This window comes from Salvelinus namaycush, chromosome 15 (assembly GCF_016432855.1).
Source record: "Salvelinus namaycush isolate Seneca chromosome 15, SaNama_1.0, whole genome shotgun sequence".
NCBI lineage: Eukaryota > Metazoa > Chordata > Actinopteri > Salmoniformes > Salmonidae > Salvelinus > Salvelinus namaycush.
The window spans coordinates 37902301-37974389 of NC_052321.1; the positions used below are offsets into that span (position 1 = coordinate 37902301).

The 72089-nt window shown below is 43.1% G+C and overlaps 1 protein-coding gene across 6 annotated transcripts; it reads right to left on the minus strand.

Moving 5' to 3' along the window:
• Positions 1–8980: 8980 nt before the first annotated feature.
• LOC120060503 (syntaxin-binding protein 5-like) lies at positions 8981–55545 on the minus strand. Of its 6 annotated transcripts, XM_039009860.1 has the most exons (28): positions 55131–55545; positions 54308–54405; positions 46850–46931; positions 44963–45063; positions 43813–43947; positions 42490–42553; positions 42291–42374; positions 41761–41884; positions 40133–40211; positions 39829–39983; positions 32283–32355; positions 31911–32058; positions 31644–31711; positions 31422–31462; positions 31019–31245; positions 28695–28876; positions 28308–28433; positions 27741–27892; positions 20511–20576; positions 20267–20329; positions 20106–20153; positions 19152–19202; positions 16925–17164; positions 14523–14880; positions 14166–14331; positions 13953–14064; positions 13487–13707; positions 8981–11593 (listed from the first exon to the last, which is right to left on the minus strand). In XM_039009860.1, the coding sequence occupies exons 1-28, from the start codon at positions 55263–55265 to the stop codon at positions 11552–11554; spliced, it is 3441 nt and encodes a 1146-aa protein (XP_038865788.1). In that variant the 5' UTR covers positions 55266–55545; the 3' UTR covers positions 8981–11551. The 6 variants fall into 6 exon arrangements, with proteins under 6 accessions (XP_038865788.1, XP_038865792.1, XP_038865787.1 ...); XM_039009859.1 differs by lacking the exon at positions 8981–11593 and having other exon boundaries at positions 13214–13707; XM_039009864.1 differs by lacking the exons at positions 20106–20153; positions 20267–20329.
• Positions 55546–72089: the final 16544 nt, after the last annotated feature.

Below are 72089 nucleotides of genomic sequence, written 5' to 3' on the forward strand. Positions count from 1 at the left end.
GTACTACTCCCATCACAGAACAGCTCAAACTGTCTCTAACCAGAATAGAAAGAGGAGTGGGAGGCCCCGGTGCACAACTGAGCAAGAGGACAACTACATTAGAGTGTCTAGTTTGAGAAACAGACGCCCCACAAGTCCTCAACTGGCAGCTTCATGAAATAGTACCCGCAAAACACCAGTCTCAACATCAGCAGTGAAGAGGCAATTTCTCGCATGGAATAGCCTTAATTTCTCAGAAGAAGACTAGACTGACGAGTTTCAGAAGAAAGTTCTTTGTTTCTGGCCATTTGGAGCCTGTAATCGAACCGACAAATGCTGATGCTCCAGATACTCAACTAGTCTAAAGGAGGCCAGTTTTATTGCTTCTTTAAAATCGGAACAACCATTTTCAGCTGTGCTAACATAATTGCAAGAAGATATTCCATTAAAATCAGCCGTTTCAAGCTACAATAGCCATTTACAACATTAACCATATCTACACTGTATTTCTGATCAATTTGATGTTATTTTAAAATAGACAAAAAATTTGCTTTTTTATTTAAAAAACAAGGACATTTCTAAGTGACCCCAGTGTATAGCCTGGGATGGCGCAGGCACTGTATGAAGTTATGGAAATCTGGATACCGCCCAACTCTCACATATAGCACAGTATTGCCAAGTAGTCAATTGTTTTAAGAAAAGCATGAAAGACAAACAGTCCATTTAATACTGTATTTTCTGTAACAAAGACAGAGACATCTGTCTGTTTCTATAGAGCTTTGTCCGTTTGAGGTCCTATTCAGCTTGGCTTTATCTTGGGCCAGACTGCCCAAAAGAGCCTGCTGGTTCTGCTTGTCCTGCGAGCCTCAAAGGGCAAACCAGGCCAACCCTTCCGGAGCAGGGCTTTAGAAGTTATAGAACTCATTCTAATTCTATGGTAGTAGAACTGTTGTTAGCCATTCTGTTCTAAGAATGTGTCAGACTGCTAGTCCAGTGCAGCAGAGGGGTTCTGGGGTAATGTGCCCCATTGTTATGACAGAGAGAAAGGGGGAATACGTCCCACCAGGAGTCTGGTGGGACAAAACTTACCATATGCTGCCTCACATTAGAATGACAAAAGGCAAATTTTTCTACGTGAATTCAAAGAAATCTCATGATGTACTTTGTTGGATCCTTGTAAAACACCAGCCGAAAAACAAAGAAGAAAATCAGTTAAAAATAGACTTAACCAACTAGGCCACATTATATAGTTCTGCTCAAACCTCAACTGTGTGAGCTACATTTCATGACACATGAGTTCTTATTTCTCTAAATCTCGTCTTTGTCAATATAGTAAGAGAGAAATACCCACAGCAGCTAAGTATTCCAGCATAGTTTAACTTCGCTGTGAGAAAGTCGAGCCTGAGGCTGCAATTGTATTATATGGACATAGATTACAGTTATACTTTAAATAGCCTCTAATGCTTGTCATTTTCTATAAAGACACAGTGTCTATTCCAGGCCCCAGGCAGTAGTTAAGTCGTTAATGAGGGCCTAATTGTATTAAATTGTTCCCCCCCCCCAGACGCGTTGGTCAAAATTTGTGCACTAGAAAAAGGGAATAGGGTGCCATTTGGAACATAGCCAGGCAGGCAAAAAACTGTAGGGCTCAGTTAGGATTGATCGTGCAGTGCTGCTATGGAACATACATCGAAACAAGGCCAAGGTTTTAGGCAATTACAGCATACAGACCCATTTTTCAATGATCAAATTAGGACAGTGTCCAAATCAGCAGCATTTACGTTATAATGCTGTCAGATCGGCTTGTAATAAGATCCATTCTCACTGTAATAACAAAGCTATTACCATGCATAACTATAATAACACTAATCGCATGTATTATTACTCAGGTAAAACAGTTCTGATTGATCCCTTTATCCCCAACACAGCCCCTTACATAGAATGATTCTAATTCTACAATTCTAAGGTTCCTCCTCTGGTTGTAGGAAGCATGAATCATTCTAACTGGCATGTAGCCTATATCTGCATCATCCAACTTAATGGAATTAAACTGCTGACCTGAATGGACTCGGTTCCAAAAAGCTATCAACAGCCCATGGATCAAGCTCTGGCTGTGGTTGTCCTTTTCCAAAACCCAGTTTGACATCGGCAGATATATGAAAGAGCAAACAATGCCAGAGTTAACGGTTATATCAGCAATGTAAATACTGTAGGTCAAAAACAAACATTGTATAGCACACCACTGTTCAATCTAATCAATTAGGGTATCATAATCAAATTCCCACAGATGCTGTGATTATGGCAGACATGGAAAACATATTTTTGCCATAGCCTCTGGTTCCTATCATCTCTGGCTCTTCCATTTCTCCACTATTTTCCTGTTTGCTCCCTTTTAATGTATTGTTATAAAACCCTCTGCGGAAGTGATCAGGTCAACCAATGATTAGTCTAACTAAACTGTCTGTGCTGCTTTGAAACGACTAAAGGACCAAAAATAACTATATTGAACAAAAATATGAAACGCAACATGCAACAATTTTACTGAGTTACAGTACAGTAAATTCATTAGGCCCTAATCTATGGATTTCACATGACTGGGCAGGCACGCAGACATGGGTGGACCTAGGAGGGCATAGGCCCAGCCACTGGGGAGCCAGGCCCAGCCAATCAGAATGAGTTATTCCCCACAAAAGGGATGTGGAGGTCCTGATCTAGTCACACGTGGTCTGCAGTTGTGAGGCCGGTTGGACATACTGCCAAATTCTCTAAAACGACGTTCAGGTGGCTTATGGTAGAGAAATTAACATTCAATTCTCTGGCAACAGCTCAGGTGGACATTCCTGCAGTCAGCATGCCAATTGCGGTATTGTGTTGTGACAAAACTGCACATTTTACAGTGGTCTTTCATTGTCCACAGCACAAAGTGCACCTGTATAATGATCATGCCGTTTAATCCGTTTCTTGATATGCCACACCTGTCTGGTGGATGGATTATCATAGTGTAACGGATGTGAAATGGCTAGCTAGTTAGCGGTCTAAAGTTATACTGTTACAATGGCAAAGGGGAAATTATCACGAACAGGAATGTAAACAAATTTGTGCAAAAGTTGAGAAATAAGCTTTTTGTGTGTATAGAACATTTCGGGGATCTTTCATTTCAGCTCATGAATCATGGGACCAACACTTTACATGTTGCGTTTATATTTTTGCTCAGTATATTTTCAGTCAGATAAACCTGAATCTGTTTGCCTGTGCTTCCATACAAAAGGTCAGTAGTGAGTCACAAAGTGCCTCTCTGCACTTAGCAGTTTGTAGGCCCTGAATCTTTCATGAACATTATGGGCATGTAGCAGAGAATCGGAGCACAAAAGTACAACATTGTCTTAAAATGCGTGCAGAGCAGCCATGAGAGCTCTGCACAGTTCTGCATGCATCGCATCTACTCATGCTATGGATAATAATCAAGTCACTTATCAGTGGCACTGTAGCTTGGAAAACACTGATGATCCAAGTCGGATTTGGAAGGACTTTAATTTTACTTGCGTGTGGTGGCGTTATAACGTGTTACATAATACAGATTGCAATGTGAAAACTCTGAGCCATAGTAAATAGGTTATTTTTTTTTAAATAAAAAAAATGTAATCTTTTCAGAGAGGAGCTAAAGACAGTAAAAAAATAAACCAACAAAGTAGCTGATGCTCTGTGTTCTCTCGACATTCTATAGAATGCTGCCTGAGACTGTAGTCTAAGCATGTCTTCTTAATCTGTTGTGACACAGCTCAGCTCCAATACGACTTTTTGGAGGAGAAGAGACATTGGACAGCCGTGCCTGGCTCACCGATCCAGGAAATCACACTCGTTATATTTTTTTGTAGTTTTACTTCAGTGCCTTATCTCAAACAGGATGCATGTTTTGAAATATTTTTATTCTGAACAGGCTTCCTTTTCACTCTGTCAATTACATTATGATTGTGGAGCAACTACAATGTTGATCCATCCTCAGTTTTCTATCACAGCCATTAAACTCAGTAACTGTTTTAAAGTCACCATTGGCCTCATGGTGAAATCCCTGAGCGGGTTCCTTCCTCTCCGACAACCAAGTTAGGAAGGACTCCTGTATCTTTGTAGTGACTGGGTGTATCGATACACCATTCAAAAAGTAATTAATAACTTCACCGTGCTCAAAGGGATATTCAATGTCTGCTATTTTATTTTTACCCATCTACCAATAGGTGCCCTTCTTTGCGAGGCATTGCAAAACCTCCCTGGTCTTTGTGGTTGTATCTGTTTGAAATTCACTGCTCGACTGAGGGACCTTACAGATAATTGTATGTGTGGGCTACAGAGACGAGGTAGTCCTTCAAAAATAATGTTAAACGCTATTATTGCACACAGAGTGAGTCCATGCTACTTATGTGACTTGTTAAGCACTTTTTTACTCCTGAACTTATTTAGGCTTGCCATAACAAAAGGGGTTGAATACTTATTGACTTAAGACATTTCAGTTTATCATTTGTAATTCATTTGTATACATTTCAAAAACAAATGCTGGGTTATTGTGTGTAGGCCAGTGACAAAAAAACTCTACATGTATTCCATTTTAAATTCAGGCTGTAACATCAAAATGTGGAAAAAGTCTGAAGGCATTGTATTTCTCTATGGAGGCAGAGTCCTTCACAATGGAAGCCATTAGTTCCACCCACAGTAAAATACTGTTAGGTAACATTGACAGCTGTCAGAGTCTGAAGGGTATGAGCTTATTACCCCGGCCAGGGCAATAACGTTTTACCTTAGGACTTAAATGAAATGCACTCGGACAACGGACGGTTGCTTTAGCAGGTGTCGGTCAGACCTATAGGACCAAGATAATTTCTGAGTAAATATATTTTCTAAATATATGCATATTTAAGTCCTCTGACAGCCTGTCACAGACCTCAAACAAGTGAGAGTCATCCTGACTGAAAGAATGAGCAGAATTGATGGTCGACAGCACCATCAAAGAAATTGGCCATACTATTCATCACAGCAAGCCCAGAGGGAAGAGTGTGTAATTGTATGTGACAGTCTCTGAACAAATCCTTATAGTAATCAACATCATGAATGACAAATAGGAGCCTACCTTATAGGTGCATGGCGACTCATTGAGGTTGACGCCATCTTTCACAAGTTTATCCCTGATCAAGACCTTCAGTTTGGGATTGGTCACCAACTCTTTACAATCATCAGTTAAACTTAGATTGTGGTTTGTTGGAGAAGATGATTGTTGGTGACCTCCATTTCCAACTTCCTCTTGATTGGATTCTGTCCATGACCTTGACCACTGGAAATCATTCTCGCCATCTGTGATGAGCGTGGTGCTGGTGCCCAACAAGGGGCTAAGGGGAGAGGGGTTCAGAGGCTCGAGGGTGAAGTAAAGACCGGGAGCTTTTTTCTTGTCCTCCTCTCTTAACTTCTTCACCGCGTTGAGTACTTTTTGTCGGTGGTGTTGCGAGTGTACCCCTATGGCGTCAAGATCGGGGTCCCCAATTTGTTTACAAACTTCCAGATCATCGTATCCATTGTCCACAAACGCCTCCAAGTATTGAGGCAGCTGAATAGTCTGTAGCCACTCGTAGACAAGGCTTGGGCCGGTGCGCATCATTTTGATATCCGATATGATGAGCAATGTATGCCATGCATATGCTGTTAGAAATAGTATTATCTCCAAAACGTAAACTTCAGGGGCGCGCGGTATCCTTGAGACATTACATATGCCGCGGCCGCTGTGTCATCGCCATCAGTGGTCCAACGTTCCAGGCTCATGCAAAGATGATAACACTTATGAAAGATCCAAGGAATCAAGTCAACTAGTGTTACAATAATGACCGAGACGTGTGCATTCACGATTCAGAATAGACACATTTTTGCCTAAATGTTTCATAGGCCTACATGTTGTGCAGGTTCCAAAAATCCAACCAAGCAGGTGCATGTGGTTATCAATTAATCCAAGCAGGCGAGAACGAGAAAGCGTGGCATGATATCCAAGCAAACACAATGGGTTTCAAAGGACAAATAAAGGAATTGTGCAAACGCCTACACAGGCTGAATTTCAGTCGGTTTCTATTCCTCAACCTTGTGTTCGTTTCTTTGCATCAGTTTCCAATGGCAGTCGCGACATAGTTATACTTCAGGAGGATCCGAGACGGTAACCTAAATGTGAGCTAAAAAGGTTTTAATTTATCACTGCTTCTTATCAACAGATACCAATACATTTGTTGTAGCACATGGCTCAATGCATCCTCTCTCCCGATTGAACTTTCTCTTCGGTCAAGTATGCTTTCGACTCCAAAGTTCCATTCAATCAAAACGCATTCGCTTTGCGCCTGCCTGTGTTGTTTTATGACCAGTGAGAATTATCTGTACTCTAGCGGCCCCTGTCCGACACACACCGTTGACTGATTGAATATAAGTAAATCATAGCCTAGCAGTATTGTATGCAAGTTGGGATCAATTACACAAAATTAAGGCAATAATTGTCGAGTGAGGTAAATCAGTAGGCTACAAATATATATTTTTTTATAAGTTGTACCACGCCTGATTTATGATTCCTGCCAAGAGACGTTTTATCTTCCCATAACTTTTAATGAGCATACGGGTGCAGGCATTCGCTCCAGCCCTGCTCTGATGACACACCTGATTGAAACCATCAACTTATAATTTGTTTTGATTTACTTGACCCACCAATTAATTATAGCCTTCATGTTATTTAACATTTGATTCCAGCTTGCATAAATATTTGGCATTTATTTTCAATCAGTTATTAACAGCCATAAAGACAACTTGAGACAAATGGGTTCATAGGATTTGTTTTCCATTTATTTTTCAATTACACAATAATACACTACATGGCCAAATGTGTGTGGCTCATCAAACATCTCATTCCAAAATAATGGGCATTAATATAGAGTTGGTTCCCCTTTGCTGCTGTAACAGCCTATACTCTTCTGGGAAGAATTTCCACTATATGTTTAAACTTTGCTGGGGGACTTGCTTCCATTCAGCCACAAGAGCATTAATGAGGTCGGGCAATGATTTTGGGTGAATAGGCCTGGATTGCAGTCGGCGTTCCAAGTCATCCCGAAGGTTTTCGATGGGGTTGAGGTCAGGGCTCTGAGCAGGCCAGTCAAGTTCTTCCACACAGATCTCGACAAACCATTTCTGTATGGACCTCGCTTTGTGCACGGGGGTATTGTCATGTTGAAACAGGAAAGGGTCTTCCCCAAACTATTACCACAATGTTGGAAGCACAGAAACATCTAGAATGTCATTGTATGCTGTAGCATTAAGATTTCCCTTCACTGGAACTAAGGGGCTTAGCCCAAACCATGATAAACAGCCCCAGACCATTAATCCTCCTCCACCAAACTTTACAGTTGGGACTATGCATTGGGGAAGGTAGCGTTCTCCTGGCATCCGCCAAACCCAGATTCATCCGTCGGACTGCCAGATGTTGGAAGGGTGATCCATCACTCCAGAGAAAGTGTTTCCACTGCTCCAGACTCCAATGGCGGTGAGCTTTACATCGCTCCAGCCGACACTTGGCATTGCGCATGGTGATCTTAGGCTTGTGTGCAGCTGCTTGGCCATGGAAACCCATTTCATGAAGCTACTGACGAACAGTTCTTGTGTTGATGTGTCTTCCGGAGGCAGTTTGGAACTTGGTAGTGAGTGTTGCAACCGAGGACAGATTATTTTTACGAGCTTCAGCATTCGGCGGTCCCGTTCTGTGAGCTTGTGTGGTCTACCACTTTGCGTCTGAGCCGTTGTTGCTCATAGACGTTTCCACTTCACAATAACAGCACTTACAGTTGCCCAGGGCATCTCTAGCAGTGCAGAAATTTGACAAACTGACTTGTTGGAAAGGTGGCATCCTATGACAGTGCCACGTTGAAAGTCACAGAGCTCTTCAGTACGGGCCATTCTACTGCCAATGTTTGTCTTTGGAGATTGCATGTCTCGGTGGCTGAAATTTGAAGGGGTGTCCACATACACTACATGGCCAAAAATATCTATATAGCTACATACTTCCTACACCATTTGTGGCAGCAGATGAATTCAGACTCAGACATCCATCCATGTGAAATTGCAGCTTTATAAAACTGTACAATAAATTGTAACTACACAGCTATTTTATCCCATACGAGTATGGCGGTTGGTTGGTTGAGAAACCTTTTGGCCTCTCCTGGTTGCAGTTTGTGTACAGTATTGTTTCAGTTGCAATAGATCTGTTAGGTAAGAAAAGGGAGTATGGGGAACACAGGAAAACAAAATCATGGATCTCATCAAATAAATATGATTATTGCTATCTGGAATCATTGGGACATCCCTACCCTAAACCCTAACCCCTACCATTTTAAAATGTCAACTTCAAATGGGGTAGGGATGTCCCAAGGATCACAGATATCAAGGAGCAAATAAATATAGTCTTTCACACTCCAGAGGAAAAACAAACATTTACCACACTCAACTCAACTGATGGATATTTCTGATAAGAAACTTCATGAATTTGTGGTCAATCAAGATAGGTTGCAATAGACCGTAGATCGAATACATGGTTCTTTCAAGTCTGTAAACATTAAAAGTTCATGCATCCTCCTAAGTGCAAGAGAACAAGGACCTCAAATATATTGTGACCTGACTGAATGGCTTTTAGTGGATTAAAATATACTGGGAACCCATCCAGAGAAATCACCCTCAGACAATCTTCCAAAAACTGGATCTATCGGATTCTGAGATGCACACATTTAATAGATCAACAGAAATGTTTATTTTCATGTTTGAATATTGGGCAATATGTACAACCATTGTTTGAGAAAAATGTGTCGTCTTAAAATGCACCATTCTATTCTTCTTAAATTATATTAAAAGTATTAATATGGAATATTGAAATTAAAATAATATTTTTTCAAATATATAAATCTATTAGAACATCATTAACTGGCAATGAAAACAAATCCGAAAGTGAAGCAAGTCTGTATATTACTTGGAAATGACACGGTTAACGTTTCCATCATGTTTTGGTCCCTCAGAGAAATAAACAAGAAAAAGGAAAAATATAAACAAAACAAACAAACAAGTGGTTCAAGGTACGAAACAGTGCAAAACCACACAACAGCTCTTTACAATATATGTAGCTCAGTAGTACGAGAAATAACACATCCGGTCAAATGAAAATCTACTTTTCCTGGGTCTTCTGCACACAGGTACATGATGTAATGTGGCAAGTTACAAGGTTAGGGAGTGACAAGCATGGAGAAGCTGCTCCACCATTTTCCAAACAGTATGGTCTATAGAGTTAACACATCCAGACAGACTGTTGGAGTTTGGACAAACAAGACAACAGTGTATAATTAAGCAACTCTTTGGCGTCAGAAAATAAGATGGCTGCTGACCTGTCTCCTCTGAGTCCCAAATGGCACCCTTTTCCCTATGTAGTGCACTACTTTTGAATAGGGTGCCATTTGGGACAGACACTGTGTCATTTTCCCCGAACCAACACTATCAGATGTGTCTCCAGTTGTCTTGTCGCACTACTCATTTATTTACAGCTTTTGGCTGGGGTGAAAACAATCTGTAGTCTTTTATTTGGAAAATCATTTGGAAAATAAAGAACATAAGATAAACGCGTCTACCTCAACTCAAATGGCAGCATCTCCTTGCACGGGGCTAAAAAAAATTCGCGCTGAAAAACACCATTATGGAAAAATATATACTGTAAGTATAAATATGTGCCCATACACATATCTGAATATATGTACGTTCACAAACACAGATATACACATACATAGGTAGAGGTTAGCATATACGCGTCATGATAAGCAAAGGCGGAAGAGAGTTGTCTGTAAGATAGCGGTTGATTCAGAGAATAATGACCAATGAATGTTTGACCACACATCAAGTGGTACTTGGTCACTTCTTCAACTGACGCTACGAATACAAAGACAGCTATCTTATATCTGTATCCTTGGGATGGAACAGACATGCTTTCTTTTCTAAACATGAAAAACTATTTAAAATGAATAAGCCATGAGTGGAATGAATCAAATTGTCAGATTTAGAATCAGTATCTCAAAGGATTGTGAGACGACTCAGAGAGTAATCCAACCTGTATACAGTACTGCAATATCACCACATTGTTTAGTATGCTGAGGAAGAGTTGTAGGCCTTTAGTTTTCCCCTAGGTACAGACTTAGGATCAGCTAGAACCCCTCCCCCAATCCTAACCATTAGTGAGGAAAATGCTAAACTGACCCAAGATCAGCATCTAGGTGCAACTTCACCCTATTCCGTTGTACATTACTCTCAACTCTATCTCTCAGCCAATCAAAAGCCCAGAACATTAACCTCGACTCTGTCTCAGCCAATCATGAGTCCAGAACAAAAATACAAAGCTGGCACTGACATCATTCTATGGCCATACCTCTATTAGTATGATATAACTATATACAGCATCAGCTGCAAAGTGTTTTCAACATACTAATCCTTCCCGTTTTGGTCATATTAATGTCGACTTAATTTTGTCTAGTGGGTTCAGTAAGAGCCTGTAATATTTTCACTAGGCACACGCAACAGCTGATAACTTACTCTCCATGATAACCAGTTCAACTTTTACCTTTCAGCAAACAAACATGGGAACTGTATAGTATTACTTCCTGCTTCAAAACAAATCTGATTGGAAAACTAACCCGTGATAATAACGTATAACCAGGCCTACTGTAAGTAGGAGAAAAGATAAGTTATAATGATGGTGTGATAAGAACTCATGGTAAATAAATTGGTCAATAAACTCATGGTTAATTAAGTGCTTGGATGGACTCCTGAAAAACAAAAACGGTCTCAAATAAAGATGACAAATGAAGACTTGCATGAAAGACGACACAAATCAGTAGAAAAAAAGGACTTTAGACAAAACACAGAGGGGGTGAATCAATCACTGATTCATCCTTTCATAACCATTGCTATAGATATTGAGACTTCAAGAGCAGAGAGCTGGCTCCACTGACTGTGGTTTCCATGGAGCTTCCTCCACACACAGGAGACTCCCCTTAGAGGTCCATCGCGATTGGTTGACACTGAAGAGCAGGCATCACCTCACCTGGACACTGCACAGGTAATCACAGGCAACCTAACGGTGCTCATTTTGAGTAGAATTATCTTACCTCATGGACAACAAAGCAGCTGAGAACATGACTGATAAAACACAGGAGCAGCCCCCATACATTTAGTCTCCTCTCCTCTGGTGTGTTAAGGAAATGAACATAATCTCTTTCAGATGACATAGAAAGAAACATTCAGAATAACTTTCCTCCTCTGTTCCTTCTAAGTCTGTCAGTCTGTCTGTTAGTCTACTCCTCCTCATTGGTAACCAGGTGACTGAGGTAATGCAGAGTGTTTTATTGTGCTGCTAGGAGGAAGGCATCAGTCTGTTAGATAACACTTCCTCCTGCAGAGAGATGAAGAAGAGGAGCTGCATCTCCTGTAGATGAAGTGGTGCGAGCAGACAACTGAGTCCCACTCTCTCCTCTCGCTGCAATCAGAGCTGATACCACTTCTTATCTTTGTACTTCAGCTTCATCTGAGAGAAAAAAGAAGAGGATGAGAGAGTACGAGACTCATAAAATAAAAGGTAAAAAAAAAATATATATATATATATATATATACTGGTCAAAAAAATAAAGGGAACACTAAAATAACACATCCTAGATCTGAATGAATGAAATATTCTTATTAAATACTTTTTCTTTACATAGTTGAATGTGCTGACAACAAAATCACACCAAAATTATCAATGGAAATCAAATTTATCAACCCATGGAGGTCTGGATTTGGAGTCACACTCAAAATTAAAGTGGAAAACCACACTACAGGCTGATCCAACTTTGATGTAATGTCCTTAAAACAAGTCAAAATGAGGCTCAGTAGTGTGTGTGGCCTCCACGTGCCTGTATGACCTCCCTACAACGCCTGGGCATGCTCCTGATGAGGTGGGATCTCCCAGACCTCCCAGACCTGGACTAAAGCATCCGCCAACTCCTGGACAGTCTGTGGTGCAACGTGGCGTTGGTGGATGGAGCGAGACATGATGTCCCAGATGTGCTCAATTGGATTCAGGTCTGGGGAACGGGCGGGCCAGTCCATAGCATCAATGCCTTCCTCTTGCAAGAACTGCTGATACACTACAGCCACATGAGGTCTAGCATTGTCTTGCATTAGGAGGAACCCAGGGCCAACCGCACCAGCATATGGTCTCACAAGGGGTCTGAGGATCTCATCTCGGTACCTAATGGCAGTCAGGCTACCTCTGGCGAGCACATGGAGGGCTGTGCGGCCCCCCAAAGAAATGCCACCCCACACCATGACTGACCCACCGCCAAACCGGTCATGCTGGAGGATGTTGCAGGCAGCAGAACGTTCTCCACGGCGTCTCCAGACTCTGTCACGTCTGTCACATGTGCTCAGTGTGAACCTGCTTTCATCTGTGAAGAGCACAGGGCGCCAGTGGCGAATTTGCCAATCTTGGTGTTCTCTGGCAAATGCCAAACGTCCTGCACGGTGTTGGGCTGTAAGCACAACCCCCACCTGTGGACGTCGGGCCCTCATACCACCCTCATGGAGTCTGTTTCTGACCGTTTGAGCAGACACATGCACATTTGTGGCCTGCTGGAGGTCATTTTGCAGGGCTCTGGCAGTGCTCCTCCTGCTCCTCCTTGCACAAAGGTGGAGGTAGCGGTCCTGCTGCTAGGTTGTTGCCCTCCTACGGCCTCCTCCACGTCTCCTGATGTACTGGCCTGTCTCCTGGTAGCGCCTCCATGCTCTGGACACTACGCTGACAGACACAGCAAACCTTCTTGCCACAGCTCACATTGATGTGCCATCCTGGATGAGCTGCACTACCTGAGCCACTTGTGTGGGTTGTAGACTCAGTCTCATGCTACCACTAGAGTGAAAGCACCGCCGGCATTCAAAAGTGACCAAAACATCAGCCAGGAAGCATAGGAACTGAGAAGTGGTCTGTGGTCACCACCTGCAGAACCACTCCTTTATAGGGGGTGTCTTGCTAATTGCCTATAATTTCCACCTGTTGTCTATTCCATTTGCACAACAGCATGTGACATTTATTGTCAATCAGTGTTGCTTCCTAAGTGGACAGTTTGATTTCACAGAAGTGTGATTGACTTGGAGTTACATTGTGTTGTTTAAGTGTTCCCTTTATTTTTTTGAGCAGTGTATTTATATATATATTGACAACACTGTCACAGAAGGCAGGCTTCTAATCAAACCTGGGTTCAGGTAGTATTCATTTTCTTTCAAATACTTTAGCTGAGCTTCATTGTTCTCGAAAGTGAAAACCCTGTCCATCCTGCACTCCAGGCAGAATCAATCAAAACGCTCAAAGTATTTGAAAGAGAACAAATACTAGCTGGCACCAGGTTTGCACCTCACAGATGACCAGGTGGATATTCCCTACATCGTGAGCGTGTTTAGAGAAGGAGTCCGCGCTGGACATCATGGCTGCGGTTCTGTCCTCCAGCTCTCCCAGTTTCTGCCCCCTCTCGTCCAGGGCTATCCGGGCACGGGCCAGGTCCCCCACCACCCCAGAGGCTGCTCCCTTCATACCCTCCATGCCCTGGGGCCCAGGAATGTGCTGTGCCAGGCTACGAGACGCCTTACCCGCCGCCGTCTCACCAACTGTCGAGGAGAAAAGGAGAGAAAACAAGGTGTGCCAACAAAACAGGCTTCATCATTGCAATGCCATTAGCTCTATGTCCAATAAGAATGTGCCATTAATAAACACATGCCAAACATATTGTATGGCATAATCTATGTCCAAATCAATCCGATGTGCCCTCAAAATGCTCTAGAATGTCAGTCACAGTTAAATGAGAAGCCAGTTTTATATTGACGGTGAGGTGTACTGTGGGGATGATACTTACACAGGTCTTCTCTATCCAGGGACTGAGCTCCTCCCCCAAACAAGCCCTTGAAGAAACCTCTGTTAGGAGCCTCAGGTGTCTCTATCGGTGTAAACAACTCTCCCATCATTTCCTAGAGAAGATGCCGATGTAACAGTACGTGTCAAAGAGAACCTCAGTATTTATCATACCCACAAACACAAAACGTGATATCTCTCCGTCACTCACACGTACCTGTAGATTGTCGCAGGTCTCCTGGCTGTATGTGATTCTCTGTATCTCGGTGGGGGAGGTGAGGTACATGGCCTGGCCCAGGTTGGAGAAGCAGAAGGTCCGGGCTATCCTCATGTCTGTCAGGGGAAGGTAGTTCACATCCAGGAGTGGTCTGAGACTGGGTAGACTGGAAGGGAGAGAAGGAGCGAGAAAGACAGGGAGAAAGGCAAAGATTGAGCAAGAGACACAAACAGTATGAATGCACTGAAGTAGGCATTGTAGTATACAACATCTGCCACAATCAGCACCAGAGGTCTGTGTTACAGTAAGAGTACCTCAGAGTACATACAGCACCACAGACTGGGCCTTTAAGAGTACCTCAGAGCCATGATGTGTCCATTAGCACAGAAGCAGGCGAGGCAGAGTCCTGCAGCCATCTGCACCACGTCAGCTCTCAGCACAAAGGAGCTCTCTGTGATGTTGTGTTTGAAGAAGCAGGACTGGGAGGGCAGGCCCACCACCTTGGCCTGTTTCTCTGAGCACACCACAGCGTACTGGCTGTCCTGACCCTCCTGGGTGGGGGGTGGAGAGGCCGGCCTGCGCCGCCTCGCCTTCTCCTTCTCCTCGTCCGGAGGGTTGGGCTCTGACCACGGCTCGTAGGAAGGGGGGAGGACCGCCCCAAGGGAGTCAAGGAAAGCCATGGTCAGGATACCTCCTTTAAGTCTGACCAGAGTACCTGGGATAGAGAGGCAAGTTATATATTTCCATTCATAATGCATTACAAGCACATTTATAATGCTTTATGAGCTATGCTGCACCATAGTCTGATCAGAGTACCTGGAAAATAGAGACAGGTTAGACCTCTGAGGAAGTTTCTCACTCCCTCCTTCTCTAATGCAAACAAACAAATGCAAAAGATATATTACAGTATATTCGGAAAGTACGGTATTCAGACCCCTTGACTTTTTACACATTTTGTTACGTTACAGCCTTATTCTAAAACGTATTACATTTTTCTCCGCTCAATCTACACACACAATATCCCATAATGACAAAGCAAAAACGGGTTTTTATAAATTCATAAAAAAATATATTTAACATTTAAATAAGTATTCAGACCCTTTACTTTACTTTGTTGAAGCACCGTTGGGAGCGATTACAGCCTCGAGTCTTCTTGAGTATGACGCTACAAGCATGGCACACCTGTATTTGGGGAGTTTCTCTCAGTCTTCCCTGCAGATCCTCTCAAGCTCTGTCAGGTTGGATGGGGAGCGTCGCTACACAGCTATTTTCAGGTCTCTCCAGAGATGTTCGATCGGGTTCAAGTCCGGGCTCTGGCTGGGCTACTCAAGCACATTCAGAGACTTGTCCTGAAGCCACTCCTGCATTGTCTTGGCTGTGTGCTGTTGGAAGGTGAACCGTCGCCCCAGTCTGAGATCCTGAACGCTCTGGAGCAGGTTTTCATCAAGGATCTCTCTGCACTCTGCTCCGTTCATCTTTCCCTCGATCCTGAGTAGTCTCCCAGTCCCTGCCGCTGAAAAACATCCCCACAGCATGATGCTGCCACCACCATGCTTCACCGTAGGGATGGTGCCAGGTTTCCTCCAGACATGATGCTTGGATTCAGGCCAAAGATTTCATTCTTGGTTTCATCAGACCAGAGAATCTTGTTTCTCATGGTCTGAGAGTCCTTTAGGTGCCTTTAGTCAAACTCCAAGCGGGCTGGCCACTCTACCATAAAAGCCTGATTGAGGAACACAGAGGAACTCTGGAGCTCTGTCAGAGTGACCATCAGGTTCTTGGTCACCTTCCTGACCAAGGCCCTACTCCCTCGATTGCTCAGTTTGGCCAGGCGGCCAGCTCTAGGAAGAGTCTTGGTGATTCCAAACTTCTTCCATTTAAGAATGACGGAGGCCACTGTGTTCTTGGGGCCCTTCAACGCTGCAGACATTTTTTGGTACCCTTCCCCAGATCTGTGCCTCGACACAATCCTGTCTCGGAGTTCTACGAACAATTCCTTCGTCCTCATGGCTTGGGTTTTGCTCTGACATGCACTGTCAACTGTGGGACCTTACATAGACAGGTGTGTGCCTTTCCAAATCATGTCCAATCAATTGAATTTACCACAGGTGGACTCCAATCAAAGTTGTAGAAACATCTCAAGTATGATCAATGGAAACAGGATGCACCTGTGCTCAGTTTCTAGTCTCATAGCAAGGAGTATGAATATTTACGTAAATAAGGTATGTTTTTATATTTAATACATTTGCAAACATTTCTAAAAACCTTTTTTCGCTTTTGTCATTATGGGTATTGTGTGTAGATTGATGAGGAAAATGTTTTATTTAATCCATTTTAGAATAAGGCTGTAATGTAACAAAATGTAGAAGGGGTCTGAATACTTTCCAAATGCACTGTATATATTTGTGCTAATATATAGTTTGCTGACAATCTGCAGTAACCTTGTACACCACTAATTGGCCCCAAACCACAGTATGGGAACCACTGCTTTAATGCAAAGAAACATTTGTGGCCGCTAGCTATTCCTTCCGGTTACATCCAGATTCGGCCACCACAATGACGGTGGTGGTAATGCTTCTGCCACAGAGATGGTTCAGTGAACCGGCTCGTGTGACTAACTAACCTTCTCCGAGAACTGAAAAGTTGGACTGGCTCCCTGAGTAGCATTCATTGTCTTGTCATTAAAACGTAACGTGGCTGCCCTATAGGCCATGGTCAAAAGTAGTGCACTACATGGAATAGGGTGAAAACACACTGACCACAAGATGATACTCTGACAGGTTGCTGAAGCCTCAGGTCCCCTGTGGGTGGCAGGCTTAGAGCCAGACCCAGAACAGTGCCCTGGGTAGTGCCCACCCACAGGCTGGGGCTGCCACTGCTGTCTGTCTTCCTGGGGAAACTCTCACTGAAGTGGAAGGAGGAGATGGCCTCGCGGGACTCCCGCTCTATACTGGTCACACTGGAGCTCCTCGAGCGGCTGAACAAACTGTCCTTGGCATCTGGATGGTGGCCCACAGAGGACAAATAGAGAGAGAGAGAGGGGAAGCGAGGGATAATATGAAAGTGGATACTTTGATTTAGTAGGAATAGGAAAATAGGAGTGGTTATTAACCCAGGGACAGAGGTACATCCAAGCTACATCACATTTCTTCACAGTGCACACAAGGAACAGCGCATGAAACACCCACCCAACTACAGTAGCACAAAATAAAGGCAATTCCAGAGAATCCACATGGCCTTTCATCATAGAGAGATGACCGGAGATCGTGTTAATTGTGTTTTCCAAAACGACAAATATGTTAAAAACATTTTGACAAATAAGTTCAGTTCCTAATTCACCTACAGTAACACCCTGGCCATTTGCCCAAATAAAGTCTATTCTCAATGTGGAATGTCCCCCCCCCAAAAAACTACCTTATGCAGTACCACACTTGAGGAGACAAGGGGATTACTTTACTACAATATGAGTGGCAGTTTGAATAGCATGGGAAAAACATAGATGACTCATCTTTGTGTCTGTACCATGATGGTGTCTGTGAGAGCAGGGGCAGCCCCATTGAGGCCATCTCCATCTTGAAGTAGTCCATTTTCTTCTACTACTTCCAGGAGTTGGTAAACAAACTGGCTGTCTGGCTAAAAGGTGGTATACTGTGCCACCTGGAGTGTGTTGTTTAAACAGATATGAAGCCAAGGTTGGTGATTTACTGCCACGTGCTGGTTATAGAATGTTTGCTCACGAGTATAATGGCTCATCCCGTCTGGTGACCCGGATGGAATTATGTGATCCTTCCTTAACCCATAGGAAGTCTCACCCAGTTGACTGCTTCAAAATGGTGAAAGCCCTCAATGGCAATGTCCATGTGTAACAGTATAACTTTAAACCGTCCCCTCGCCCCGACACGGGCGCGAACCAGGGACCTTCTGCACATATCAACAACAGTCACCCACGAAGCGTCGTTACCCATCGCTCCACAAAAGCCGCGGCCCTTGCAGAGCAAGGGGCAACATTACTTCTAGGTTTCAGAGCAAGTGACGTAACTGATTGAAACGCTAGTAGCGCGTACCCGCTAACTAGCTAGCCATTTCACATCCGTTACACATGCAAAAACAGGTTATTTCCAAGTAGTGATCACTATCCATCTCTGTGTCAAACACATTGCTGCATTCAACACACGTGTTTCAGAGAAGTAAACAAGAAAAGAAGGATTTTCAACACAATGCAGACAGTAACTGAAGAACGTCCTCAAAAACAAAACAAGGGAACCAACAAGCCAGTCAGTGAGAGAGTTAGTATTAAAGTTCAAAGTTCAGAACCAGCTAACAGTAGACCTTAGCAGAAGTGGTGGGGGTTAGTACCAGTACCAGTTATCCCACTGCAGCCCAAGTCAATGGCACCCTATTCCCTATACAGTGCACTACGTTTGACCTGAGCCCTATGTGGGCCCTGGTCAAAAGTAGTGCACTATATAGGGAATAGGGTGCCATTTCAGATGCAGACCACATGCCTGGTCCACTCACTGAGGTAAGGGACTGAGAGAGTCCTTTGTTGGGAGAGAGACTTCCTGGGCTCCTTGCCCTCCTTCACACAAAAAAAGCGCTTCTTATACGGGAGAGAGTGCTGGCGTCGTACCCTCTTCTCTGCTCACAGAGAGGACGAGGGCAAACAGAGAGTACGTGTCTCAGTTTACCAGATTACAATATAACAGCATTTGAATTTTGCACATTAGTGTCTTTCTTACAGGTTAGGCTAAGCTTAGCCTGGTGGAACCAGCCTGATCGTGCGACAGCACACAACTCTGTTGAAATGGTAAACGCAGCCGTCAGGCTGGTTCCACCAGGCTAGGGCTACACTCTCACAAAACAACATTTATGAACATTGAAAATGTAAGGAACGTTTGGGGTACTTAAGAAGTGGGAATGGAACAGCACCTGAAAAGTAGAAGAGCTACTAGGGAATGTAAACAACACAAAGTTATAAGGGCTTACCCAGGTCTGTCTTTTGCTCTGTAGGTGAGCAAATTTTCCTTGACATCTTGGCTGCAAAAAAAAAAAAAAGTATAAATAAAATAAAACATACCCTCTTTACAAACGAATAAAACATTTTTAACTGGCCATATAAAATGACGCTTGTTTTGATCGCTCTTGGCAAATTTGTCATCCGCCATTCATTGGCGAAAAGCATGAGAGGAGAATGTAGAATTAGCAATGATCCTCAGAGGCAGCTGGTTATTGAGTGCATCATGCCGAACAGCCAGGCTATGAGGAGAAGTACCCTCTCTCACAGTCAACGCGAGCCTAGCATTATTACACACACACAGCCTGTAACGTCAAAAAAAGCAAGAGGTAGACAAGAAAAAGAGATTGAATTCTGGTTATTGTTACAATGGAAGACTGGAAAGGAGAGAGAGGAAAAATCATTCAAGGGAATAATCAAGTACCAAGGTCCTGTAATATAAATATTTATATATTTTTGTCAAACCAAAACTTCAGTTATTCTATTGATGAACATTCCCAATACCTCAAATTAGTTAGAAATTAGTAAGAGATTACAGAATTACTATACGTTTGAACCAGCGAAAAATTGCAACGCTTTTAGATTTGAGTGATTTTGTAAAGTTTTTGTGATCTTTATTTCACATTCTATCCTCTTTAGAGAGAACATGTGCTACAATGATTTTACTCCAGTGCAAAAAGCATAGTACATTTCATCCTTAGAGAGAAATGTGGAGGCCCCTCTATCTGTCATGCACTTGACAAAGTGCAGCGGATCACTTCGATAGATCAACCCGCAGATTGAGTGCATGTATCTTCATCATCATCATCATCATCATCATCATCATCATCAGCACGTTGGATTAAGGCACAGCCTTGGTTAGAAGCCCAGTGAAGTTGGTAAGAGAGAAAGCAGTAGAGTTTATAAACACAGGGATCATACACTACCAAAGTCATTGGCAACCGTCTTGGAAAACCGCCTGCTTTTGGACTTCACTGCAAATGTGTTTTAAAAAGACAAAAGGCAAATGTAAAATCGCCGATGGCCAGAACATACGGGAAGAATGAAGCTCAGTAGATGTTGTTGATTCATCAATGTAATACAGTACCCTTCTGTATGAACCTTTCCTGTTTGTGTTCATCGTCTGAATTGGTGGGTGACGTAGAGCCTACTGTATACGGCGACAACAACACTTCAGTGGACATCAACCCTTTTAACACTTTCGACCTTTACTGAGTCGAAACCCAAAAGCAGCTAGTAAATAGACATGTCAAACATGTGTAATTTGTACTTCTTCAAGTAAAAGGTAGATTGCGTTTTGTATTATACAGTAATTGAGAATGACATTTTACCTGACGTTGGTGATTTGTTGCTTTTCTCTTCCAAAGCGTTGTTTCCATTGTTGTTATCACTGAGAGCTGTGGAGAACAGACATGTCTTAGACCAACAGAGCTGTGGAGAACAGACATGTCTTAGACCAACGTGTTGTTATCACAGAGCTGTGGAGAACAGACATGTCTTAGACCAACGTGTTGTTATCACTGAGAGCTGTGGAGAACAGACATGTCTTAGACCAACGTGTTGTTATCACAGAGCTGTGGAGAACAGACATGTCTTAGACCAACGTGTTGTTATCACTGAGAGCTGTGGAGAACAGACATGTCTTAGACCAACGTGTTGTTATCACTGAGAGCTGTGGAGAACAGACATGTCTTAGACCAACGTGTTGTTATCACAGAGCTGTGGAGAACAGACATGTCTTAGACCAACGTGTTGTTATCACTGAGAGCTGTGGAGAACAGACATGTCTTAGACCAACGTGTTGTTATCACTGAGAGCTGTGGAGAACAGACATGTCTTAGACCAACAGAGCTGTGGAGAACAGACATGTCTTAGACCAACGTGTTGTTATCACTGAGAGCTGTGGAGAACAGACATGTCTTAGACCAACAGAGCTGTGGAGAACAGACATGTCTTAGACCAACGTGTTGTTATCACTGAGAGCTGTGGAGAACAGACATGTCTTAGACCAACAGAGCTGTGGAGAACAGACATGTCTTAGACCAACGTGTTGTTATCACAGAGCTGTGGAGAACAGACATGTCTTAGACCAACAGAGCTGTGGAGAACAGACATGTCTTAGACCAACGTGTTGTTATCACTGAGAGCTGTGGAGAACAGACATGTCTTAGACCAACGTGTTGTTATCACTGAGCTGTGGAGAACAGACATGTCTTAGACCAACAGAGCTGTGGAGAACAGACATGTGTTAGACCAACGTGTTGTTATCACAGAGCTGTGGAGAACAGACATGTCTTAGACCAACGTGTTGTTATCACAGAGAGCTGTGGAGAACAGACATGTCTTAGACCAACGTGTTGTTATCACTGAGAGCTGTGGAGAACAGACATGTCTTAGACCAACGTGTTGTTATCACAGAGCTGTGGAGAACAGACATGTCTTAGACCAACGTGTTGTTATCACTGAGAGCTGTGGAGAACAGACATGTCTTAGACCAACGTGTTGTTATCACTGAGAGCTGTGGAGAACAGACATGTCTTAGACCAACGTGTTGTTATCACAGAGCTGTGGAGAACAGACATGTCTTAGACCAACAGAGCTGTGGAGAACAGACATGTCTTAGACCAACGTGTTGTTATCACTGAGAGCTGTGGAGAACAGACATGTCTTAGACCAACAGAGCTGTGGAGAACAGACATGTCTTAGACCAACGTGTTGTTATCACAGAGCTGTGGAGAACAGACATGTCTTAGACCAACAGAGCTGTGGAGAACAGACATGTCTTAGACCAACGTGTTGTTATCACTGAGAGCTGTGGAGAACAGACATGTCTTAGACCAACGTGTTGTTATCACTGAGAGCTGTGGAGAACAGACATGTCTTAGACCAACAGAGCTGTGGAGAACAGACATGTCTTAGACCAACGTGTTGTTATCACTGAGAGCTGTGGAGAACAGACATGTCTTAGACCAACGTGTTGTTATCACTGAGAGCTGTGGAGAACAGACATGTCTTAGACCAACGTGTTGTTTTCACAGAGCTGTGGAGAACAGACATGTCTTAGACCAACGTGGTGTTATCACTGAGAGCTGTGGAGAACAGACATGTCTTAGACCAACGTGTTGTTATCACAGAGAGCTGTGGAGAACAGACATGTCTTAGACCAACGTGTTGTTATCACTGAGAGCTGTGGAGAACAGACATGTCTTAGACCAACGTGTTGTTATCACAGAGCTGTGGAGAACAGACATGTCTTAGACCAACGTGTTGTTATCACTGAGAGCTGTGGAGAACAGACATGTCTTAGACCAACGTGTTGTTATCACTGAGAGCTGTGGAGAACAGACATGTCTTAGACCAACGTGTTGTTATCACAGAGCTGTGGAGAACAGACATGTCTTAGACCAACAGAGCTGTGGAGAACAGACATGTCTTAGACCAACGTGTTGTTATCACTGAGAGCTGTGGAGAACAGACATGTCTTAGACCAACGTGTTGTTATCACAGAGCTGTGGAGAACAGACATGTCTTAGACCAACAGAGCTTTGGAGAACAGACATGTCTTAGACCAACGTGTTGTTATCACTGAGAGCTGTGGAGAACAGACATGTCTTAGACCAACAGAGCTGTGGAGAACAGACATGTCTTAGACCAACGTGTTGTTATCACTGAGAGCTGTGGAGAACAGACATGTCTTAGACCAACGTGTTGTTATCACAGAGCTGTGGAGAACAGACATGTCTTAGACCAACAGAGCTGTGGAGAACAGACATGTCTTAGACCAACGTGTTGTTATCACTGAGAGCTGTGGAGAACAGACATGTCTTAGACCAACAGAGCTGTGGAGAACAGACATGTCTTAGACCAACGTGTTGTTAGCACTGAGAGCTGTGGAGAACAGACATGTCTTAGACCAACAGAGCTGTGGAGAACAGACATGTCTTAGACCAACGTGTTGTTATCACAGAGCTGTGGAGAACAGACATGTCTTAGACCAACAGAGCTGTGGAGAACAGACATGTCTTAGACCAACGTGTTGTTATCACTGAGAGCTGTGGAGAACAGACATGTCTTAGACCAACAGAGCTGTGGAGAACAGACATGTGTTAGACCAACGTGTTGTTATCACTGAGAGCTGTGGAGAACAGACATGTCTTAGACCAACGTATTGTTATCACTGAGAGCTGTGGAGAACAGACATGTCTTAGACCAACGTGTTGTTATCACTGAGAGCTGTGGAGAACAGACATGACAAAGACCAACGTGTTCTCTACAGTGAAGACTGCTGCTGACCATCAACTAACTTCAAAGTGGGCTTAAGATGTTCATAGTTGGGAAAAATCGGAGGCAAGTAACTATGTTAGGAGCTTTTTAACTGAGCTGATAGATAAACAAAGACTAAGGCTGTCAGTAATTGCAATATCTTCCCCATTCCTCCATGTGACTATCGTATGAAAATCATATTCCCTGTCCAGTTAAGCTACTTATCCATACACTTTTAAATAAGTGTCAGCTAAAATAAGTTGTCTGAGTGCATGAAAACAAATGGTGATTGAAACAGATTGAAGAGAAAGAGAGAGATGGAGAGAGAAAAAAAATGGAGAGAAGACAACCGAGTATGATAAACATGAGATGACTTACGGGCGTTAGAAGAACGATAAGTCTGTTTCACAGACTTATAAAAGATAGAAAGGCGGGCCATGCAAGACGTCACAGGCGGAATGTCTTTGTCTTTACAAGGCCAAAGAGAGAGACCAACAGAGAGAGAGAGAGAGAGCAACAGAGGGAGAACAACAGTAAGAAAAAGGTAAGACAAAACATTGATAAAAAAATCATAAGAATAGAAAAAATCCAAGGAACTCAGAGGCTAGCAACTGGTCGTTCCACCAATTTGGTACCGTTTGATAAGTATAACTTTGTCCCAAAAAAACGTTTGATTTCAACAACATTTTTTTTTTTTAATCATAAAGAGCACATGTTCAATTTCCTAAAAAACATGTTTTTCTATCAAGAGGTTAAATAAATAAAAGATACTATCGTAAGTGCCTACTAAGTGCCAAATAAAAAGTGACAGGGTTGACGATTTCATCTTAAATCAGCCATAAATCCCCTTTTTTGACAGGGGGAAATGGAAGCTTGTTGTGTGCAACAGCAAGTGGCAATTGAATGAAAGCTTCCCCAGCAAAATGTAAATGGTTAAAACACGTCTAGCCTGTCTATCTATGGGTTATGCTCGACCCGCTCAATTTTCCACCACAAAAGAGAACATGGCCAACAAGAGTAGAACCAGCTCACCTGCTTTTACACTGTGATTTGGCCATTAGATGTTCAATGTTTCTTCTGAAGAAAATATTTTTTCAAAGGAATAGCTTCACCATATTAAAACAAGAGTTCACCTCACGTAACAGGGTTGATCTCGAAATGAGGGAGAGACGTAAATGAATCACTAATTACACGAAATAAATAATCTGAAGAAATTAATTTGTCGAAGCAACAAAATAACTTGGTAAATAACAATGATAAAACTTGGAGACATTTGGGGGTTAAGTGGGTTAAAATCTTTCTAGAAGTCAGAAGTGCACGGAGGGACATGTCAAAACGCAGAATTTTGCAGATTTATTGAATTCACGATGTGGTCTATATTGAAGGGCACATCATTAAATATAACAGGCTTTTAAAATGCTATATTGGTGCACAATGTCCACTTAAAATATCAAAAAGGGACGCAAAAGGCACTCTTTCGTGGAATGACCCATCTGCATTCCCTAATTAAATTGACTGTTTTCAAACAACGGCACCATTTATAGATTTGTAAATGGTATTTTTCTATAAATCCAATCAAGATGTTAGAATAGATTTGTGAAATAAATTGAAAGTTACGGATCCGACTGTAGTCAATAAATGTGTAATACAGAGTGTTGAATCCAGTGCTGAACCTCTGAAGCCGAACTGAGCAGAAGATGAATGAACGTATATAGAAGAGCACGAGTGGAAGGAGGACAGAGACAGACAGAGGGGAGAGAGAGGGGAGAGAGAGGGGAGAGAGAGGGGAGAGAGAGAGGGGAGAGAGAGGGGAGAGAGAGAAAGCAAGAGAACATGAGCGGGGGAATGACACGACTAGGGTTGCAAAGAGAGGGTATACTACTAGAAACTTTATAAGTTCACCAATAGAGTACCAGAATTTTGGTATCACAAGACATCTAGCGGCCCTTTTGGATCCTTCAGATTTTTACAACGGTCTGTAATTATCTCTGACCTTCTGTGCGACCTTATCACATGTGACCTTATCACATGTGACCTTATCACATGTAAAATTGTGATTCATTATTTAAAATAAATTGTTATTTACATAGGGATATTCTTTTTTTAGGATATATCGTTTTTGACAATATCGTTTTTGCGCTAGTAACTGTACCAAAACTCCAGTATCTTTCTTTCATAGCTTATTCATCTTCTTTTTAAAATAGGAAGCCGAGTTGTTTTCAGCACTTTTATTTCCACGACTGATCACTAGTTCTCATGGCTCTCATGGTGGTGTGGAATAGAGATGGTGCGTCTTTTGTTGACCAATAAGAAGGCTGCACCATTAAATGTAATTTTGTGTGTGCACAATAAAACATTGAGGGAAAAAATATTGCGAAACACTATCATTACACTATTATTGTAGATATTTTAAAGACATTTTCTGAAATTACAATGGAAAAATATTACATATAGCACCTTTAATATTATTACATTGTATTGCATTAAAAGTTTTAAACTTATGCCACGGATCCCTTGGCCAAAATTTGTTGAATCTGTTGTTGTTAGTAATAAAAAAAGAAAAGAGATATATATATATTTTTTTCTCTCTCCGCGGACCCCCTGCATTACCTCCGCGGCACAGACAGATCCCACTCATGATGAGCATGTTTCTCCGAGTTTCTACTGAGCCACTGAACAGATGGACAGTCCACCAGTGATGACAGAGAGATGCTACTGCAGGGGGTGGAGCACTTAGGGTGTGAAGCCAAACTGGCTGCCAAGAGTGTGAGGCCTGCACCTCTAGCCAGCTCAGTGACTGGCTTTAAGAGTCATAGACAGACGAGCCCAAAAGTATTTGAACAGTGACGTGTTTGGTTGTTTTGGCTCTGTACTCAGCACTTTGGAATTTAAATGATACAATGACCATGAGGTTAAAGTGCGGACTGTAGTTTTAATTTGAGGGTATTGTCATCCATGTCGGGTGAACCGTTTCGAAGTTACAGCACTTTTTCTACATAGCCAGTCCATTTTTAGGGAACCAAAAGTATTTGTACAAATTCACTTATGTGTATTAAAGTAGTCAAGTTTAGTATTTGGTCCAATATTCCTAGCATGCAATGACTACATCAAACTTCTGGCTACAAACTAGCATCCACATTAATATAAAAGTGTTCAGAAACAAATTCTATTCTTATTTACAATAAAAGTGACTCAAATTACACAACACATTATTAACCATTAATTTCTAATTGGGCACCAAATAAATCGGAAACACAACCAAAACAAACTGCAAATGCTTCCAACAAGTTTGTAGAGTCACAAGCGTGATGTAGTCATTGCGTGCTAGGAATATAGGACCAAATACTTAACTTTTGACTACAGTAAATTAATACACAAGTAAATTGTCCCAATACCTTTGGTCCTCTAAAATGAAAAGACTATATACAGAAAGTGCTGTAATTTCTAAACAGTTCACCCGATATGGAGGAAAATACCCTCAAATTAAAATATGACAGTCTGCACTTTAAAGGCCCAATGTGGCCATTTTTATGCAACAAGTAAGTACCTAACTGTGATTGTTTTCAATTCAAATGGTCAAAAACAAACAAGAGCAATTTCTCAAGCAAGAAATCTGCTAGGAATGTCTGGGAGGGGTCTGAGTGGGGAGGGGAAATCTGAAAACTAGCTGTTATTGGCAGAGAGGCTTGGAACTCTTTCTTATTGGTCTATAAACAAATGTAACTGGTGATGTCACCAGGCAGGCCAAAACTCCATCCCCCCAAAACAGGCTGAAATTTCAGGCAGTCTTTTCAAAAAGCTCATACACTAAAAGGGCATTATCATTTTCACAATATTATTCTAACCTTATACAGTGGAAATATATTTAAACACAGGAAAACCTATATTTGATTGCACTGGGCCACAGGTTAACCTCAGCCATTGTGTCATTTCAAAGTGCTGGAGTAGAGAGCTAAAACAACAACAGAAATTGCCAAGGTCCAAATACTTTTGGACCTCACTGAATATACAGTAGTTGTGTTCTCATTCGATCCCCTGGCTTTGACTATCAATACCTTTCAGTCCGGACTACAACTCACTTGACATCACTATACTAATCCCTTTCATGACACCATCAGGTGGGGGCTCTAGGGAACATACTTAAGTGATTATCCCCTGCTGCTGCATGAAAAACTAAAATCGCAAAAGGAAGATATTGTAGTCTTTCTGATTCTACTTTTTGTCCAGAAATATACTCCATTTCTCATTTCTGGGAACATACATGCCTTAGCCTACTCAACATTCAGGGAGCCCCTCACCTCCAGATGGCTGTCGTTTCTTGCGAGGCGACCGAGGCTGTCTCTGGTAGGGGTCTGAGGGACTGTACAGCTCTGACGTGCCCATGTTCAGGAGGAGGCTCTTCTGAAGGTAGTCCACTACAGCCAGACCATTGCTGTTGCCAAACACCACACTGAGGGGAATGCGGTCATTTTTTAACTGATGTCATCTGCAGTTTTATAAACAACACAAAGGTTTTCAGCCCCTAAGGCAGGGGTGTCAAACTCATTCCATGGAGGGCCTACTGTCTGCAGGTTTTAGTTTTTTAATTTCAATTTTAGTTCCTTACTAATTAGTGACCTTAATTCATCAATCAAGTAAAAGGGAGGAGCGAAAACCCGCAGACACTCAGCCCTCCACGGAATGAGTTTGACACGTGTGCCCTAAGGCAACCAATAAAGCCTTTGATGCAGTTACAGTATATTCCCTTTGTGTATGATCTCTGCATGAATACAACTGCAGGTGATGTGTCTAATGTACATCTTGACCATCAAGAGTGCAGTGGTTCGTGCTGACACAGACAGACAGGCAGGCAGACGTAGACTTACAGTCCGTATAAGGAGTTGACAGCCAGGCTGGTGATCTGCTGGGGTGGCTCCCCACTAACCCAGACCAGCTGAATGACCAGCTCCACCTGGTAACCAGGAGACTGCTTCAGAGGGGAGCTCCGGACCCTGCAGTGAAACAACACACCAGGATTAGATGACTTGCGGTGTTAAAAGTGCATACTGTGGTGTACCTAGCTACACATCTACACTACCACTTATTGTTCACATGCATTTGTATCTGCATTAATCCTATATGCAAATAGCCTACTTATTATTATCTTATCTTCATGGATGGCGCTTTTTGTAATAAAACACTATATTGGAGATTTGGAGTCTACAATTGAAATGTCAATGCTAAGCAGGAAAACTGAACTGTTTGGTTCGTACTTGAAGCATGGTACATTATCCCGGGGCCCGTCATCAGTTGTGGAGGGCTGGGTCTCAGGGGGGTCTCCCTCCTGGGTTGGGCAGGAGTAGTGTACTGGGGTAGATGGGGTGGGAGGACGCTCTCCTGCAGTGTCTGGAGAATCCACAACATCCAGCTCACACTGCATACGCACCTCCAACAGCTGAGTCAACAAATGTTACTTTTTTTTTTATTTTAGTAATTTAGCAGACACTCTTATCCAGAGCTATGTACATTCATAATGAGGGCCCTGTGTTTTGGAGTATCATATCACATGACCTAGAGTTTAAAAATGAGAAGAAAACCAAAAATGAAAGCAATTGAGGATGGTGCTGGACCATCTGATATAAAAAGAAAAAAAGGGGAAAGTTTGATGAAAAAGCTTTATTTAAAAGGTTAAAATCCAGGTCATGTGACATTAATGCCCAAAACACAGGGCCCTAGTGATAATATCTAGTCATAAACATGAACACTAATAGCAGGTGAAATGGGAAATCAGGGGGAAATACTGGTTTTGGAAATAGGTCAAGTTCAACGATTTTATGAATGGAGAATTATGTCAGAAAAGCAGGAATTCCAGATTAGTCAGGTAAAAAAAACATCCCTGTAATACACCCACACATCCTAATATAAAGTTGAAGTCGGAAGTTTACATACACTTAGGTTGGAGTCATTAAAACTCGTTGCTCAACCACTCCACAAAGTTCTTGTTAACAAACTATAGTTTTGGCAAGTCGGTTAGGACATCTACTTTGTGCATGACAAGTCATTTTTCCAACAATTGTTTACAGACAGATTATTTAATTTATAATTCACTGTATCACAATTCCACTGGGTCAGAAGTTTACACAGTTGACTGTGCCTTTAAACAGCTTGGAAAACTCCAGAAAATTATATCATGGCTTTAGAAGCTTCTGATAGGCGAATTGACATCATTCGAGTCAATTGGAGATGTACCTATGGATATATTTCAAGGCCTACCTTCAAACCCAGTGCCTCTTTGCTTGACATCATGGGAAAATCAAAAGAAATCAGCCAAGACCTCGGAAAGAAAATTGTAGACCTCCACAAGTCTGGTTCATCCTTGGGAGCAATTTCCAAATGCCTGAAGGTACCACGTTCATCTGTACAAACAATAGTAAGCAAGTATAAACACCATGGGACCACGCAGCCGTCATACCGCTCAGGAAGGAGACGCGTTCTGTCTCCTAGAGATGAACGTACTTTGGTGTTAAAAGTGCAAATCAATCCCAGAACAACAGCAAAGGACCTTGTGAAGATGCTGGAGGGAACCGGTACAAAAGTAGCTATATCCACAGTAAAATGAGTCCTATATCAACATAACCTGAAAGGAAGCTCAGCAAGGAAGAAGCCACTGCTCCAAAACTGCCATAAAAAAGCCAGGCTACGGTTTGCAACTGCAAACGGGGACAAAGATCGTACTTTTTGGAGAAATGTCCTCTGGTCTGATGAAATAAAAATAGAACTGTTTGGCCATAATGACCATCGTTATGTTTGGAGGAAAAAGGGGGATGCTTGCAAGCCGAAGAACACCATCCCAACCGTGAAGCACGGGGGTGGCAGCATCATGTTGTGGGGGTGCTTTGCTGCAGGAGGGACTGGTGCACTTCACAAAATAGATGACATCATGAGGAGTGTGGATATATGTGGATGTGTGGATATGTTGAAGCAACATCAAGGTATTAGTCAGGAAGTTAAAACTTGGTTGCAAATGGGTCTTCCAAATAGACAATGACCCCAAGCATACTTCCAAAGTTATAGCAAAATGGCTTAAGGACAACAAAGTCAAGGTATTGGAGTGGTCAGCACAAAGCCCTGACCTCAATCCTATAGAATATGTGTAGGCAGAACTGAAAAAGCGTGTGCGAGCAAGGAGGCCTACAAACCTTACTCAGTTACACCAGCTCTGTCGGGAGGAATGGGCCAAAATTCACCCAACGTATTGTGGGAAACTTGTGGAAGGCTACCGAAACATTTGACCCAAGTTAAACAATTTAGGTTGTTGAGTGTATGTAAACTTCTGACCCACTGGGAATGTGATGAAAGAAATAAAAGCTGAAATATATCATTCTCTCTACTATTATTCTGACATTTCACATTCTTACAATAAAGTGGTGATCCTAACTGACCTAAGACAGGGAATTTTTACTCTGATTAAATGTCAGGAATTGTGAAAAACTGAGTTTAAATGTATTTGGCGAATGTGTACGTAAACTTCCGACTTCAACTGTATATTCAAAACGCTGCATTGGTATGATATTGAGAAACTGGTTGCTACAGTTACCTGCACCACCTCAGTGGTTATTTCCTGTTTGCTGAACCTATAGATGATGACGTGGGCAGAGACTCCAGCCACACACAGCATCCTGCTCTCTGGGCACCACGACAAGGTCTGGATGGCGTAGGGATCCTCATCCACTATCTCCGTGCTCGGCTTCTCCTCCTTACCGCCCTTTAGAGCCTTCTCAAACACCTTGGCAGTCTTCAGCTTGTACAGTACTTGGAGCATTACTAGGACAAAGGAAGGGGGATATTATAATGAGCTATGAGCAATGACCTACAGGTGTCATTGGGACTACATACTACACACAAATGTATTTTATTGCTTTACAAAAGGGACGAACCACTGTGGTATTCTTATTTCATCCAATTACATAATCGAAGGAATCAAATGAATCGCCACTCACTTGCAGAAGCATCCCAAAAATTGATTGATCCATCAGCATGTCTGTTCATTGCAAAGAAGGAAAATGAGAACAGTTTTGTTTGTAAATACATACCGTAAATCCAGTTTGTGTTAGGTAAGTGTTGCGCACATAGAAGTATAAAGAATTACTTATAGAGGGGAATTATAGGATCTCTATGGTTGTGTTTCTGTCTCAGCCTTCAGGTGTTCGGTAGGTACTCACCCAGTGACAATGATCTCAGGGTAGCTTAGTGTGCCTTGGCCCCAGTTGCCACCACTTATGGGCCATTCCTGGAAATACAAAAAAAGGCATTTACTACACAAATATAACCTTGTGACCACATAAATACAGTCAAAGCCCTATTCCAATATAAAACAATTCTGTAAGCCCTGTTCCAATATTTAAAAAAAATTGTAAGCACATAACACATTTCTTAAGTGGGATAAACGCCTATTTTCTAACATTTTTTAAATTTATTTTTTAAGTTACCTTCTTACTGTAACCCGGTGTCTTTTGCCAGGAGCCAACAGAGTAAAGTGCAGGTATGAGTTCAGGAGGGCAGTCAGCAAAATATTCTACGCACGTCACTGGAGACTTGTGGATCGACAGAGAGTATGGGTTCTCAAATATTGGGTATCTGTCAATCAAAAAGGGAAAAGGCTGTGGTTGTAAGACACTAAGACTAAAAGAAGAATATTACTTTAGTGTCCAATGGAAACTTGTCTTCTGCTTTCATTCCAACCCCTCCCCCCCTACTATATGTCAAGTCTTCAAACAGCAGGCCATCGTTCCATGTATCGTGCCACCATAGGTAAACATGCAAGTAAGCACACAGTAGCCTACTGTAACTACAAAACTCACCCAATTTGTCTAAGGTCGATGACAACTAAATCCTTTTCCAAAAGGACAACTACGGCATAAGGATCCTGGAAATCTGTGAGGACGCAGAATTTTTTTTAAAAAACATGTTAAAAAGAGTTAAACCGTGGGGAAAACGACAGAAAAGTATTGATAAAGAAATCATAATCACAGCGTTAGATATTGAAGTTTAATATGCAGTGCCTTCATAAATTATTCACACCCCTTGACTTTTTCCACATTTTGTTGTTTAATCTCTTAAAATTTAAATATTTTTTTATTCAATTCAGTCTGGTATGAGGACGGTAGCACTTATCTGCAAAAGCAGGGTGTCTGCGGAATGCTGAGTATCTTGGCTATTGATCTGTGCCTTAAAATCTTTGGTGTGACTTACTATCATATATGGGCATACGAATGTATAAGGGCAGGCTGTGCCGAAAACCTAATTTCAAGATGGCTGCTACCTACATTCCGGTTAGCGTTGTGAAGCATAAACTAAATAAACACAGAATACGTCAATACACACTGAAATCCGGGACTCCCGAGTGGCGCAACGGTCTAAGGCACTGCATCTCAGTGCTAGAGGCGTCGCTATAGACCCTGGTTTGATCAGGTATCACAACCCGGCCGTGATTGGGAGTCCCATAGGGCGGCGCACAATTGGCCCAGTGTCGTCCGGGTTAGGGGAGGGTTTGGCCGGGGTAGGCCGTCTTTGTAAAATAAGAATTTGACTGTCTTGCCTAGTTAAATAACGGTTAAATCAAAAAATAAAATGAAGATGTCTTATTTGGCTGCCTGTGACCTACCGTTATTGACCACCACCCCCCGAGAGTCAAAATGTTTACTTTACACAACGTTTTCACCAAACATCTTACAAAGTAAGCTTCCATTTGGTTTGTGTTTGAGTTATAGATACATGGGGGGTAGGAAATGAATCCTTAGGTTGGTAGGAACAAATCTAGCCTATTGCCAATGTTGTCTGGTGATGTATGACTTAATGGCAACATGTGAATGTCCACCGAGTGACTATATCTTTGCGCATCAAAAATATGACGTCTGCTGCTTATGTGCCGTAGGCATCCATTATTACACAGGGGATGGCTACTATGGCACCTTGATAGTCCTGTAGCCAATGAGATACGTTTTCTAGGGATATGCAGTTGACCTGGGTGGGAGAAAGCAAGGCCTAGAACCTTTTATGTATAATGCGAACTATTGCTACCTGGCCCAGAGACAAGACGCACAAAGCACACTACATTACATTGTAAACAGATTTCATCGTTTAGAATAAAAGATGGCTTCTTAAGGGGGAAAGAAAGGCAAAAACGAAGAATATCGAACAGGAAGCTAAAAAGAAGGCAGCTATGAATAAGCATACCAAAACAGAAGCTTTTAATAAAATACTAGTCGGACTCGGATCAGGGGAGCGATTTGGACAGCGAGGATTTCGACTCGGCCGACAAAGATTGCTTTCTAGAAGGATTGGATCCACTTTTAGATCTGTAAGTAAATTATTTTCATGACTTGACATAGATAATTTACTATATCTATTTAGTTTATTATAAGTTGTCTGCTTTTTGTGCATTGGATTTCGTTTACATAGGACTATGTAACAAGTCATTTCAATGTTATATAATTCCAAAGTAGTTATTGTCTATGCTTCATATTAGTTCACTGTTTGCTGTTCTAAATTTCATCCTTTGGAGAGATCACTAAACTCTCATGGCCATTGTTAATTTGTGGTTCTCACCTCTTCCTTTGTCCCCAAAGTGTTACTGGTTGCATTGTGTGTGTGCTCGTCACACCTTCTATGTGAGTCACTTTACAGATAAAGTTTAGGCTTGACATCAGCATCCTACACTAATGTCATTTTCTAAATTTAGTCAACTGTAATTCTGTGGGTCTTAGAACAATATATCCCTTTATTTCATTCACCAAAGTGGTAGGATGCCGAGATTTTGATGATAACATTTGAGAGCCACCCCTCCCCAGCAATTGCCCCCACCGGTCAAGGTCTTCACCCCCCACAGATATGTCAATCACCCCGTCTGACGGGCAGATGTGCTTCTAGCTCTTAGGGAACTTTGCAGTATTTTGTTTTTTTATGTATTATTTCTTACATTAGTAGCCCAGAATTTTTATGGTGTTATTACATACAGCCGGGAAGAACTATTGGATATCAGAGTGGTTGTAACTCACCAGCACTACGACCAGGAACACGTCTTTCCTGAATCGGATCCTTTGTTCGCACCCCGCAGGGCAATTTAACTGATTCCAGAGGCTGACCCAAAAACACCGCCGGCGGAGGAGTGGTACTCTGAGTGGACTTCTAGTCCGACTTAGGAGGCACACACACCCCCCACCGCTTCTGAGTATATTACTCGCTAATGTTCAGTCTCTGGATAATAAAGTTCAAACTCAGGGTGGGGATTTCTTTCCAGAGAGACATCAGGATTGTAACATACTCTGTTTCACGGAAACATGGCTCTCTCGGGATATACTGTCTGAGTCCATCTAGCCAGTTGGATTCTCAGCTCATCGCACAGACAGAAATAAATATCTCTCCGGGAAGAAGAAGAAGGGGGTGTATATTTCATGATTAATGACTAATGGTGTGATTGTGATAACATACAGGAACAAGTCCTTTTGTTCACCCGACCAAGAATACCTCACAATCAAACGTAGACCATATTATCTCCCAAGAGAATTCTATTCGGTTATAGTCACAGTCGTGTATATCCCCCCTCAAGCCGATACCACGACGGCCCTCAAGGAACTTCCCTGGCTCCATGCAAACTAGAAACTACATATCCTGAGGCAGCATTTATTGCAGCTGGGGATTTTAACAAAGCAAATTTCAGATCAAGCCTGCCGAAGCTCTATCAACACATTGACTCTTGTACTCACGCTGCTAAAACACTGGACCACTGTTAGTCCAACTTACGGGATGCCTACAAGGCCCTCCCCCGCCCTCCTGTCAGCAAATCTGACCATGACTCCATTTTGCTCCTCCCTTGCTATAGGCAGAAACTCAAACAGGAAGTACCCGTGCTAAGGACAATTCAACGCTTGTCTGACCAATCGGAATCCACGCTTCAAGATTGTTTTTCACACACGGACCGGGATATGTTCCGGGTAGCCTCCGAGAATAATATTAACGAATATACTGATACGGTGACTGAGTTTATCAGGAAGTCTATAGGAGATGTTGTACCCACTGTGACAATTAAAACCTACCCTAACCAGAAACCGTGGATAGATGGCAGCATTCGCGCGAAATTGAAAGCGCGAACCACCGAATTTAACCATTGCAAGATGACTGGGAATATGGCAGAATACAAAGATTGTAGTTATTCCCTTCGTAAGGCAATCAAACAGGCAAAACATCAGTATAGAGACAAAGTGGAGTCACAATTTACCAACTCAGACACAAGACGTATGTGGTAGGGTCTACAGACAATCACGGACTACAAAAGGAAAACCAGCCACGTCGCGGACACCGACATATTGCTTCTGGACAAGTTAAACACCTTCTTTGCCCGCTTTGAGGATAACAGTGCCACCAACGAGGCCCACTACGAAGGACTGTGGGCTCTCCTTCTCCGTGGCCGACGTGAGTAAGACATTTAAGCGTGTTAACCCTCGCAAGGCTTCTGGCCCAGACGGCATCCTTAGCTGCGTCCTCAGAGCATGCGCAGACCAACTGGCTGGTGTGTTTACGGGCATATTCAATCTCTCCCTATCCCAGTCTGCTGTCCCCACATGCTTCAAGATGGCCACCTTTGTTCCTGTACCCAAGAAAGCAAAGGGAAATGAACTGCCTATCGCCCTGTAGCACTCACTTCTGTCATCATGAAGTGCTTTGAGAGACTAGTCAAGGATCATATCACCTCTACCTTACCCGTCACCCTAGACCCACTTCAATTTGCTTTCCGCCCCAACAGGTCCACAGACGATGCAATCGCAATCACACTGCCCTATCCCATCTGGACAAGAGGAATACCTATGTAAGAATGCTGTTCATTGACTATAGCTCAGCCTTCAACACAATTGTCGCCTCCAAGCGCATCATTCAGCTTGAGGCCCTGGGTCTGAACCCTGCCCTGTGCAACTGGGTCCTGGACTTCCTGACGGGCCGCCCCCAGGTGGTGAAGGTAGGAAACACCACCTCCACTTCACTGATCCTCAACACTGGGGCCCCACAAGGGTGTGTGCTCAGCCTCCTGCTGTACTCCCTTTTCACCCATGACTGCGTGGCCACGGACGCCTCCAACTCATTAAGTTTGCAGACGACAACAGTAGTAGGCTTAATTACCAACAATGACGAGACAGCCTACAGGGAGGAGGTGAGGGCCCTGGGAGTGTACTGTATCTTAGTCTATGCCGCTCTGACATTGCTCGCCAATATATTTATATATTCATAATTCCATTCCTTAACTTAACTTAGACTTGTGTGTATGTTGTGAAATTGTTAGATATTACTGCATTGTTGGAGCTAGAAACACAAGCATTTCGCTAGACCCTCAATAACATCTGCTAAATACGTGTATGTAACCAATAGAATTTGATTGGAACAAGGTGCGTTTTGTGAAATAGAAAGACACTAGGGAAGTAACCATATTCACCACACAGCATAAGGCATTCAATAACAACCATGTCTCAAGGAGGGTGAAAAAGGAAGAAAGTCCTCATTCCTGTGAAGGACTACAATGCCAGCATGGGGGGTGTCGACCTATCTGATGCTCTGATAGGCTACTACCAGGTCCTCCACAAGACCAGGAAGTGGTATAAGAGAGGTTTGCTACAGTAAACGCTTTCATTCTCCACAAGCAAATGGCCAAAGCAAAAGGTCAAACCCCTCTCTCCCAGTTGGCCTTCGAGAGCAGCTGGTGTTTGAAATGGCCGAATTGGGGGCCAAAAGCAACCTCACAACCATCACAAGACCCCCACTCAAGGTGAACGCCACTATCCAACACACATGCCAAAAGACAAAAGGAAGAACTGCAAGCATTGCAAAAAAACACAGAGGGAAAAAGGGGGAAATGCCAGATCTTCTGTCTGAAATGCCAGTTCGCTTTTTGTTTCCTGGCAGAGGGACTGCTTCAAAGACTATCATGACATGCACAAGCTACGGTGAAAGTGAAATCTAATCACCTACACCTGGGATGTAAAACCAACACGAATGCCATTTGTAAATAGTTCAGCTTATTTATATTTTTGCACCTTTTTTTAGTGAAGGACACATGTCTAACCAAGTCTGTGTTTGATAAAACATTTTTATATATATTTTATGTATATCTGTTGCTTTTATATTGTTTTTGTAAACAGTTAATTTGTATGTGGGACCAATACATTGGATATGCCTAGGCTAAACGTTCAGGCACTTTGGAGAGGTTGAAAAAAACACTTGGACCCCGACACCACCACAATGTTTGAGAGAGGTTGGTGTTGTAGAAATTTAGTTTTTATAGTGAACAATAACGTTTAGGCACATCCAGTGTGTAAAAACAGTGCAATTACCACATTCAGACACTTTGGAGAGGTTGAAAGGACACTTGAATGTACCCTGGATACCCCATAACATCACCACAATGTTTGAGTGAGGTTGATATGGTATGAATTGTGTTCTCATACTGAACAAATAGCATTTAGGGATTGCAAATATGTAATAGCACTGGAATTATCTAACTTACAGACATATGCCACTTTGGAGAGGTTTAGGGACACTTGGAAACATCCCGTGACCACACCTGACACCACTTACTAAAACATCTGCCCATTTCTAGTTGTTGGGTCTATCAATCCCATTATTTTTGTATATTTTTCACATGTTGTGGAAGCCATCTGATGTGTTTCCAGCTCTGTGAATCAATAATTCACTCATAGCTTGTCAATGAAAGACAACTTTCAAAATAAAAATAAAATGTTTATTTTTATTTTGTGTGTGCTTGATCTTGTGTATTCTGAACTATGTAACGCCTATCTATTTTCTGGTTATTTCCTCAATCTCCCAGATTTCTTCTTTCCAAATATACCAAGTTATGGCATGTCAGATATTTTGTCACAAGCCTACACGCAATACCCCATAATGTCAAAGTGGAATTATGTTTAAAACATTTTTTTTTTATTTTTACAAATTAATAAAAAATTAAAAGCTGAAATGTCTTGAGTCAATAAGTATTTAACCCCTTTATTATTGCAAACCTAAATAAGTTTAGGAGTAAAAATGTGCTTAACAAGTCACATAAGTTGAATGGACTGTGTGTGCAATAATTGTGTTGAACATGATTTATGAATGACTACCTCATCTTTGCACCCCACACATACAATTATCTGTAAGGTCCCTCAGTCAAGCAGTGAATTTCAAACACAAATTCAATAACAAAGACCAGGGAGGTTAATCAATGCCTCGCAAAGATGGGCACCTATTTGTAAATGGGTAAAAAAAAATGGAATATCCCTTTGAGCACGGTGAAGTCACTACAAAGATACAGGCATCCTTCATAACTCAGTGGCCGGAGAGGAAGGAAATCACTCAGGGATTTCACCATGAGGCCAACGGTGACTTTAAAATGGTTACAGAGTTTAATGGCTGTGATAGGAGAAAACTGAGGCTGGATCAACAACATTGAAGTTACTCCACAATACTAATCTAATTGACAGAGTGAAAAGAAGGAAGCCTGTACAGAATAAAAATAATCCAAAACATGCATCCTGTTTTCAGCAAGGCACTAAAATAATACTAAAAAAAATGTGGCAAAGCAATTCACTTTTAGTCCTGAACAAAAAGTGTTATGTTTGGGGCAAATCTAATACAACACGTTACTGATTACCTCTCCTTATATTTTCAAGCATAGTGGTGGCTGCATCATGTTATGGGCAATCGTTAAGGACTGGGAAGTTTTTCAGGATAAAAAAAAATAAGCAAAATGGAGTTAAGCACAGGGAAAAAAACTAGCTTTCCACCAGACACTGGGAGATGAATTCACCTTTCAGCAGGAAAATTACCTAAAACACAAGGCCAAATCTACACTGGAGTTGCTTACCAAGAAGAAAGTGAATGTTCCGGAGTGGCCGAATTACAGCTTTGACTTAAATTTACTTGAAAATATATGGCAAGAACTGAAAATGGTTGTCTAGCAATGATCAACAACCAATTTGACAGAGCTTGAAGAATTTTGAAAATAATAAATTGGCAAATGTTGCAGAATCCAGGTGTGGAAAGCTCTTAGAGACTCACAGCTGTAATCTATAAAGTATGGTCTCAGGGGTGCAAAAACTTAAGTAAATGAGATATTTCAATTTCATTTTCAAAACATGTCAAAAAATAAGTTTTCCCTTTGTCATTATGGGGTATTGTGTGTACATGGGTGAGAGAAAAAAAAATCGAATCTATTTTGAATTCAGGCTGTAACACAACAAAATGTGGAATAAGTCAACGGTTATAAATACTTTCTGAAGACACGGTTGGTCTCAAAATGTATCATTATCCAATTTCAAAAGGATTTTGTACAGCTATATGCTTCCATAGTATAAAACTCGAACTCACCATTTGGATATGGTGTTTCGCAGAGCGTGAGGAAGTCTACGATGGGATAGTCCATCTCCAGGAGGGCAGTACTCTTCCCATGCATCACTGTCAGACAGGCTCTCCTGCACCCTGTGTCATAGGACAGGCCTCCAGACATGATCACGAAGGCATTCCTAGATAATAAACAAGTAAATTAAATAAACAATACAAGACCTATCATATGGTTAAGTGTGTCGCAGGACAGGGCCCCAGATGGCACCACGTGTGGGTCCCTGGTCTAGCCTATATTTATTATTGCTTATTAGGACAACCAATCACTCACCCAGCTCTTGTCGTTTTGTACTCCACTTTAAGGATAGGTTTGCATGGTTCTGGCTTCTTTCCATCCTTGGGCTGCTTACCTGAGATGTCATTTTGCACACAAAATGTTTTTATTTTCTGTACACTGATTAATAGAACTAGTAAACATGTATTTAAATGCCCACATAAACATATAGTCTATCAGAAGTCATTTAGGCGTGCTCAAATGAAATTGTATTTGTCACACGCGCTGGAAATTGTATTTGTCACATGCGCTGAATACAACAGGTGTAGACCTCACCGTGAAATACTTACTTACAAGCCCTTAACCAACATTGCAAAGATGAAAAAAGTTTTAAAAAGTTGCTAAATAAACTAAAGAAAAATAGTAACACAAAATAATTTTAACAAGGCTATATACAAGAGGTACCAGTACCGAGTCATGTACTGGGCCATACGCACTACTCTCTATAGCGCCTTGCGATCAGAAGCCGAATACTCTCGATGGTGCAGCTGTAGCGCTTTTTGAGGATCTGAGGTTCCATGCCAAATCTTTTCATTCTCCTGAGGGGGAATATGCGTTATCATGCCCTCTTCACAACTGTGTTGGTGTGTTTGGACCATGATAGGTCCTAGTGATGTGGACACCAAGGAACTTAAAGCTCTCGACCTGCTCCACTACTTGCGCTGTCAATGTGAGTGTGCTCGGCCCTCCTTTTCCTGTAGTCCACGATCAGCTCCGTTTTCTTGCTCACGTTGAGGGAGAGGTTGTTGTCATGGCACCACACTGTCAGGTCTCTGACCTCCTCCCTATAGGCAGTCTCATCGTCTTCGGTGATCAGGCCTACCGCCATTGTGTCGTCGGCAAATTTAATGATGGCGTTGGAGTCGTGCATGGCCACACAGCCGTGGATGAACAGGGAGTACAGGAGGGAACTAAGCACGCAGCCCTGAGGGGCCCCCGTTTTGAGGGTCAGTGTGGCGGATATGTTGTTGCCTACCCTCACCACCTGGGGGCTGCCTGTCAGGTAGTCCAGGATCCAGTTGCAGAGGGAGATGTTCAGTCCCAGGGTAATTAGCTTAGTGATGAGCTTGGAGGGCCCTATGGTGTTGAATGCTGAGCTGCAGTCAAAGAACAGCATTCTCATGTAGATGTTTCGTTTGTCCAGGTGGAAAAGGGCAGTGTAAAAGTGCAATAGAGATTGCGTCAACTGTGGATCTGTTGGGGAGCTATGCGAATAGGAGTGGGTCCAAGGTTTCTGGGATGATGGTGTTGATGCGAGCCATGACCAGCCTTTCAAAGCATTTCATGGCTACAGATGTGAGTACTATGGGGCTGTAGTCATTTAGGCAGGTTACCCTGGCGTTCTTGGGCACAGGAACTATGGTGGTCTGCATGAAACATGTAGATATTACGGACTGGGTCAGGGAGAGGTTGAAAATGTCAGTGTAGACACTGGCTGGTCAGCACACGCTCGGAGTATGCGTCCTGGTAATCCGTCTGGCCCTGCAGCCTTGTGAATGCTAACTTGTTTAAAGGTCTAACGCACATCGGCTTCCCTATGTTGTGCTGTTTCCATCCATCTTTTTTCCCCCCCTAAGGTGCATTGAGACCCTTGGTGGTATGTCTGTGTGTACAACAGAACGTACCGTGTGGTGTGATGGTGATTGTAGGCTTGGCAGGGACGCGTACGTTCCATGTAGTCAGAGTTCCATCTGAGTGGCTGCAGGTGAACTGTTTGCCCTCATGGTGCCAGGCTACTGAGTGGATAGCCTGGAGGAGAAGAGAAAATATAGAGAGAGGAATAAACACACAGAGTGGCTGCTTCATAGTGTATATTAACTTTGAGGGAAATAATAACAGCATGTTGTGGTGTGGATGACTCATGACTTTTAGAAAAGGCTATATCTAACATACTATTTTTCCAAAATATTGTTACATAATCAGTCAGAATCCACAAAAATATACATTTCTTACAAATCCATTGGTACTTTCCAATAATTATGTTGAATTGAGCATCAACATAAAGCCCCAATACAAACTTAAGCAATGAAGACCAATAATGTAGTACGACAAATCATGAACAACATTGTTCACTGTGTATTTCATATTTAAATGGAACTTCCCCTCTCCCCAGTCAGTTCCCACAGGAACCAACAGCCACAGGAAGATGCCTTACCTCATCATAATTGTAGCGGTAGTCAGCTTTTTTGCATTTCAGGTCCCACAACACAACACTCCCACATTCAAATCCAATCAAAATCTGCCAAAATATCAAAACATTTAGAAAATTAGATTTTTAGTAGAATGTTGTAAATAATCAGTAATGTTATGAATCTCTGGAATGAATAAATTAATGTTCTTTGGAAAGTTCCTACCTTTCCCTCGTCTATAGGGTTATCACTGATGTGGACCACAGGCCCAGGGTGTGACTTGGAGGACCTAAGGAGGAACAAGGGGAGATGGAGGGAACATGCTCACTCCTAACATGCTTGGCTTCTACTTCTTATCCAATTAAATTCTTCTTCCTGGTTTTACATTCCAACTTCCCCAGCTGTCAAGGAAATTAATAGTCTAAGTCAGGGGTCTTCAACCCCCTCCCAGGCAAACCCAGGGACCCCCATTGTACGTTAGTGGGGGAAAAAATACCACGTCTTGTCTTACCATCAGGTGAATGATAAAGGCAAGGAGAAGTAAACAACATTTTAAAAATGAATAGATTTGGGAGATAAGAGTTCAGGTGGGCTTTCACACCTCACCAAACAAAGAGGGGTGCTCGACAACAATGACAAAAATCATGAAAAGGGCTTACCAAGAAAAACTTCCAAAAGGACTAATTCGAAGGCAGAAAGGAGTTGGAGCAGTCAAGAAAAAAGGCAGAGAATAATGAATTTTAACTCACTTTAATCCATTCTTCAGGATGAGTACAGGTGACTGACTGACACTAAAGAGCACGTCAGCTTGATGTCGAAATGTCAGTCAACTGTACTCATCCTGAACAAAGTTATTACTCTCTGCTTTTTTTCTTGAGTGCTCCAACTCATTTATGCCTCGAATTAGTCCTTTTGGAGATTTGGGAGGTCGTTTTTCATTATTTTGAAAGAGTACGTGTAAACTCTAACTTAGCCTATGCGGTAGAAAGGTAACTACTAACACATTTTCGCTAAGAGCATCTGTTTAGTTGGTTAAACAAAGGTTAGCCATGTGTTGGCAAAAAAGCATGTCCAAGTCAAAAAAGCTTACCAGCAGCACTTGCCGCACTGGTAGCCTACAGTATTTGCAGGTACTTTTTCAAAGCATATGTCAGATACTCCAGTGAGTGTGATTGGCTCCAAAGAGTGTAATTTGCTCAATATTAGGAGTTGAAAAATAAAGTTGACATCATTAGAAAGAAGATTGTTTTTTTTATATATATACATTTTTATGGTCCCGCTGCAGTACCTCCGTGTACCCCTAGGGGCTACGGACCCTTGGTTTAAAACCCTTGGTCTAAGTACAAAAAACACTGCAGAAATGGCGCAAAAGAATAAACACAGTCTTTGACAGACTTCTAACTAACACACAGGTTGCGTCCCAAATGGCACCATATTTCCTGTATAGTGTACTATTTTTTGATTAGAGCACGTAGGGAATAGGATGTCATTTGGGACGTAGACATAGAAACCTAAGCAGATAACAGCATAATACACAGACAAACTCACAGTTCGATGGCTTTGTTCCACATGATAACGTAGCCTGAGAGTGTGAAGGACTCAATGTTGACGATGTGGATGTTTCCTTTCTCTGTGCCAATGTACAGCCATTTACTCTGGAAGGGCAGGTGACAAAATGTGATCCTGTAGTGGCAAAGGCAAAACTAATCAAGAGGTGAATCGCAAATGGCATGCTATTCCGTATATAGTGTACTAATTTTGACCTGGGCCCATAAGGTTCTGGTCAAAAGTAGTGCACTATATATGGAATAGGGTGTCATTTCGGATGCAGACATTATGATTATTTGATCATGATCCTGTCAAAATGGGAGAGAATAATGTAAAAAGGTGAATGAGAAAGAGTATATTATTTCTTAGTTACTTCAACAAACATAACTACATCAAGTGTAGGTTCACCTGTCAAATACTGTCAATCTGATAGCTTTCTCTGAAGCAATAAAATATACACATTTAAACACATTGGAAAAGGGGGACCTAATAACCTATCTTAGCAAGGGTCATATCAAATAATCTACAGTATTTAACAGGTGAACCTACACTCTCATGTGACAAAAAGGGTCCATAATAAATACACAGTGTAATATTTACATACAGACAGCAGCGTGAATTCCTATCTGGTAGCAAGCAACTGACTGGCTGTGTCCAAAATGATACACTATTGCCCTATGGGCCCTGGTCAAAAGTAGTGCACTATAAAATGAAGACGGTGCCATTTCAGACACACCCACTGGGCCTTGAGAAGTCTTTCATTAGAACAAAACATGATATATCACTAAAAGCAGACGGAAATTGGTTACTATGGTATCAAGCAGGTTCAGGGGCTATTGGCCAGACAGAAAAGCGGGAGATTCAACAAGCAGCAGGAGTAATTTTGGACACACAGTACATCCCAGCTTTGCACCCTATTCCCTAGATTGCACACTACTTTTGATGGGCCTTGGTCAAACGTAGTGCACTATATTGGGAATAGGGTGCCATTTTGGACGTAACCACAATGAGGGTGAATCAAGACAAGAGAAAAGACTTAAAAAGGGAATATTTCATATGATGACTCATGGGTCTAAGTTAGCCTACTTGAATGTAGCTACAGCTTTAGCTCTATTCAAATATGACCACTGTTCATGTTATACCTACGTACCTCTCCCTGTTGAATTTGAGAGTGTGCAAGATAGCTGGCTGCTTCTGCCTCAGGTTCCACAGATGAACGCTGTCATCAGCTAAGGCACTGACTAGCGCCCCCTGTTGATAGTGGTTATAAAGGGGTTATAATACCTCCACACATCTAATAAAGAACCAACAGGGTCATGTTCATAATGGCACATGGTTGCAAAAAGTTTGACAAAAATGTGTGTTTCTTATTCGACAAGTACACATTTCACTCCATTTTGGACATTTTCCTTCGTTTTTGCCTGCCTACTGAACACAACTTCAGTGAACATGCTAACAGGACAGGGCTGAGTCAGAGGTAGGGCTGAATAAGATAATATCTTGTCCATACAATAAAGAACCCATTATAGAGTTTTGCCTCCACAAAGCCTACATTACTGTTTACTTAATGTGTTCACTAGTAAAGATTCATGGTCCATTAAAGGGTAGGAAGCATGAGTCACCAAAGTAACAACACAGTGTGGTCAAAGATTTAGTAACTTAGTTGTAGTCACGGTCTGGTTACCTATAACTACAAATATAGTTATGTTTTGGGGTTTTAACATTTATTAACTTATTTCCGGAACTACCCACAATGCACTATTTCTCAACGTCATATGGAGGATCTACTCTGTGCTACCGAGCTCGTATACTAGCACGGCAGCTAACTCAAGCAGGCTAACGTAAGCCACACCTCATGCTCTCCACAGACTTTGTGGCTGTGTTATCTAGGTGGAACCCGTTAGCACTGCAGGCTCCGGTGCCTTCTTGCTGTGGGCTCAAAACGAAAAAGAGAATCATACCGGCTTGCTCTAATTGTGTAACGGTGGTACCTCATCTGTTCTCCTTTTTGCTGGCTGGCTGGCTAGCTTGCTGTCTAAGATAACTGCATATAGCTAACATGCCTTGATGTTTAGTTAGATGGCATATTTCCAATGTGCTTACTTTAATGTAACTAAGCTAGGTGTTGATAGCAACTGGCTGACTCATTCAGTGCTAATGTAACGTTAGCAGGCTGCTAGGGCTAACGTTAGCAGGCTACTAGGGCTAACGTTAGCAGGCTACTAGGGCTAACGTTAGCAGGCTACTAGGGCTAACGTTAGCAGGCTACTAGGGCTAACGTTAGCAGGCTACTAGGGCTAACGGTAGCAGGCTAGTTGGCTAGCAAGTTTGGAAGTCGATTTGTAACAATACATTCAAAAAGTATTTGTTTGTAAGTTGGCCGGACATTTAATTGAAACCGGTAGTCATGAGTGAAAACGCTTTGATTTAACTTGAAGTGATACATTGTATGTTATTTTCTGTTGGAGTTTACATTATAGGGAATAGGCTGGCCTGTCGGGTCCTTCCAACATTTTGATCGGTTTTATGTAATAAATCACAAAATAGAAAAGTGAGCTGTAACTTTGCATTGGGACCTTTGACACAAATCCATGTGTTAAATGTGGTTACGTTTATGCTACCTACCCTTTAAACATTGGGTAAGAACCACTAGGCTAGTTACATACTGTCTAACTGACTGTAGTGTATGCTAATGAGCAGATAAAACAGATTATATAATGGGAGAGGAATGGGGTTGAAGGGATGACTAACTAGGGCTGAAGGGATAAGGCAATGATTCAATCCAGGACTTTATCAATAGCATTTCCTCGATTCCATAATGTCCTTCCTCCTCAATTCCTTCTCAAAAGGCATTGGAGGTTCTGTCCCTCGGACCTTCTTCTCAAATGCCTTTCGAGAAGGTGAGAGCAGAGAGGACACAAGGAATTGAGACAGAGCCCTAGGGAGTGCTGCTGGGGAGCGGGACAATAGAGTTGGATGGAGGGGGAACAAAAATGCAAAGATGTGCCCTGTACCCAACTCTATGAGCGGGACTCACCTCGTTGACCAGGAACTGGAGCTGAATGACAGCTGCACCACTCTCATGTTGACAGTAACACTCCACGCCCGCACGGCCAAAACTAAACAGCTCAGTCAAGGAACAGACCATACAGGAGAGATGGACTATGTATTCATCATCAGCATCTGGGTTCATAGACATCCCCAGGGGAAATTAGATTTGTCACCAGCAAGATACAGCACCAGACATCGTGTAAATATTTTGTGTAAATACCCATTCTGGCAGGGTTCAAGGAAACAATACAGATGTATAGTAATTAAAAAGGGAGGCATGGTAGTACTGTATCCGACTGGCACATGGGGATCCTCCTATGCTTAGACCATGTTGCATTCAACTGCATCAATGGGTCTGGTCTGTATGATGTATTTTCCCTGAGCCCAAGAGCAGTTGAATGAGCTTGGAGATCCCAACCACAGAAAGTCAAGACTCTTTGCTTCCCTCCCTTCGCTTTTAAAACAACACTGACTGACTCCGCTCCACACAACAACTATATCTGTTCATATGACTGACTAAATACAAGTGAGGGAGTTATAAATAAAAACCAGTAGACCATGACAGTGTTACTTATTCATAACTCTATGCATCAATCAGTATGGAAGCCAATTAGACAGGCAGCACAGGGCTACTGTGGAGTCTCAGCTCTCTCTCTGTGTGTGTCCCAAATGGCACCCTATTCCCTAGTGCACTACCTGTGACTAGGGCTCTGGTCAAAAGTAGTACACTATATAGGGAATAGGGTGCCATTTGGGATGCATCCTGTGGGGTAATTCAAGTCAGAGGTTTCCTGTCTGCTGACACTGTGAAACTATGACCCCAAGGCCACGGATATACTGTACATAACTGCCAAGCAACCATGGGAACAGTCATGTGCGAAATAATTCACTGGAATTGAGCCAATAGCAGTCTCAAAATGAGTGTAGATTAAATTAGATTTAGCTTAAAAATATTTAGGGCCAATCTGTAGTTTGTTGACAATTACATTGTCTACAAACAAAGGGATAAAACAAGCTTATATGTTGGTTTCTAGAAAGCTAGGGCGGCATTTATAAGTTATATTCTTCAAGAATCAATGGAAATAAACTGAATGTACAAAACATCAGAAACACCTGCTCTTTCCATGATCCTCGGATCATAAAAAATACAAAAAGCATTGAAACTCAGTCAGAGTCTCAACTTACTGTTTGTTGCGAGTTAGAATACACAAGGTGCAATTTCGAAATTTGGTTGTTTCTCTCTTGTTATGTCAGTCACCGATAGTCAATTCGCCCATGTTAGCTAACATTTCTTCGATTGATTGCTAAGTTAGCTGGCCACTAAACTAAACTTGTTATCATGGTCGAATTACAGGCTGGCCGCTGTCTAGAGGAGGGCCACTAAAATGTTTTGCTCGCAACGTGTGTGTGTGTGGGGGGGGGCAACTGCCAGCCTCCTTAATGTACCCGGTCGTGAAAATGAAAAGAGCACCAGATGACAGACATGCTCAGAGATAAGGCCTGCTGTACTGTATACACTGAGTGTATGACAGACTGACCAGGTGATTCCAGGTGAAAGCTATGATCCCTTAATGATGTCACCTGTTAAATCAGTGTAGATGAAGCGGAGGAATTCAGGTTAAATAGCAATTTTCAAGCCTTGAGACAATTAAGACATAGACTGTGCATGTGTGCCATTCAGAGGGTGGATGGGCAAGACAAAAGATTTACGTGCCAGTTAGTCAACTGACAGTCCAGTACAACATTGGTGTCCAAAGACCCAGAAAAGAATGCAATGCACAACTCATCGTACCTTGACATGAATGTGGTATGGCAGCCGACAACCTTAGAGTTCCATTTATTTCAGCAAAAAACAAGAAACTGTGGTTGCGGTGGGCTAAGGAACTAAAACACTGAAGTGGAAAAACATTGCCTGGTCTGATGAATCCTGGTTCCTGCTGTTTCACGCCAATGGGAGGACTAGGGTATGGAGAAAACCATGAGTGGTGGTGTGGGGTCTGATTTCATGGCAGACATTGGGCCCCTTGATAAAAGTGGAGCAACGTTTTGAATGCCACAGGACATCATTGCCAATCATGTGCATCCCTTCATGGCAGCAGTGTATCGATCTGCAGAATTTATATTTTCAGCAAGATAATGCCACATGCCACTAACAGGCCAACTTGACACAACTGTGGGAAGCATTGGAGTCAACATGGGCCAGCATCCCTGAGGAATGCTTTCGACACCAACGAATTGAGGCTGTTCTGCGGGCAAAAGGGAGTGCAACGCAACATAAGGATGCTGTTCCTAATGTTTTGTGCACTCAATGTACTTGCTACTGTGTCATTAGCTTGGATCTGACAGACACACTGAAATAATGTCTGTTTGAACAGGATTAACAACAGCTATAATCAAACAACCCCTGAATGCCTTGAACAAACTAAGGTGGGGTTACACTACAGCCCAGCAGAGTGCCATTAACCAGGCAGCCTCCACTGTAGGCATCACAATATCATCTGATCAGAGGGCTATAAAGAGTCACTTGATGATGAGTGTAATGTCAGTGATCACTCTGCATACGTCATCTGAACAATGACTGTGATCAAGTGAGTAGAGCTCTTTCTCCCAAGTCCAAAAAGCAGTTGAGTTCATGTTGATTGTGCAGCAGCCTTAACACCAAGACTCCTACAGTTTTACATAGCTGCTGCTAGGCTACTGACAGAGTACAGGATTCACTAATCACCACCACGCAATCAATTACAAGAATATTGTAGCGTTAACGTTTTCCACTTCTCATGAAAAGCCAATACACATGCTTTTGGAATGTCATGGCACAGGAAGTAGTCACATGTGGTCCCTATGATAACATCAGCATCTCCTTTCTAGTTGAGAGGCACTGTTCTTAGTAGCAGACTTGGGTTCCAATACTATTTGATATCAGTTCAAATACTTGATCTGTAATTGATTGAGTCTGCCCGGCTCAATTAGACCAATAGAATAGTCCCAAAACTGTAAACCCCACCCATCTGACACTTCAGGTAGGCTAGAACAAACTCTCAAAGTATTTAAGATTTCAAATAGTACACTGAACAAAAATATAAAAACGCAATGTGGAACAATTTCAAAGATTTTACTGAGTTACAGTTCATATAAGGAAATCAGTCATTTGAAATAAATTCATTAGGCCCTAATCTATGGATTTCACTTGACTGGGAATACAGATATGCATCTGTTAGTCACAGACACCTTATAAAAAAAGGTAAGGGCGTAGATCAGAGAACCAGTCAGTACCTGGTGTGACCAGCATCAGCATCATGCAGCACAGCACATCTCCTTCGTATAGAGTTGATCAGGCTGTTGATTGTGGCATGTTGTCTCACACCTCTTCAATGGCTGTGCAAAGTTTCTGGATATTGGCAGGAACTGGAACACGCTGACGTACACGTTGATTCAGAGCATCCCAAATATGCTCAATGGGCGGTGAGTATGCAGGCCATGGAAGAACTGGGACATTTCAGCTTCCAGGAATTGTGTACAGATCCTTGCGACATGGGGCCGTGCATTTTCATGCTGAAACATGAGTTGATGGCGGTGGATGAATGGCACAACAATAGGCTTCAGGATCTCGTCACGGTATCTCTGTGCATTCAAATTGCCATCAATTCCACCATGGGGAACTCTGTTCACAACGTTGACATTAGCAAACCGCTCGCCCACACGACGCCATACACGCGGTCTGCCCTGTACAGTTGAAACCGGGGTTAATCCGTGAAGAGCACACTTCTCCAGCATGCCAGCAAAGGTGAGCATTTGCCCACTGAAGTCAGTTACGACGCCAAACTGCAGTCAGGTCAAGACCCTGGTGAGGACGACGAGCATGCAAATGAGCTTTATTGGATTTATTTTAGCTCATGAAACCAACACTTTACATGTTGTGTTTATATTTTTGTTCAGTATATTTTAACCCAGGTATGCTAAGCACAACTACACCACAGAGAGAGAAAGGCTATTCCACCAACTGACAGATAGAGACACTTCCTCATTGGTAAACCACAGTGGTTCGCCTTGCAGCATTTCACAACAGCAAGAGGGTTCATATCAGATGACAACATGATGACAATCATCATAAGACAAGAACCTGCATATCTCAATCACATGGAAATGTACAAACAATAATGTGTTTCAATAGAAAACCAAACAGCTTACAATATAACACAACACGCAAATAACTTGCTCTTCTGCTATTTGACATTTGTGAAGTTGGAACTAGTGTCAAACGCCTCAGATTCTGTAACCGGTAACACTACTGTATTATAAACTGGGTGGTTTGAGCCCTGAATGCTGATTGCCTGATAATGGACATGACAAAACATGTATTTTTGTGTGCTTCATTTACGTTGGTAACCAGTTTATAAGGCACCTCGGGAGTTTTTGATATACGGCCATTATATCACGCCGCAACAGCGTGCCCAAGAACAGCCCTTGGCCGTGGTATATTGGCCATATACAGTGCATTCGTAAAGTATTCAGACCTCTTGACTTTTTCCACATCTTGTTACGTTACAGCCTTACTGTAATTTATTAAATACAACATTTTCATCATCAATGTACACAATACCCCATAGTGACAAAGCGAAAACAGGTTTAGATTTTTGGGGAAAATGTATACAAAATAAAACAGAAAAAACTTATTTAAATAAGTATTCAGACCCTTTCCTATGAGATTCAAAATTGAGATCAGGTGTGTCCTGTTTCCATTGATCATCCTTGAGATGTTTCTACAACTTGATTGGAGTCTACCTGTGGTAAATTCAATTGATTGGACATGATTTGGAAAGGCACACACCTGTCGATATAATGTCCCACAGTTGACAGTGCATGTCAGAGCAAAAACCAAGCCAGGAGGTCGAAAGAATTGTCCGTAGAGCGCCGAGATAGGATTGTGTCGAGGCACAGATCTGGGGACGGGGACCAAAAAATGTCTGCAGCATTGAAGGTCCCCCAAGAACACAGTGGCCTCCATCAGTCTTAAATGGAAGAAGCTTGGAACCACCAAGACTCTTCCTAGAGCTGGCCGCCCGGCCAAACTGAGCAATCGGGGGAGAAGGCCTTGGTCAGGCAAGTGACCAAGAACCAGATGGTCACTCTGACAGAGCTCCACAGTTCCTCTGTGAAGACGGGAGAACCTTCCGGAAGGACAGCTATCTCTGCAGCACTTCACCAATCAGGCCTTTATGGTAGAGTGGCCAGACGGAACACACTCCTCAGTAAAAGGCACATGACAGCCCACTTGGAGTTTGCCAAAAGGCACCTAAAGGACTCTCAGACCAGGAGAAAAAAAGATTGAACTCTTTGGCCTGAATTCCAAGCATCACGTCTGGAGGAAACCTGGCACCATCCCTACGGTGAAGCATGGTGGTGGCAGCATTATGCTGTGGGAATGTTTTTCAGCGGCAGGGACTGGGAGAAGATTCAGGATAGAGGGAAAGATGAACGGAGCAAAATAGAGAGATACTTGATGAAAACCTGCACCTGCACCAGCGCTCAGGACCTCAGACTGGGGCGAAGGTTCACCTTCCAGCAGGACAACAACCCTAGGCACACAGTCAAGACAACGCAGGAGTGGCTTTGGGACGAGTCTCAATGTCCTTGAGTCGCCCAGCCAGAGCCCGGACTTGAACCCGATCAAACATCTCTGGAGAGACCTGAAAATAGCCGTGCAGCAACACTTCCCATCCAACCTGGCAGAGCTTGAGAGGATCTGCAGATAACAATGGGAGAAACTCCTCAAATACAAGTGTGCCAAGCTTGTAGTGTCATACCAAAGAAGACTCGAGGCTGTAATCGCTGGCAAAGGTGTTTCAACCAAGTACTGAGTAAAGGGTCTGAATACTTACGTAAATGTTTATTTCAGTTTTTTTATTTTTAATACATTTGCAAAAAATGACTAAACCTGTTTTTGCTTTGTCATTATGGGGTACTGTGTGTAGATTGAAGGGGAAAAAACTATTTTAGAATAAGGCTAACATAACAAAATGTGGAAAAAGTCAAGGGGGTCTGAATACTTTCTGAATGCACTGTACCACACCACCTTGGGCCTTATTTATTAATTAGACTACTACTGCAGTTTTCATACATACACACACACACACAGTAGTAAGGTGCCCCTGGAGAAAATTAGGGTTAAGTGTCTTCCTCAAGGACACGTCGACAGATTTGTCACCTTGTCGGTTTGGCTATTGACACCCGCAGCCTTTCGGTTACCGGCCCAACACTCTAACCTCTAGGCTACCTGTCGCCAAGAGCCATAGAAATAAAGGTATTACATAAGTAGTGGAAATGTCCATAAAATATAGAGATAAAAACACTGTGGTAGTAGAGACAGATCTATAAAATGTAGACCATTTTAGACCACTAAGACATGGAGGAGTGTGTGTTTACGTTCTTTAGGAGGTGGATTATAACCAAACAATGGTCCTAGGATACAGACTGGGATTGATAAAGGAATAGAGCGACCCATCCCTATAAATAACAAACATATGGTAAATGGCTGCTCATATATCGGCTTTGTTTAAATCAGGTAAGTCATTGAGAACACGTTATCTTTTACAATAACGACCTGACCAAGGAGCAATGAGATGCTCCTGATGACATACATTAGATTGTGTTACTTTGGGCTGCGCAAAGCAAACATTCTCTAAACTAGAGCATGACATGATGCCAAAAAAAGACTCTCTGAGAACAATATAAACTGGTGCCATGCCATTGAATGACCTTCAAAGCAATATGTTTACCCAAGCCGAGTTTAACTGACTGAGCCTTTAGTTGTACAAATCCAACAGCTATTTTATTCTCCAGGTGTATGTTTCACCAATGAGGACTGGGACCCTGCCTGGCCTGCAGAATGTAGCCAGCAGCTTGGCTGTGTGCACTCTCACATGGTCTGACAGACATGCACAGCAGGACCAGTGATGTTCAAAGCATATAGCCTAGGCCACGAGGTGGAACTGGGCTGGCATGCTGGCACACACCAGGCAGCACAGTGGAGGAGCTTGGGCCAGGTTGGCTCCCCAGGATATGGCAGCAGAGCAGAGCTGAACAGCTCATCATGTCATGGTAGAGATATTACTAATGAGTCTGAGGGTGCATCCCAAACGGCATCCTATTCCCTATATAGTGAACCTGACTCTGCTGCTCAGAGAAACATGTGGTACTACTGGGTAATCCTTTATAACCACAATTTCCTAATTTACTGTACTTGAGAATCTTATACTGACGCCAATATAAGGTCCCATATAACTATCAACAGAGAATCTCCATTGAGCATGCTTTTTAATCCTGGACAAGGCTTAACCCTGTCTGGGAAACTGGTCATAAATGAATAATCTCAGAGATAGGTCTAATTGCACTGGGATTGCTAATACTGTTTGTTGAGTTCCCTATTTAAAGACAAAAAAGATACAGTCTCACAGCTCCGCTCTGAGTCCCGACAGCCAGAATCTTCTGCACAGGGTCAAAGGCCATGGAGGAGGGCTGGTAAGGGAAGCCATGTCGCACAGTCTGAAGGAGCCAAAGAACACATTCTGCATTAGCTGTTAGATCACATCCAGATTCAACATTTTACAGACATACAATCAAGTACTCTTATGTCATCTCATGTTTTGTTGTATCCAGGAAACTGTGACATTATTTCAGAGGCATTTGTTTTCGTCTAAATACAAAAGATGTATGATCAGTTTAAATCCATATCTAGATGAGTGTCTCTTTTCCACAGAAGAAAATATTTCAAAATATTTCTAGGAAAGTAGCTATCCCATTTGACAAGCCAGGTGTTCCCTGTCAGATCATTGGATAGCTGCTGTAGCTTGCTAGTTAGCCAACAACACTGAATGACATTATCACTTTATTATAGAATAGAATTCCTTGACCATGGAGTGCAGTTTAGTCCACTACATAATCCAGAGGATTATTCAGATTTAATTTATGACTGGTTGGTTGAGGACATTAAAGACAAAAGTGATATAACCTTGTTTACGTGATGCTTTGGCCAATGGCAATACCAGAAAATGGGACTGTGAGAGTCAGTCAGTTGATTATCTTGACAACTAGCAATTCTATAGCTAGTTACAAGACCCGCATCAATGCAATGTCAGCATAGACACAAATAACTTAGACACTAAAGATTTAAAAATAACGCGCTGTCAATATGTGTCAACACAGCTCCTGCTAACTCGCGGTAAACTTCAATGATTCCCAGCAAAACAGCTAGCTAGTTAGTAGCCCACCTTACAGAGCTGAAAATGCTCCGACTGTAGTGTCTCTTGGATCACATCGTTTTGACTAGTTCCCGGTTGTGGAGATGCAGCGGAAAATGAAGCACCCAAGCCGTCCAGCACCTTTCTGATATTGAACTTCTTCATTTCCCCTCAATACAGACGAGGACGAAACACACCAAATGGATCAACAAAGCCACCATAAATTGGATAGTGCACTTCCTAGCTAGATGTTAGTTAAAGACGCACACTTTGCTAATATCTTGTTCTTAATCTCGCTCGCATGTTACGGACTGTGTTGTCACTGCACTCTCAACAGTACACTTCACATGTACACAGTTTAAGCATGTCGAAAATCTATTTGTATCCATCGATATTGCATGTATCCAGTTGGAGTCGACGGCAGCCAGCTAGCTAGGCTACTGTTAGCCAGCCTAGCTAACACGGAAACGCAGAGACGAGTCTGCGCGGTAGAGGCAGCAACACGCCGGATGTAACGTTACACATTGGATCCAGTATGTAAACATAAATAACGTTCAATCATTCTTTTTGGAAACTGTTGTTAAACAAATTACGAATCACTGAATAAGATAATAACCTTCCACATTATGCACTATACATTAATTTTCCTATCCAGCGAGTTGACTTGACAAAGTCACAAAGCTAGCACTCATTGAAAATAGAGGCGAAGCTACATGGACAACTGGACCAATAATATGTTTTCTCCGGCAGGTGGGGTTGTTTCGGTTCTTTTTCCACTCACAAAGCGAGGAGTTTTGTATGAAGGTCAACAAAAGTGTCGAATTTGGTCAACAAAAACATGTAATGGCTTATTTGTTAAATGTGAGGTTCGTAATGGTTACGTTGTTACGAGTGTACTGATATAAGTAGAACACGTGACATCCGGGCAACTTTGATAAAATAAAAAAAAACGTTATATAAACTCAGCAAAAAAAGAAACATCCCTTTTTCAGGACCCTGTCTTTCAAAGATATTTCGTAAAAATCCAAATAACTTCACAGATCTTCATTATAAAGGATTTAAATACTGTTTCCCATTGTTCAATGAACCACAAACAATTAATGACCATGCATGCACCTGTGGAACGGTCGTTAAGACACTAACAGCTTACAGAGGGTAGGCAATTAAGGTCACAGTTATGATAACTTAGAACACTAAAGAGGCCTTTCTACTGACTCTGAAAAACACCAAAAGAAAGATGCCCAGGGTCCCTGCTCATCTGCGTGAACGTGCCTTAGGCATGCTGCAAAGAAGCATGAGGACTGCAGATGTGGCCAGGGCAATAAATTGCTATGTCCGTACTGTGAGACGCCTAAGACAGCGCTACTGGGAGACAAGGCGGACAGATGATTGTCCTCGCAGTGGCAGACTACGTGTAACAACACCTGCACAGGATCGGTACATCCGAACATCACACCTGCGGGACAGGTACAGGATGGCAACAACAACTGTCCGAGTTACACCAGGAATGCACAATCACTAAATCAGTGCTCAGATTGACCGCAATAGGCTGAGAGAGGCTGGACTGAGGGCTTGTAGGCCTGTTGTAAGGCAGGTCCTCACCAGACATCACCGGCAACAAAGTCGCCTATGGGCACAAACCCACCGTCGCTGGACCAGACAGGACTGGCAAAAACTGCTCTTCACTGACGAGTCGTGGTTTTGTCTCACCAGGGGTGATGGTCGGATTTGCGTTTATCGTCGAAGGAATGAGCGTTACACCGAGGCCTGTACTCTGGAGCGGGATCGATTTGGAGGTGGAGGGTCCGTTGTGGTCTGGGGCGGTGTGTCACAGCATCATCGGACTGAGCTTGTTGTCATTGCAGGCAATCTCAACGCTGTGCATTACAGGGAAGACATCCTCCTCCCTCATGTGGTACCCGTCCTGCAGGCTCATCCTAACATGACCCTCCAGCATGACAATGCCACCAGCCATACTGCTCGTTCTGTGCGTGATTTCCTGCAAGACAGGAATGTCAGTGTTCTGCCATGGCCAGCAAAGAGCCCGGATCTCAATCCCATTGAGCAGGTCTGGAACCTGTTGGATCGGAGGGTGAGGGCTAGGGCCATTCCCCCCAGAAATGTCTGGGAACTTGCAGGTACCTTGGTGGAAGAGTGGGGTAACATCTCACAGCAAGAACTGGCTAATCTGGTGCAGTCCATGAGGAGGAGATGCACTGCAGTACTTAATGCAGCTGGTGGCCACACCAGATACTGACTGTTACTTTTGATTTTGTTCAGGGACACATAATTCCATTTATGTTAGTCACATGTCTGTGGAACCTGTTCAGTTTATGTCTCTGTTGTTGAATCTTGTTATGGTCATACAAATATTTACACATGTTAAGTTTTCTGAAAATAAACGCAGTTGACAGTGAGAGGATGTTTCTTTTTTTGCTGAGTTTACATATACATCACATGTGCAACCAAACTTTAGACCACCTTTACTCCACACACAGAGACTCATACAAAGCTTTCCCTCGCCCTCCATTTAAAAAATCTGACCATAAATCTATCCTCCTGGTTTCTGCTTACAAGCAACAATGAAAGTAGGAAGTACCAGTAACTCGCTCAATACAGAAGTGGTCAGATGACGCAGCTGCTACGCTATGGGACTGTTTTGCTAGCACAGACTGGAATATGTTCCGGGATTCATCCAATGGCATTGAGGAGTATACCACCTCAGTCACCGGCTTCATCAGTGCATCGACAACGGCGTCCCCACAAAGACCGTATGTACAGTTGAAGTCGGAAGTTTACATACACCTTAGCCAAATACATTTAAACTCAGTTTTTCACAATTCCTGACATTTAATCCTAGTAAAAAATCCCCGGCTTAAATCATTTAGGATCACCACTTTATTTTAAGAATGTGAAATGTCAGAATAATAGTAGAGAGAATAATTTATTTCAGCTTTTATTTCTTTCATCACATTCCCAATGGGCCAGAAGTTTACATACACTCAATTAGTATTTGGTAGCATTGCCTTTAAATTGTTTAACTTGGGTCAAAAATCTTGGGTAGCCTTCCACAAGCTTCCCACAATAAGCTGAGTGAATTTTGGCCCATTCCTCCTGACAGAGATGGTATAACTGTGTCAGGTTTGTAGGCCTCCTTGCTCGCACACGCTGTTTCAGTTCTGCCCACCAACTTTCTATGGGATTGAGGTCAGGGCTTTGTGATGGCCACTCCAATACCTTGACTTTGTTGTCCTTAAGCCATTTTTCCATAACTTTGGAAGTATGCTTGGGGTCATTGTCCATTTGGAAGATCCATTTGCCACCATACTTTAACTTCCTGACGGATGTCTTGAGATGTTGCTTCAATATATCCACATAATTCTCCTCCCTCATGATGCCATCTATTTTGTGAAGTGCACCAGTCCTTCCTGCAGCAAAGCACCCCCACAACATGATGCTGCCATCCCCGTACTTCATGGTTGGGATGGTGTTCTTCAGCTTGCAAGCGTCCCCTTTTTTCCTCCAAACATAACGATGGTCATTATGGTCAAACAGTTCTATTTTTGTACAATCTTTGTCCCCATGTACAGTTGCAAACTGTAGTCTGGCTTTTTTATGGTGGTTTTAGAGCAGTGGATTCTTCCTTGCTGAGCGGCCTTTCAGGTTATGTCGATATAGGACTCGTTTTACTGTGGATATAGATACTTTTGTACCTGTTTCCTCCAGCATCTTCACAAGGTCCTTTGCTGTTGTTCTGGGATTGATTTGCACTTTTTGCACTAAAGTACGTTCATCTCTAGGAGACAGAACGCGTCTCCTTCCTGAGTGGTATGATGGCTGCGTGGTCCCATGGTGTTTATACTTGCGTACTATTGTTTGTACAGATGAACGTGGTACCTTCAGGCGTTTGGAAATTTCTCCCAAGGATGAACCAGACTTGTGGAGGTCTACAATTGTTTTTCTGAGGTCTTGGTTGACTTCTTTTGATTTTCCCATTACGTCAATTAAAGAGGCACTGAGTTTGAAGGTAGGCCTTGAAATACATCCACAAGTACACCTCCAATTGACTCAATGTAACGTCCTGACCAGAGTTCTTATGTGTTTTGCTTGTTTAGTGTTGGTCAGGACGTGAGCTGGGTGGGAATTCTATGTTGTGTGTCTAGTTAGTCTGTTTCTGTGTCCAGCCTAATATGGTTCTCAATCAGAGACAGCTGTCAATCGTTGTCCCTGATTGAGAATCATATATAGGTGGCTTGTTTTGTGTTGGGGATTGTGGGTGGTTGTTTCCTGTCTTTGTGTTTTGTCTGCACCAGCTAGGACTGTGACGGTTAGTTTGTTTTGTCATTTTGTATAGTGTCTTGTTTTGTGTTAATTAAATAATGGAAAATTACCACGCTGCACATTTGTCCTCAGATTCTTCTCGCCTCTCCTCGTCTGAGGAGGAGGATGACTTAGACTGCCATTACAGAACCACCCACCAAACTCAGACCAAGCAGCGTGAGTACGAGCAGCAGCGGCCCACTACACAGGAATCCTGGACATGGGAGGAAATTCTGGAGGGTAAAGGACACTGGGCTCACATTGGAGAATATCGCCGCTCTCGGGAAGAGATGGAGGCAGCTAAAGCCCAGGAGCGGTGGTATGAGGAGGCAGCATGGAAGCGTGGCTGGAAGCCCGTGAAGAAACCCCAAAAATTTCTTGGGGGGGGGCTAAAGGGTAGTGTGGCGAAGGTAGGTAGGAAACCTGCGCCCACTTCCCATGCTTACCGTGGAGAGCGGGAGTACGGGCAGACACCGTGTTATGCGGAAGAGCGCACGGTGTCTCCTGTACGTGTGCATAGCCCGGTGCGGGTTATTCCACCTCCCCGCACTGGCCGGGCTAGATTGAGCATTGAGCCAAGTGCCATGAAGCCGGCTCTACATATCTGGCCTCCAGTACGTCTTCTCGGGCCGGTGTACATGGCACCAACCTTACGCATGGTGTCCCGGGTTCGCCAACACAGCCCAGTGCGGGTTATTCCACCTCCCCGCACTGGACGGGCTACGGGGAGCATTCAACCAGGTAAGGTTGGGCAGGCTCGGTGCTCAAGGGAGCCAGTACGTCTGCACGGTCCGGTATATCCGGCGCCACCTTCCCGCCCCAGCCCATTTCCTCCAGTTCCAGCACCCCGCACTCGCCTTATGGTGCGTGGCCCCAGCCCAGTACCACCAGTGCCTACACCACGCACCAGGCTTCCAGTGCGTCTCCAGAGGCCTGTTCCTCCTCCACGCACTCTCCCTGTGGTGCGTGTCTCCAGCCCAGTACCTCTAGTTCCGGCACCACGCACCAAGCCTCCTGTGCGTCTCCAGAGCCCTGTACGCACTGTTCCTTCTCCCCGCACTCGCCTTGAGGTGCGTGCCCTCAGCCCGGTACCACCAGTGCCGGTACCACGCACCAGGCCTATAGTGCGCTTTGAGAGTCCAGTGTGCCATGTTCCTTCTCCCCGCACTCGCCCTGAGGTGCGTGTCTCCAGTCCGGTACCACCAGTTCCGGCACCACGCACCAGGCCTACTGCCCAACGCCGCCTGCACTGCTCGTCTGCCCAGCACCGTCTGTACTGCCTGCCTGCCCAACGCCGCCTGCACTGCTCGTCTGCCCAGCGCCGTCTGAGCTGCCTGCACTGCCTGCCTGCCCAGCACCATCTGAGCCATCCGTCTGCCCAGCGCCGTCTGAGCCATCCGTCTGCCCAGCGCCGTCTGAGCCATCCATCTGCCCAGCGCCGTCTGAGCCATCCGTCTGCCCAGCGCCGTCTGAGCCATCCGTCTGCCCAGCGCCGTCTGAGCCATCCGTCTGCCCAGCGCCGTCTGAGCCATCCGTCTGCCCAGCGCCGTCTGAGCCATCCGTCTGCCCAGCGCCGTCTGAGCCATCCGTCTGCCCAGCGCCGTCTGAGCCATCCGTCTGCCCAGCGCCATCTGAGCCATCCGTCTGCAACGAGCCATTAGAGCCGCCCGTCTGTCCCGAGCCATTAGAGCCGCCAGCCAGTCAGGAGTTGCCAGAGCCGCCAGCCAGTCAGGAGTTGCCAGAGCCGCCAGCCAGTCAGGAGCTGCCAGAGCCGCCAGCCAGTCAGGAGCTGCCAGAGCCGCCAGCCAGTCAGGAGCTGCCAGAGCCGCCAGCCAGTCAGGAGCTGCCAGAGCCGCCAGCCAGTCAGGAGCTGCCAGAGCCGCCAGCCAGTCAGGAGCTGCCAGAGCCGCCAGTCAGGAGCTGCCAGAGCCGCCAGCCAGTCAGGAGCTGCCAGAGCCGCCAGCCAGTCAGGAGCCGCCAGCCAGTCAGGAGCCGCCAGAGCCGCCAGCCAGTCAGGAGCCGCCAGAGCCGCCAGCCAGTCAGGAGCCGCCAGAGCCGCCAGCCAGTCAGGAGCTGCCAGAGCCGCCAGCCAGTCAGGAGCTGCCAGAGCCGCCCGCCAGTCATGAGCCGCCCTCCAGTCATGAGCCGCCCGCCAGTCGTGAGCCGCCCTCCAGTCGTGAGCCGCCCTCCAGTCGTGAGCTGCCCTCCAGTCGTGAGCTGCCCTCCAGTCGTGAGCTGCCTTCCAGTCGTGAGCTGCCCTACAGTCATGAGCTGCCCTACAGTCATGAGCTGCCCTACAGTCATGAGCTGCCCTACAGTCATGAGCTGCCCCTCAGTCCGGAGCTGCCCCTCAGTCCGGAGCTGCCCCTCAGTCCGGAGCTGCCCCTCAGTCCGGAGCTGCCCCTCAGTCCGGAGCTGCCACTCAGTCCGGAGCTGCCACTCAGTCCGGAGCTGCCCCTCTGTCCTGAGCTGCCCCTCTGTCCTGAGCTGCCCCTCTGTCCTGAGCTGCCCCTCTGTCCTGAGCTGCCCCTCTGTCCTGAGCTACCTCTCTGTCCTGAGCTACCTCCTAAATCATGTGGGGGCCTTGGGGAGGATTCTTAGGCCAAGGTCGTGGGCGAGGGTCGCCACTCAAAGGACGCTAAGGAGGGGGACAAAGACAGTGGTGTCCTGCGCCGGAGCCGCCACCGCGGACAGATGCCCACCCAGACCCTCCTCTTGAGTTTTAGGGGTGCGTTCGGAGTCCGCACCTCAGGAGGGGGGTACTGTAACGTCCTGACCAGAGTTCTTATGTGTTTTGCTTGTTTAGTGTTGGTCAGGACGTGAGCTGGGTGGGAATTCTATGTTGTGTGTCTAGTTAGTCTGTTTCTGTGTATAGCCTAATATGGTTCTCAATCAGAGACAGCTGTCAATCGTTGTCCCTGATTGAGAATCATATATAGGTGGCTTGTTTTGTGTTGGGGATTGTGGGTGGTTGTTTCCTGTCTTTGTGTTTTGTCTGCACCAGCTAGGACTGTGACGGTTAGTTTGTTTTGTCATTTTGTATAGTGTCTTGTTTTGTGTTAATTAAATAATGGAAAATTACCACGCTGCACATTGGTCCTCAGATCCTTCTCGCCTCTCCTCGTCTGAGGAGGAGGACGACTTAGACTGCCGTTACACTCAAATTATGTCAAATAGCCTATCAGAGTTTCTAAAGCCATGACATAATTTTCTGGAATTTTCCAAGCTGTTTAAAGGCACAGACAACTTAGTGTATGTAAACTTCTGACCCAGTGGAATTGTGATACAGTGAATTACAAGTGAAATAATCTTTCTTTAAACAATTGTTGGAAAAATTACTTTTGTCATGCACAAAGTAGATGTCCTAACCGACTTTCCAAAACTATAGTTTGTTAACAAGAAATTAGTGGAGTGGTTGAAACACAAGTTTTAATGACTCCAACCTAAGTGTATGTAAACTTCCGACTTCAACTGTATACAAAAGTATGTGGAGACCCCTTCAAATGATTGGATTTGGATATTTCAGTCACACACGTTGCTGACAGGTGTATAAAATCGAGCACACAGCCATGCAATCTCCATAGGAGAACATTGGCAGTAGAATGGCCTTACTAAAGTGCTCAGTGACTTTCAACTTGGCACCATCATTGGATGCTACCTTTCCAACTAGTCAGTTCATCAAATTTCTGCCCTGCTAGAGCTGGTAGTGCTGTTATTGTGATGTGGAAACACCTGCACCTGTACATAGCCCATCTATAATTTAGCCCAAACAACTACATCTTTCACTACTGTATTTATTTATTTAGCTCCTTTGCACCCCATTATTTCTGTCTCTAATTTGCACATTCTTCCACTGCAAATCTACCATTCCAGTGTTTTACTTGCTATATTGTATTTACTTCGCCACTATGGCCTGTTTTTTTTTTGCCTTCACCTCCCTTATCTCACCTCACTTGCTCACATTGTATATAGACTTATTTTTCTACTGTATTATTGACTGTATGTTTGTTTTACTCCATGTGTAACTGTGTTGTATGTGTCGAACTGCTTTGCTTTATCTTGGCCAGGTCGCAATTGTAAATGAGAACTTGTTCTCAACTTGCCTACCTGGTTAAATAAAGGTGAAATAAATAAATAAATAAAAACGTCTAGGAGCAACAATGCCTCAGCTGCAAAGTGGTCAACTGTTAGTGCTGTTATTGTGATGTGGAAACGTCTAGGAGCAACAATGCCTCAGCTGCAAAGTGGTACGCCACACAAGCTCACAGAACTGGATCGCCGAGTGTAGCGTGTACAAATCGTCTGTCCTCGGTTGCAACACTCACTACCGATGGTGGGGTGGTGTTCTCGGGGTGATGAGAGGTGTTGGGATTGCGCCAGACATAGCGTTTTCCATGATTGCCAAAAAGCTCAATTTTAGTCTCATCTGACCAGAGTACCTTCTTCCATATGTTTGGGGAGTCTCCCACATGCCTTTTGGCGAACACCAAACGTGTTTGCTTATTCTTTTCTTTAAGCAATGGCATTTTTCTGGACACTCTTCCATAAAGCCCAGTTCTATGGTGTGTACGGCTTAAAGTGGTCCTATGGACAGATACTCCAATTTCCGCTGTGGAGCTTTGCAGCTCCGTCTGGGTTATCTTTGGTCTCTTTGTTGCCTCTCTGATTAATGCCCTCCTTGCCTGGTCTGTGAGTTTTGGTGGGCAGCCCTCTCTTGGCAGGTTTGTTGTGGTGCCATATTCTTTCCATTTTTTAATAACGGATTTAATTGTGCTCCATGGGATGTTCAACGTTTTGGATCTTTTTTATAACCCAACCCTGATCTGTAATTCTCCACAACTTTGTCCCTGACCTGTTTGGAGAGCTCCTTGGTCTTCATGGTGCCGCTTGCTTGGTGGTGCCCCTTGCTTAGTGGTGTTGCAAACTCTGGGGCCTTTCAGAACAGATGTAATATACTGAGATCATGTGACACTTAGAGCGCACACAGGTGGACTTTAGTTATCTAATTATGTGACTTCTTTAGGTAATTGGTTGCACCAGATCTTATTTTAGGATTTCATAGCAAAGGGGGTGAATATATATGCACACACCAATTTTCTGTTATTTATTTTTTTAGCATTTTTTGAAACAAGTAATTTTTTTCATTTCACTTCACCAATTTCAACTATTTTGTGTATGTCCATTACATGAAATCCAAATAAAAATTAATTTAAATTACAGGTTGTAATTCAACAAAATAGGAAAAACGCCAAGGGGGATGAATATTTTGCAAGGCACTGTATGGGGCCACTTGGCCACCACTTTTTATCTGTGAAATCATTCATCGCATGACCAATGGACCATTTCACTGATGTTCAGAGGCATGCAGTGGAAGTATGTTCATTGTTACAGATATGTTGATTAAGTACTGTTTCATTCTTATGTGCGTTGTTCATACGTATGAAACACTATTTAATATTAAAAACAAAGAATCACACACCAAGGAATTCATTCGAGACTTTTTAAATGCATTGGTCAAATATTGCTACTCAGAGAGTATGAAAAAGATAACCTGGCCCAGATCTGTATGTGCTCTTGCCAACTCCATTGCTCACGCAAATGTTTAACATGAAAATGAGTGACAAGGAGTTGGCATGATAGGCTATGAAAAAGAGACACTAGATGGCACAATTTATCAACATTGCTACCCAGCAGTCGCTCTCAGAGTCATACACTAGGAAGGGATAAATCAAATCAAATGTTTTGAGCTGAATACAACGGCGTAGACTTTACCGTGAAATGCTTGCTTCACAACGATGCAGAGTTAAAAAGAGTAATAAAAAATAATAACACGAGGAATGAAATACGTAAGAATGAAGCTATATACAGGGAGTGCCAGTACCAGATCAATGTAGATCAATGTGCAGGGGTACGTGTGTGTAATGTGTTTGTATGTGTGTTTGTGTTATGTGTGTATGTGAATGTATGTAGGTTTTGTGTGAGAGTGTCAGTGTAGTGTGTGTGAGTGAGTGTACATACAGTATAGTCTTGTGAGTATGCATAGAATCAGTTCAAGATAGGGTCAATACAGATACTCCGGGTAACCATTTCATTAACTATTTAACAGCCTTATGGCTATTTAGCAGCTTGGGGGTAGAAGATGCTCTCGGAGCCTATTGGTCCGTTTGCCGTACGGTAGCAGAGTGAACACTCTATGTCTTTGGTGGCTGAAGTCTTTGGCAATTTTTCGGGCCTTCCTCTGACACCGCCTGATATAGAGGTCCTGGTTGGCAGGGAGCTCGGCTCCAGTGATGTATAAAATAGAAATGATCAAATGAAACTGAAGAGGAGACATCGGTGATGTTGATGGGAATTGGAAATATCCATCAGAAATATTCAACATGGTGGTTCAATAGAGTTACAGGTGTATTATGTTAGACGAGTGCTATAACATGTGATTTACAGTTTCTCCTCCTTTCTCCCTTTCTTTTTTGATTATTATTATTATTATTATTATGTGGTACAATCAATAGGCAGAATAAACAGCATTGGACAAATGACAAATGCATTGTCAGCGCATGTGCATATCACATGATAATTCATGTACATGCACAGACCTACTACCAAGTAAAACTGTATGCTATGCTAATTGATTCACCATTACAAGTAAAACCAAAAACAATATGAAAATAAACCCTAAATAAAACCCACCCCATCTCACCCCTCCCACCCGAGTGACCCTTTTAATTTAGCTCTTCATAGCAATAGTTCTTACACTTTCAGCTGCATTTGACCACATCGCCTTCCCTCTCTCCCCTTCCCATCCATCTCTCCTCATCCCACCCCTCTCCCCTCATCCCATCCCTCTCTCCTCTTTCCATCTCTCTCTCCTCATCCCATCCCTTTCTCCTCCCTCTCTCCCATTTCCATCCTTCTCTCCCCTTCACATCCCTCTTGTCAGGACCCGGTGTGAGAAACAGTCACTAATAGTCGGCAGAACCCAGAAGATGAGGCAGACACAGCAGTACTAGAGATGGTGGTTTAATAAAAGAAAAAGATCTTCAGGCAAAGAATATAAATCCACAACGTCCAAAATAAAGCCAAGAGGAAAAAATGGATATCCTCCAAAATACAAAGAAACTCCACAAAGTGGTAAGAACAGCAGGGAAAAAACAAACCTCAAAAGAATAATCAAAAATAAACAAGAACAAAACCAGAGAACCTCTGGAAAATCCAACAAGAGAAATATATGTTCACAGCAAGGCTGGGGCTGGGGCTGGGTGCTAACATACAAACACTGAGCAAAGAACTGAGGAACACACAGGGTTTAAATACCAACAAGGAAATGACACACAGGTGCAAATAATAATTAGAACAAGGAAAAAACAAAAGGTTCAAAAAGGTGCAATGGGGGCATCTAGTGACCAAAACCTGAACAATCCTGGCCAAATCCTGACACCTCTCTCCTCTTCTCATCCTTCTCTCCTCTGCCTTCCCTCTCTCCCCTTCCCACCCCTCTCTCCTCATCCCACCCCTCTCCTCATCCCACCCCTCTCCTCATCCCACCCCTCTCTCCTCATCCCATCCCTCTCTCCTCTTTCCACCCCTCTCTCCTCATCCCACCCCTCTCCTCATCCCATCCCTCTCTCCTCATCCCACCCCTCTCTCCTCTTCCCATCCTTCTCTCTTCTTCCCATCCCTCTCTCCTCATCCCATCCCTCTCTCCTCTTCCCATCCTTCTCTTCTACAGATGACGAGTAGAGTGTTTTAGGTTTGAATCCTTATATAATTCAGCACAATGGACAGCAACATATGTCGGATCAGTTGAGGGGTTCAGTGTTATGCTCTGTAAGAATATCAAAACACATACTTCAGTATGCAAGCTCTCTCGCAATATTTTTATTTATTTAAACAGTGTTAATTTGTATGTAAAATAAGGTTTATGAATATTAACCAGCCCCCAATGTGTTGGATTGAAGAGAAGCCATTGGAGGAGTTTTGACTAGAGCCTACTGAATGGTGCACAGGATGCTGTGAGAGAGATAGAAGAGCCAGATAACAGTCTGTGTCCCAAATGGCACCCTATTCCCTAGATCAGTGATGGGCAACTGGACCTTTTGTAGGCCCGCAGATCAATTCCCCAAAAGAAAAAGTATTTTGGTTGTGAATCAGAATGTTTTATCTTGTTATATCAGTCACTAGCTAGGTGTCCAGCCAAATGGTGACAGATTTTCAGTGGTGGAAAAAGTACTCAATTCTCATACTTGAGTAAAAGTAAAAATACCTTAATAGAAAATGACTCAAGAAAAAGTGAAAGTCACCCAGTAAAATACTACTTGAGTAAAAGTCTAAAAGTATTTGGTTTTAAATATACTTAAATATCAAAAGTAAATGTAGTTGCTAAAATATACTTACATATCAAAAGTAAAGGTCAAAGTACGAATAATTAAAAAATCCTTATATTAAGCAAACCAGACGGCACAATTGTATTGTTTTTTTAATTTACGGATAGCCAGCGTCACACACCAACACTCAGACATAATTTAAAAACAAACCATTTGTGTTTAGTGAGTCTGCCAGATCAGAGGCAGTAGGGATGACCAGGGATGTGCTCTTGATAAGTGTGAGAATTGGACCATTTTCTGTCCTGCTAAGCATTCAAATGTAACGAGTACCTTTGGGTGTCAGGGAAAATGTATGGAGTAAAAAGTACATGATTTTCTTTAGGAATGTAGCAAAGTAAAAGTAAAAGTTGTAAAAAATATAAATAGTAAAGTACAGATACCCCAAAAAATGGCTTAAGTAGTACTTTAAAGCATTTTTACTTAAGTACTTTACACCGCAGATTTTCATGCAAATATTCTAAGATCTGCATAAAGAAAATATGCTCATTTTCCACCAGTGGTGGGTTTCCACCAAACTGACTTGTTATGGATAAAAATCCGTGCGTGATGACATAGTACACAAAATGTATTTTTTTCCGCTTAAGTTTTCATGTACTGAATAACAATCTTAAGTTCCATGTGTTTCCATCGCTTTTTCAACTCTACAGTCACAAAAACTGTTGCGTTGCATAACAAATGTGCCTACTCTGGTCTTGGCACATGCACTCTATAGCCAACAGCTTGCAGATACAGTGCAGGTAGGCTGTGCGGGTAGGCTAGCCTACATAACGAGATTATGATGGATAAGAGCGACAATATTTTGATTTGTCAAATGGCAGTCAAGCATTGATCATCATGTCACCAAAATTAGACCCTCGATATTTATTGGAAAGGAGCATCAAGCTCATCACTGTGCATTTTCACCACCCTGTAATTTATTTCATCTGTAGCCTAATAAACTGCATGGTATCCGGAGTTGTAGTGGAAGGACCACAAGCAATATCATCGCGTGTCACGCCCTGACCTTAGAGAGCCGTTTTATTTCTCTATTTGGTTAGGTCAGGGTGTGATTTGGGGTGGGCATTCTATGTTGTCTATTTCTTTGTTTTTGGCCGAGTATGGTTCCCAATCAGAGGCAGCTGTCTATCGTTGTCTCTGATTGGAATCATACAACCCAACATAGAAAAACACACATAGACTGCCCACCCCAACTCACGCCCTGACCATACTAAATAAAGACAAAACAAAGGAAATAAAGGTCAGAACGTGACACTATGGCAAAAAGTGTAGAATTGTAGGAAATTAGCTGTAAAACAGAATTTTTTTCTGTTGGCAAAATTAGTAGAAATCGCATTCAATTTGTTATAATATTGCAAAATCTTCTCTCTGCCCCATGGCAAAATGTGTAGAATTACAACAAACTTGCTTTAAAACAGCAACATTTGCAAAAATGCCCAATTGCAGTAAATTAACTTTAACTGTAAAAAAGGATCTCTGCTGTCAACAAATATTTTCTCTCCCCCCCAACAAAGTTTCGCTTAGGGCACCCAAAAGGCTAGGGGTGGCTCTGACTGCATGTGTTGGTATGGATGTGGGTATGCAGACCCGCAAGCCACTGCGGCCCCTCATGATGAGATCCGATTTTTGTGGCCCCCACCCCCATCAAAGTTGCCCATCCCTGCCCTATATAGTGCACTATTTTAAACCAGAACCCTATCAGCCCTGGTCAATAGAAGTGGGCCATGTAGGGAATAGGGTGCCATTTGGGACTTAAACCGTGTATCTGGTGCCAGCCTCGCTAGAACTGTCTTTGGTGCCAATTCAATAAACAACATAAAGTAGTATCTGGTGCTAGCTCTTCAACAGCATGCTGTGCCAATTCAATAAACAGTTTATCTCGTCAGAATTCTTCGTAGCACAGTACGCAGCAGTAGGTCAATAGAAAGGAGAGAGTGAATGAAAATAGGAGAATTTAAAAAGTGTTAGGATGGGTTGAATAAAGGGTCATTCATTCACAATGTCACATTTATGAGCATGTCATCAATAATAGATCAGTTATTAATGACATATTATGTGTTGATCCAGAATGTAAAAGTATTTGGGGCAACATCTTATCTTGACTCCTGAATCTAGGTCTCCTGGCTGTATTGTATCTAGGACTTAATCCATATTTAGAAGTTGTGTTACTTCTCCTCGGTCACTTTCCACAGGCACACTTACTCATAGGAGGTAAACTAACGACACCACACCTGATCGTGGTGAATACATACACACAGTATCAATCATACAGTAGGCTATCACGGTGCCGTCAGGTTCACAGTTTTCAAGAGGAAGTTACTCTGAACATATAAGGTCGGTTTCCCGGACACAGATGAAGTCTAGTCCTGGACTAAAAAACATGCTCAATGGTGAATCTTCATTGAAAGTGCTTTTTAGTCGAGGGGTATATTTGTCCGGAAAACAGGCCCATATGTGACAGGCAGAAACCTGAATGTGCCCTAGTGCTATAGAGTGTAGGCAGTGTATAGCACAGCAACCAGGAGACCATATAGAACAGATCCCTAGATGCACTGCGAGAGGTCTGAGGACACTGCAAAGTAAAGCTACAAGACAGCAAAGAGCAGATGGGATGTAAAAAGAACCTGTCTCTAATATACGGCATGTCAGCAAATACAGTATAAAGTTCAAGGTTTCACTTCCCCAAAAATTCCAAATATATTAATAAGCAACCACAAAATTCAATGTGTGGCCCAAAAGTATTTTCCAATTTGGGAATTGACTGCGTGACAGGGACAACAACTGTAAAGCAGCATACCCTTAAAGAGAAGAGAATATACAGTGTATTCGGAAAGTATTCAGACCCCTTAACTTTTTCCACATTTTGTTACGTTAGAGCCTTATTCTAAAATTGATTCAATTGTTTATTCCCCTTATCAATCTACACACGAATACCCCATAATGACAAAGCAAAATCAGGTTTTTAGACATTTTTGCACATTTGAAAATAAAATTAAACTGAAATATTACATTTACATAAGTATTCAGACCTTTTACTCAGTACTTTGTTGAAGCACCTTTGGCAGTGATTACAGCCTCAACTATTTTTGGGTATGACGCTACAAGTTTGGCACACCTGTATTTGGGAGTTTCTCCCATTCTTCTCTGCAGATCATCTCAAGCTATGTCAGGTTGGATGGGGAGTGTCGCTGAGCAGCTATTTTCAGGTCTCTCCAGAGATATTCGATTGGGTTTAAGTCCAGGCTCTGGCTGGGCCACTCAACGACATTCAGAGATTTGTCCCGAAGCCACTCCTGCGTTGCCCTGTTGGAAGGTGAACCTTCACCCCAGTCTGTGGTCCTGAGCACTCTGGAGCAGGTTTTCATCAATGATCTCTCTATACTTTGCTCTGTTCATCTTTCCCTCGATCCTGACTAGTCTCCAAGTCCCTGCCGCTGAAAAACATCCCCACAGCATGATGATGCCACCACCTTACTTCACCATAGGGGTGGTTCCAGGTTTCCCCCAGATGTGACGCTTGGCATTCAGGCCAAAGAATTCAATCTTGGTTTCATCAGACCAGGGAATTTTGTTGCTCATGGTCTGAGAATCCTTTAGGGTGCCTTTTGGCAACAACTGTAAAGCAGCATACCTTTAAAGAGAAGAGAATATACACTGAGTGTACAAAACATTAGGAACACCTGTTTTTTCCATAACATAGACTGACCAGGTGAATCCAGGTGAAAGGTGATCCTTTATTGATTTAACAGAATGTGCTCTTTGCAATGTACAAACAAAGGGGAAATTTGTGATTGATGTATCAATTTTTTTAATTTTTTATTAATGATTTACACTGAGTATACAAAACATTAAGGCCACGTACTCTTTCCATGACATAGACTGACCAGGTGAATCAGGTTGAAAGCTATGATCCTTTTTGATATCACTTGTTAAATCCACTTCAGTCAGTGTAGATGAAGGGGAGGAGACAGGTTAAAGAAGGATTTTTAATCCTCGGGACAATTGAGACATGAATTGTGTTTGTATTATGGGGCGGCAGGTAACCTTGTGGTTAGAGTGTTGGGCCAGTAACCGTTGCTAGATCGAATCCCAGAGCTGACAAGGTAAAAATCTGTCGTTCTGCCCCTGAACAAGGCAGTTAACCCATTGTTCCTAGGCCGTCATTGTAAATAAGAATTTGTTCTTAACTGACTTGCCTAGTTAAATAAAGTTTAAATAAAAAATTATGCCATTCAGAGGGTGAATGGGCAAGACAAAACATTTAAGTGCCTTTCAATGGGGTATAGTA

Bases quoted from the DNA above. Each gene is read 5' to 3' on its own strand.
- LOC120060503 (XM_039009859.1), bottom strand. From the start codon at position 55,265: ATGAAGAAGTTCAATATCAGAAAGGTGCTGGACGGCTTGGGTGCTTCA. The intron at 27,893-28,307 runs GTAAGTCTACGT...CATTCCCCTCAG, and splicing joins GTCAACTCCTTATACGGACT to TGTGGTGTTTGGCAACAGCA. The intron at 14,065-14,165 runs GTACGTGTGAGT...CATCTTCTCTAG, and splicing joins AGACCTGCGACAATCTACAG to GAAATGATGGGAGAGTTGTT.